Here is a 72,089-nt window from a genome sequence, read left to right as displayed (position 1 = left end):
CTGTGTATCCAAGAAAGAATCCAGGACTTTCCTACAGCAATCCACTGAGCTGGCCACAACCAACTACTGAGGGAGTCTATTCCACATTTTCAACGTGAGGAATATACTGCCGATAACTGGCAGCTGTCAGAGCAGATCTGCACTGACCAGTGCTCTGCAGTGCCACCAAGCAGCGCCCAGCAGTGCCTTCCACCAGTGCCCCCCAGCAGTGCCACCTCGGTTCCTGTGCGGGCTCCATTTTCCAAAGTAGTGCAGGGACTTCTTCCCTGCGTGTCCCAGGGCACGGGAGTCCATTTAAATGAATGGGCTCTTGTGCCCGCACATATCACAGCCTGCAAGACCACACTTGTGAACCAGGGCTTAGGCTGATTTCTTCACCACTTGAAAACCGCATCGTTTATATGTATTGAGGTCTTCAAGTGGGTAAAGTCAGTGAGAGTTGAATGTTAAAAATCTGTTCTGGCTAATAGGCAAGCGATTACTCAAAGAAATTGCATGAAGGGCTGGGCACTGCCCTGGGGGATCTGCACCAAATCACTACTACCTGTGAAACTTGTCCCTTAACTGGGTTTTGAAAGTTCCGCATGCCTCAGCAGTCACAAAGAGGTTTTCACAGTTCATGTCTCAGTCTTAAGACAGACCACCCTGCTCACTCAGCTGTGTCTTTTCCACTACACATCAGACAACCACTGATCACTTACTGTTCCCATTTTTTAGGACCACAATTCTAATATTCTGGGTTGGAGACTCTTTCCAACTTGAATTCCCTCTGAGTCTCTGTATTGCAGGTCCAAAATGATGACTTGCCAATCCTGAGAGAAACTGTTAATCAGTTCTTTCCTTTTCAACTGGACCACCCCAGAACCTCTCACCCTGCATGGGTGAAAAGCCCTGAGATGTCACCCTCAAAGGACCACAATCCAAGTAACAGGGACACATCTCCTGTCCGGGACCCATCCCTCGCATCCTGTACATATCCCCCTTTACTGCAATGTGGAGGTGTCAGACGCTCTGGGGAAACCCTACAGTGAGGGCATCTGCATTCTGGTGTTTTCTAGGTCTGTTCCACCATGAATTGGACCATCTGGTTAACGTGTGTGTTCGTGTGTGCCATGGTCTGACACCAGACAAAACATCCTATCAACGAGAAAAAAAAAGCATAGGGAGTCAAAATCCCACTTAATGGCCAGTCACTCATGATCCACTATAGTGTAAATTCCTTCAGCAGCTGTCTGAGGAAGACTATATAGTGTTCCTCCCCATTGACCTCTTGGGACAATAAATTCTTAAGAGAAGTCGGGAACAACCAGCGCTGGATTATTGGCTGTTAAGCTCCCAAAAAGTCTCTTCAGCTTTTTCATTCCACTTGACCATGACTTCTTACTCTTTGTCAAGTCAGATAGTGGTGCAGCAATAGTGGCAAAGTTGGGGACAAACTGACGGTAGGACCCAACTATGCCCAGGAACACTCGGACCTCTTTGTGATGGGGCAAGACGAAGCCTGAATGGCATCAAACTTTTTCATCTGAGGCATCACCAAATCCCTACCCACAATGTACCCCATATACTTGGTCTCCTCCATCGCAAAGGCACACTTTTCTGGATTAACAGTGAAACTCCTCCTGCTTTAAAGAGTCCAACACAGCCTGACCTTAGGGAGTTTGGTATTCCCAGTAAGTACTGAAGATACCCAAATACACCGAGATGTTTCCAATAAGGGTGTAATATTTTATCCATCACCCTCTGAATAGTAACCAAGGCAGAATGCAACCCTAAATGCTCTTCTTTTATATTGGACGGGACCATTTTGGAGTGGAGAATGGCATGTTATCTCTCGCTTCCTTGGTCAAAGGTATCTGCTAGTACTCCTTGGTAAAGTCTAAGATACTGGGATGGCCGCAACCTCTCTATCCGTTCATTTACTCAGGGTATCAGATATTCATCAAACTTCGATACCTCATTGAGTATTCTGAAATCATTACAAAACCAGAGTCCCATTGGGTTTTCTTACCAACACAATTGGGCTTCACCCTACGCTCTGCAATTCTTCATTGATATTGAGTTTAAGCATTTTCCAAACTTTCTTTCCTATGTGCTTTGGGAAAACGCTTTCCTATGTGCTTTGGGAATGCAATAGAGTTTTACTCGGACTTTCACATTAGACAATGTCATGTTCAATTACCCTGCTAAGATCTGTTTTTTCTGAAATGATTCCCCTATTGCTCTCTAAAAACGTTTACCTGCTGAGTTTGTGTCTTTGACAGGGTGGTCAAAGCCACCCCTATATTGATCTGTGAGCCAACCTCAACCAGGGAAGCTACCTGCTCATGGTCTTTTCAGGGTTTTAATATATTTAAGTGGAAGATTTGCTAAGGCCTTTGTGTGATGAACTAGGAGCGCAGAGAGAGAGCACACGGAGACAGATCACATGGAACCCGATATGCGGGCCTTTATTGGGGAGTTTTTCGGGGTGCAGACAATCGAACAGCTAGTCCACAGAACAACACAAGACACAGCGATACAGTAGGGTTCTCAGGATGGCAATATTGGACAACAGGGGGCCAATAGTCCACAGGTTTTAATAGGACAGTGCGGCGGGGCACCGCAGGGGTTGGAGTCCGCGGGCAAGGGTTTCGGGCAGAATCGGGCCAGCACAGGTCAGAGGTCTGGGCACAATGGGGTTAATCCAATACACAGGATGCGGAGCAGGGCAGAGAGGGTTGAGTCCAAGGCAGGGCAAAGGTCCGGGCACAACAGGTTTAATCCAATACACAGGATGCAGATCTGGGCAGTTGGGGTTAAGTCCAAGGCAGGGTGGAGGTCCGGGCACAATGGGTTTAATCCACTCACCAGCTAGCAGTGGAGAGCCTGGGGGCAGAGAGGGCTGGGAGGTCCATAGCAGGCTTGCAGTCCATCAGTGAAGAAGGATGTGGGGGGGTTCGTGGGGTCTGGCCGCAGCACAGACCTTGCTCAGCATCAGGCATGGGGGAGCAACTGAAAAACTGCAAAGACCAGGGCCCACTCTGGCATTATATGCAGAGCCGGGCACGTTCTCATTGCCATGGTACCTCGAAACTTGGCATCAGATTATCATGGCAACAGGCCCAGCTCCCTCGATGCCGGCCCCACACAGGGAGCGTAGCCTTTGTCTCTGGCAGACACGGGAAAGCAGGATTGTGCCGTTGCATGGAGACAGGGAGGGGGGTGACAGGAGTGGAGCCTGCATGTGGCGAATCCACATGCAGGCACAGTGGAGAGGCAGATTTGCTGGCGCTCGGCCAGAGGGGAAGGATGCCACCTCAGCAGGGGGCAGACTCCTGGCGGCAGCGGAGTGAGGGGACTAGCTCTATGACACTTTGCTTTGCAGGTTGGCGTACTTTATAACGTCAAAAGCACTTGCTACCTGGTCGGGAACTTACTCTTCCCTATGGGTTTGAACACAGCTACCTGGTTCCCAACCTGGAATGGTCTAAGCTTGGTAGTACCGTTGAATACCCAGCTTCTTGTGCCTTCTGTAAATGCTCCTTTACCAGAAGCATCATCTTGGCAATTCTTACCCTTATTTGGGTGATATGTTCTCCCACTCTGTAAGGAAAGGGAGTCCTAGAAGTCGCACATCTCAACAAAACCTGTAAGGAATTGAATTGTATGACAGCCTCAGCCTAGGCTCCAACCAGGCCACCCCCCCCCCTCCCCAACATGTACGTTGCATGACTCCCTTTCCCTACTGAACGTTTTGAGCTGGAACAAGCACTCTCCTTGTTGCCACTCCAAGAGATTTGTCATGCCAGAGGACCTGGTGGAGCTTTGAGCGGCACCTACCATTTTTGTTATGCTCTACCATGGTCTTATGTGAAGAGCGTTTGGTTTCCCACATCTTTTAAGCTGGTTAATCAGCCCTTGTGGTCTTCGCCCATACACAGATTCAGAGGAAACACGTCAAACATGTTAAACTTGTACATATTCTTTCTATATGTTAGATATATCTGTGATGGGAGTCACTTTGGGTGGGGGGCCCATGGAACACAGCTTACTTTGGAAAAGTGGGGAGACCCCTGTCTCAGCTCCGCATATCCTTCTTATGTGTAAGTCACCCTGTGCCTGTTAGGGGTACAAGGTGATTTGGCCCAATATTGGGGTGGGGGTTGTGGATTGTTTAATGTCATGTGGTTGCATCCCATTGTTCTATTGTGTGTCTTGCTTGGGAGCAAACTATTATGGGATGTATGTGTTTGTGTATTGGCTTGGTGGGGGGGGGGTGTCTCCAGCAGCCCTCCATTCTGATGGTGTATCTCTGTTACTAAATGTAGATTGCCCCACCCTGTGTCATTATGCAGGGAGGGGGGGTTGTTCCCTTGAATGTATATATCTTGTATCTGTGTTAAAATAAACTGGTCTACCTCCTGGTTTACTTCAATACTGGTGTCGTGTAGCCTTGTATGGTCAGTGGTGGTGTCTGTTGTCGGTGTTCAGATGGGGAAGCAGTAGTCTAACGGAAGTACCCAAGTGAAGTCTGGGCCCGGTTCTGTTACAATATCTAATAATGAACATTAGAAATAGAAATTAACTTTATTCAGCCCTCTACATAGAATTCTGACTTTCTTTTTTTTTTTTTTTTTTTTTTTTTTTTTTTTACAGGTGGATTAATGAACAATGTTTTTGGTCATGTTGGTCTTCATAAAGCCACATGGGAATTAAGACATACTGCTGTCCGAAGCGATTGAAACACTTTATTGCTGTTCACTGGAGGATTCACACAGAGCACAAGTCATGTCGGTGGTGTGAATGTTTTAGATACTCTTCAGCATTGATCCAGCCTCAGAGGACAACAGCAGAGAAGTCATTTCAATGTTCTGGAAGGGACTATGGCTTTCAATTCCCATTCCAATGCAAGAGAAGATATTTAATTTTTGGATTGCAGTGAAGGGAAAGTTTATCGCAGGCAGGATCGCAATGGAGGAGAAGCTATTTCACTGTTCTGAATGTGATAAAGCTTTTACAAAGAAGGTATATCTTATCACACACCAGAGGATTCACACTGGAGAGAAGTCATATCAGTGTTCTGAATGTGATAAAGCTTTTACAGTGAAGTCAAATCTTATCACACACCAGAGGAGTCACACTGGAGAGAAACCATATCAGTGTTCTGAATGTGATAAAGCTTTTACTCGGAAGTCACATCTTATCACACACCAGAGGATTCACACTGGAGAGAAGCCATATCAGTGTTCTGAATGTGATAAAGCTTTTACAGATAAGTCACATCTTATCACACACAGGATTGTTCACACTGGAGAGAAGCCATATCAGTGTTCTGAATGTGATAAAGCTTTTACAGTGAAGTCATATCTTATCAGACACCAGAGGAGTCACACTGGAGAGAAGTCATATCAGTGTTCTGAATGTGATAAAGCTTTTACAAAGAAGGCATATCTTATCACACACCAGAGGATTCACACTGGAGAGAAGCCATTTGAGTGTCCCGAATGTGACAAAACTTTTACCCAGAAGGGTAATCTTAACTCGCACATGAAGATTCACATCGGAGCGAAGCTGTATCGTTGTTCAGATTGTGGCAAAGATTTTAGAGTGAAGGCAAATCTTATCACACACCAGTTGCTTCACACCGGAGAGAAGCCCTATCAATGTTCTCAATGTGACAAAGCTTTTGTGACCAAGGTAAAGCTTGACACACACCAGTGGATTCACACTGGAGAGAAGCCATATCAATGTTCTGAATGTGATAAAGCTTTTACACAGAAGTCACATCTTAGCATACACCAGAGGATTCACACCGGAGAGAAGCCATATCATTGTTCTGAATGTGATAAAGCGTTTACAACCGAGAGCAAGCTTACTACACACCAGAGGATTCACACGGGAGAGAAGCTCTATCAGTGTTCTCAATGTGACAAATATTTTACAAGGAGATAACACCTTATCCTACACGAGAGGGTCCACACTGGAGAGAAGCCGTTTCGGTGTTTGGTGTGCAAAAAAGTTTTTTTTAGATAAGTCACACCTTATCAAACACCAGAGGATTCACACGGGAGAAAGGCCATATCTGTGTTCTGAATGTGATAAAGATTTTACTACGAGGGAACATCTTATCAGACACCAGAGGGTTCACACCGGAGAAAGGCCATATCAGTGTTCTGAATGTGATAAAGCCTTTAAACAAAAGTCAGATCTTAGCACACACCAGTGGGTTCACATTAAAAAGAGGCCATATCCATGTTCAGACTTTGATAAAGCTTTTACAACTCAGACAGAGCTCATTACACAACAAAATATCCACGGTGGAGACCATTTGACGACTTTTGTGGAGAATCCTCAATGACTGAAATGACGCCGGGCCCCACAGCACCTCCAGAGGCCAGCCTACAGCACCCACAGACCGCCGTGACTAGCCAGCAGCAGGCCCAGCTGCCCACCACCTTCCCTCCTTTCTCACTGATGAACTCCTCCGCCACTGGGCGATAGATTCTGCACATCTATATGCCCTGATGTGAAACCTTTCACCTCCCTCATTTGACCAGCAATCCGCTCACCCTCTTAATATGCCACCTGTACTCCTCCTCCTCCTTGTACCCCTCTCCTCCATTCACAAAATCTCCTCCCTCTACCCCCCAAAACAACTTTACATTGGACCCTCAATACTTTCCTCTCCCACTACGGTTCTTACCACCTCCTCCTGATACTCCACTCTCCCACCGACCCACAGGCCACCAATAACAGACCCACACGCTCTTGCACATCCTGCTGCCATGCCACCTTTCTCACCCGCCTTCTCCTCCTCAATGCCAGGGACATCTCCCCAAATCCTGGCCCCTCACCACCTCACTCACCCACTAGGCACCCTCCTACTCACACAAACCGCTGCAACCCCCTCAACCTTATACCTGTCCCCCTCCTCCCCGCACCCACACCTCCTCTTTCGGTTGCACTCCTGAACGCCCGATCGGTGTGCAACAAGCTCACAGCCATCCATGACCTCTTTATCTCCCACTCCGTCAACCTCCTAGCAGTCACCAAAACCTGGATCCAAGCCACTGACTCCGCCTCCCCTGTGGCACTCTCCTATGGAGGTCTCGTCTGGTCCCATTCACCCAGATCGAGCGGTCGTAGAGGTGGTGGGGTTGGCATGCTCTTGTCACCGCTGAGCAACTTCCAGGTCCTCCCAACCCCCCCCCCTATCATTCTCCTCCTTCGAGGCCCACTGCATCCGACTCTGCTCCCCCCCCCCTCTGAGGATTGCAGTAATCTATCGGCCCCCTGGACCCGTATCCCGCTTCTTTGACGACTTCTCCGCCTGACTGCCCTTCTTCCTCTCCTCTGAGCTTCCCACCATCATCCTTGGTGACTTCAATATCCCTCTCAATGTCAACAACCCGGCTACATCTAAACTCCTCCACTTAACCTCTTCATTTGCACTCACACAGTCCTCCACCCACACAGACGGGAACACCCTGGACCTCGTTTTCTCCCATCTCTGCACCCCCTACAACCTCACTAACACCCCTTTCCCTCTCTCTGACCACAACCTCATTACCTTCTCCATCTCCTCGTCCTGGAACACCTCCCCCCCAAATGTCAAACCTTCACCAGCCGTAACCTCCACAACCTGAATCCAGCCCCTCTCCACTCTGCAGCTGACCATCTGTACGACATTATCCTTCCACTGTCCTGTGCTGACCTGGCCACTACTGCGTACAACGACTCGCTGTCAGCTGCCTTAGACTCCTTAGCACCCATAACCACAATTAGTGTTAGACCCGACCGCTTCAACCCTGGCAGAATGACCACACAAAACATCTTAAATGATGCAGTCGCGCACTGGAATGATTATGGCACAAAACCAAATTCCCTCAAGCATTCTCCCTCTACAAATCTGCCTTCCTCACCTACACCTTCTTCTTCCACACCGCCAAACAAGCCTACTTCGTAACCCTCATCAACACCCTCTCCACCTGTCCTCGCCAGCTCTTCTCCACTTTCAACTATCTACTCTCTCCCCCACCCCCACCCAGTACCTCACTCACCGCCCATGAGATTGCCATTCACTTCCAAAATAAGATTGATGCAATCCGTAAGAACATAGCCAATGCTCCACCTATGCTCCCTCCCACTCTCCCCTCCTCTGACCTGGCAACCACCCTGCCCCCCACCACCCTTAAAATCCCGCACACTATAACCTCCCCAACACTCCGCTCCTTCAGCCTTGCCACCACTGAGGAGGTCACCAAGGTCTTCTCAGAAGCCCGCCTCACCGCTTGACCCTGTCCCCACACAACTCCTCCGGGCACCCTCCCCCTCCATCCTACGCTCCCTCACCCACATCTTCAATCTCTCCCTCTCTACTGGTGCATTCCCCTCCCCCCCTAAAGCACATGCGCATCACCCCCATACTCAAAAAACCCTCCTTGGACCCCACTGACCTGAACAACCTTAGACCCATCTCCCTGCTGCCATTCACTCCCAAGCTCCTCACTCAACCAGCTATCAAGCTCCGTCACTCAACCAGCTATCATCTATAGTACAAAAACAAGACCACAGAATAAGCCACATTGAAAATAACATGGGAGACATAATCACAGCGCACAACAACTTGATTGACGCACATACAGAACACTCAACCGATATTGAGCAAATCAACCAAAAATTAGCCGACTTGAAGGACAGATCACGCCGCAACAACATTAAGTTCAGAGGCATCCCTGAATCTATTACCAATGGCGACTTACTACCATACATACAGCACTACATCAAAATTCTCCTTCCGTCAATCTCTGATATAGAGATTGCAATTGATCGTGCGCACCGTCTACCAAAACCCTCCTTCCTACCAGCAACCATCCCTAGAGATGTATTAGCCCGCATCCATTTCTACCATGTAAAAGACAAAATTATGTCGGCGGCCCGAAATCCACCGCCACTCCCGCCATCTCATGCAAATCTCCGCCTATATGCTGACTTATCTAAAGCTACCCTCCTCAACAGAAAAAGAATGGTGTCCATCACCAAGGCCCTCAGGAATCATGGTATAGCCTACAAATGGGGGTTTCCCACCAAATTAACGGTGCGGCATCATGGTAGGATCTTTACTATTAAAACACTAGAGGCAGGCCTAAATTTGCTAAAAACCTGGAATATCCTCCCTGCAGAAATCGCAAGAACCCGCGCATAGTTCTATGGAAGCAACATAGTCTTTACAAGACGTATCTTATATTGAAACACGCTCACACTTTTCCCCAGGAGCCATTTCTTAATTCAATATCTCTGGCGTTCGGCCCAGACCCTTTGAAGTTCGTGCTACGTATTTACAATTGGCTTGACTCCCTCAGGCGGTCAAGCCCATCCGCATCCCCCAATTTTAAAGTAGCAATGTTGGCTACTCAACATACTTGCATTTTTTGCAAGTGTTTTTTTACTGTTCTCTCTATCCTTCCATTTCCCTCCCCTTGGCACCACTGGACTCCTACTCAAGACCCAAGTATTATTCACCTAGACTCCTCATGGAATACTCTCCTCAACGCTCCGATTGATTGTCCATCCTATCACCCCCACCTGAATACCTATTTTTTTGGAAAACACAATACCTTATGCTTCTCTCAAATAACACACCAGATTACGGAAAAGCTGGAAACCATGCTTCCCAATGATTAATATTACATCTTTAAATGTACGTGGCCTAAATTCACCATATAAACGATCACTACTATCCAAGGAAGCAAGGAAGTTGCGAGCGGACATACTCTTCATACAGGAAACACACTTCGCTACCCAAAAGACACCCAAACTGTACCTTCATCGTTTTTCTCAGCTGTTCATGGCAACTAACCCCAAAAAGAAAAATGGAGTGATTACGGCCATTAATGACTCTCTCTCATTCAGTATCCTATCACAGACGGCGGACCCACAAGGCCGCTACCATATATTGGTGTGTAAAATAAACGACAAGACTCATACTTTAGTGAACGTCTATGGCCCGAACTGCAAACAACTACATTTCTACCGTAAACTCTACAAAGTCATCTCCCCACTTAAACAAGGGAAACTCATCATCGGTGGAGACTTCAACATTGTAGGTAACTCGGACATAGACTTGTCTTCCACCTCGAAATCCACAAAACCGACCCTTAACCAATTTCTTCATGACAATGACTTATATGATATCTGGAGATGTCAACACGGATCTGAAAGAGACTATACCTACTACTCTCCCCCACATCTCTCGTACTCACGAATAGACATGTTTATAACGGACAAATGGACATTACAACATGTGACGTCATCCAAAATAGAGACTATAACCTGGTCCGACCATGCCCCAATCCAAATATCACTAGATGATGATCAAAATATGGCGATACCACCTATCTGGAGACTCAACTCCTCAATCCTGACGTCACCGGAGAATCAGAAGCATATTCATGACACTCACAAACTCTTTTTTGATACCAATGTCACCCCTGATATATCCATCACTACACTCTGGCCGGCTTACAAGGCCTACTTGAGAGGTATCCTTATACAATTAAATTCCCGCATTAAGAGACAACGATCTCAACAAATTGACCAACTCATGACCTCCATTCGTCTAAACGAACAACTCAAACAACACCCTACTCCCCCCACAACCGCGACACTAAGCTCCGATAGAAATAAATTACGCAACATTTTACTTCATACATATGACGCCAACCTGCAAAGATCGAAAGCCAAATTCTATGCACTCAGTAACAAAGCAAACTCGCTTCTTAGCAAGATCATTAAACAAAAACGACTTAAAACCAAAATACCTATCATTCGACACCCTATTTCGCACGTCACCTTGACAAACCCCCGAGATATAGCCAATGCCTTCGCGGCCTACTATCAGACACTATATAACTTAAAAGATGACATTAATACAACCCAGCCAACAACGCATTTAATAGAACAATTTTTACATAGCACTAATCTCCCACGCATAACTCCCTCTCAACTAGAATCTATATCCATACCGATTTCTCCTGATGAGGTTGGGAGAATCATTCGTACCCTCCCTTTAAACAAATCACCAGGGAATGATGGTTTCACAAATTAATACTACAAAACATTTGCCCCCAATCTTAACTCACACTTATCGGTCCTATATAACCATGTCGCCTCCTCCGGGGAATTCCCCCAAGAAATGTTACAGTTAATAATTACTACCATTCCGAAACCTGGCAAAGACCCCCAACTAGTACAAAATTACAGACCAATCTCGCTTTTTAACACGGATATAAAAATATACGCTAAGATAATCGCCCTTAGACTACTCCCCCACCTACCGACCCTAATTCATCCAGACCAAGTGGGATTTATTCCTGGTAGACAAGCGCCTGACGCCACTAGACGTATCATATCCCTAATACACCATCTTGAATCAGATACCCAACCTTCACTTCTACTATCGCTCGATGCAGAAAAAGCATTTGACCGAATCCATTGGCAGTTTATGTTGCATACACTCCAAAAATTTGGAATATCTGATTGGATGTTATCAGCTATTCTGTCCCTTTACTCAAAACCTTCAGCCAGAGTTCTAACCAATGGCACACTATCTCAACCCTTCTACATCTCCAACGGAACTAGGCAAGGATGCCCATTGTCCCCTATAATTTTCGCCCTACTCATTGAACCACTAGCAACCAACCTCAGAAACGACCCTAATTTCACGGGAATCAAATTCCTAAATTCCGAACACAAGATCAGCCTATTTGCAGATGACATTATCCTAATGGTCACTAATCCATACAATTCCCTCAAATCGATACGAATGCGTATCCAAGATTACTCATCCGTATCTTACTACAAGCTCAATGAATCTAAATAATCTATACTGAACTTACACACGCCTGAAATCACCCAAAGTCTACTCTCTAAACACTTCCCTTTTACTTGGGAAAAACTTAGCATCCCATATTTGGGAATTAAACTTACTGCAAGGACAAACCAACTCTATAATGCTAATTTTAAACCACTACTTGAATCTATCCCGCAAGAAATTAAAGGATTACGCACCACTACCCTCTCGACATTAGGTAGAATGGCGACAGTTAAAATGTCTATACTACCCAAGATACTCTACATATTTCGCACTCTCCCTACCCCAGCCCCTCACACTTTCTTCATGAGACTCCAGGCAATATTGAACAAATTCCTTTGGAATTCGAAAAAGCCCAGGTGTGCCACAAACCTTCTAATTCGCCCACCCTCCAGAGGCGGAGCGGGTCTCCCACATGTGAAATCATACTACCATGCCGCTCTACTTGATCAGCTCTTCTTTTGGAGGCAGCCCACAATAAGCAAAACCTGGACTATAATGGAAACTTCCCTATTCCTACCGCACACCTTGTCAGACTTATTATTTTTACCCCGTGGAGCACTCCCTACAAATCTACACGACCACCCTTGTATACAAGCTTCCTTAATAGCTTGGTATAACTTTATTGCCCATAATCAATTACGCAAAGATAACCTTCAAATTCCCACACCGCTTTCATCCCTACATTTTCTTTCCCCCCACTTAAACCTAACTTTTTGGATAGACCATGGAATACTGAATGTACAAGACTTATACACTAAAAATACATTAGATTCCTTTCAGACTATTCGAGGAAAATACCAAATCCCGGCCACTGAACATTTCACCTATATACGTATAGCTCATATCCTGTACAAGGTACATGTACCACTCCACATAAAAATCCCAGCAACAGCACAACAATTCTTCCAAAGGACAATTTACCCAAAAAAAGGTATATCAACTTTTTACACAGCTCTAGTTGAAGCACAATTTACTACATACACATCCTCCCTTGCGAACTGGGAAAAGGTAATCTCCCAACCCATATCTCCCAATACGTGGGAGAAAACTTTCACCATCACGTTCAAAGCCTCAAAATGCAGCTCCCATTGGGAAGCATATTTGAAAATAATTCACCAATGGTACTTAACTCCCGTTAAACTGTCCTTATTCTACCCTCAACATTCCCAATCTTGCTGGAGACATTGTGGTGAAACAGGCTCACTTCTCCACCTATTGTGGACGTGTAAATCTCTCACCTCCTACTGGAACCAAGTTTTCCAGATAATCTCCTCCATCACAAAGACATCAGTCTCTCCAAACCCTGCTCTAGCGCTCCTACATAATGGCATAGACAAATTACCACTATCTTCACGCACTATTATCATACACATCTTGTCAGCTGCAAAGCTCAACATCACCAGGTTATGGCGATCTATCACCACTCCCTCCTTACACCGATTACTAACTGACCTTAACTTTCTGTGTGAGATGGAGAGAAGAACAGCCCTCCACAATTCCTCCTATCATAAATTTGAGACTCATTGGACTCGCTGGCTACAGAACCCCAATTGTGTAATAAAGTGATATTATAACATCCAAATTGCACGATCCCGATTATTTAGGTGCCCTCACTTCCCCCCCTTTCCCTCCCTTTGCCCCTTCTAATTTCCCCATATAAATATCTACCAAGGTTTCAACAAGGTTCACAATATTGGAGCATACCTCTCATGTAACCAAGCTGAGACTTTAATATCTACCCCGGCCAGTTGGCGGGGTACCCCCACTCCATCCTTTCCTATCAATATAATCTTTATATTAATAGTGAACCTTGTTAACTGTTGTTTTCTGCTCTCTGTTATGTTGTATATTTCAAAACTTTTCAATAAAAATATTTAAATATAAACCTTTTAAACACCTATTGTTAAAACTGCTTTAGAAGTATCAGCTGAAGTTGGGATTTAATGCTTTTTCTCTTCTACTTAACCACTTGAAGATCAGGCATGTTATCCATTTGCTGAACTCCATATATATTTATATGGCCTGTCAACATGTGGTTATACCAAGATCGTGGATGTGGCTCTGTGATGAATGAAGCCGGAAGCAATGAGGTTTACGTCACTTCTGGTTTCAGAGCTTTCAATTCCTGGATCTTACAGCCAGGGAAGCAGCTAATCAAGCACAATGTGTGCCTGTGTTGATGCTTTGGAGAGCAGGGGAGACATTGGGGGTCTAATAGAAAAAAACAGACAACCTTTCACCTCCCCACAGCAATAACATTAGGGGCTTTGTTAACCCTCTTGTGATAGCAATAAAGTTAAATTAAAATGTGTAAAAATATAATTTTTAATAAAGTAGTTAAAAATATATAAAAGCATCCCAGTGCTTTCTATATCTTTAGACAGTTTTCTTTTTTTGATATTTAACCACTTGCCAACCGCAGATAGTCGAATGACGGCTTCACTACGGCTGGCCAGTTCTGGGAGAGCGTCATGACGTCCTCCCAGAACACACCCTGCCGATCTCCGTGATTGCTGTGTCCTACAGACACAGCTGATCACATGATGTGGTAAAAGGCCAATCACAGCAGCTTTTTAGCACGTGATCAGCCTTGTCCAATGACACAGCAGATCATTGGTAAATGCAGTTACCGGTTATCGGCTGCACTTTCCTCGCGCTGTCATAGCGTGAGGAAAGTACTGCCGATAACCGGCAATTGTCAGTGGAGGGATAGGTACTGATCATCAAGGCACTGATCAGTGCCCAGCAGTGCCGCCAGTCAGTGCTCAGCAGTGCTGCCAGTCTGTGCTGTCAGTCAGTGCCACCTATCAGTGCCCATCATTGGATATCAGTGCCAGCCCATCATTGTTGCATAGCAGTGCAGCCTCATCAACATACATCAGTGAAGGAGAAAAATTACCTGTTTGCAAAATTTTATAATAGAAAATTTTTTTTATTTTTTTTAAATTTTGCTCAAGATTTTTTGTTTATAGCGCAAAAAATAAAAGTTCCAGCGGCGAGTACATACCACCAAAAGAAAGCTCTATTTGTGTGAAAAAAATGATAAAAATGTCATATGGGTGCAGTGTTGCATGACTGCGCAATTGTCCCCAATTACCCAAGCCCCATGCTACCTTGGAAGAGATACCCAGCTCCAATGAAGGTGAAGTCATACCTGAACCAGATGATGATTCAAGTTCTGACTTTGAAGATGATACAAGACCAAAATTATTTTCTCAGGAGGAGATGAATGATTTGGTAAGAGACTTGAATCTTCCCAAAGATGCCGCTGAGTTACTCGGATCAAGGCTGAAAAGCAGGAATTTATTGTTGCCAGGAGTGTCATCTTCATGGTTCAGACATTGTGAAAAGGAGTTCGTTCCTTACTTTGCCCAGGAAGACAAGTTGGTTTATTGCATCGATGTCGAAGGTCTGATGGGTCAATTTAAAATCCAATATTATTATTATTATTATACAGTATTTATAAAGCGCCGATAGTTCGCTCAGCGCTGTACATTACAAAGGGGGACAGAACATGTGACAGAACAATACCAATACAATGCAAAACATGAGGGGATTGAGGGCCCTGCTCTTTCGAGCTTACAATCTAGGAGGGAGGGGATGGTGGCACAGGAGGAGATAGCTGTGGGGGATGGAGTGGTAGGAAGAGTGGAGGAGGTCGGCAAGTTAGCAGGGGGTGGGGTAGGCTTCCCTGAAGAGGTGGGTTTTCAGGGTGCGCCTAAAGGAGAGGAGAGTAGGTGATAATCTGATGGGTTGGGGAAGGGAGTTCCAAAGGATGGGTGACACCCTGGAGAAGTCCTGGAGGCGGGCATGGGAGGAGGAGACCAGGGAACTAGAGAGAAGGAGGTCTTGTGAGGAGCGGAGTGTGTGTGTTGGGTGGTACTTGGATATTAGGTCAGTGATGTAGTTCAGGGCAGTATGGTGGACAGCTTTGTACGTCAGCGTTAGGATTTTGAATTTGATCCGTTGGGCAATCGGAAGCCAGTGGAGGGATTGGCAGAGGGGGGTGGCGGACACTGAGTGGAAGCCAGTGGAGGGATTGGCAGAGGGGGGTGGCGGAGACGGAGCGATTGGAAAGGTGAATGAGTCTGGCAGCCGTATTCAGGATGGACTGAAGTGGGGATAGCCAGCGGCGAGGCAGGCCAGTGAGGAGGGAGTTGCAGTAGTCGAGTCGTGATATGATGAGGGAGTGGATGAGCGGTTTAGTGGTTTCTGGAGTTAGGAACGTGAATATGATTCAGAGCAATGGCGGCTTTTTATAGATTCTTCAAAAAGAAGTCTCAAAGCAGTTTTACTCCACAATGGTGGTTTTTACGCTTCCATACCTGTAGGTCATTCCGTACACTTGAAGGGAACCTACGAGAACTTGGAATTGGTTCTTCATAAGCTTAAATATGAAGACCATGGTTGGCAAGTGTGTGGAGACTTGAAGGTCTTGTGCACTCTGCTCGGGCAACAAGCTGGGTATACCAAATACCCTTGTTTTCTGTGTCTATGGGACAGTCGAGACCAACAAAATCACTGGACCAAGAAGAGTTGGCAGCCGAGGGTGCTAACTAGAGATGAGCGAAGAAATGAAAAATTTGATTCGACTGATTCGGCGAATTCGTGGACAATATTCGATTCGAGTCGAATAAATTCGCTGTGAATTTAACTTAAAAAAGGGTGTTTCTAGGCTTCAGAGAGACTTAATATTAGTGCAGAACACTGTACCTTTAATTTAAATGCCCTTGGAGTCTGCTGGGGAAGAGAAATAATACTGTCAGTCAGTATGACATGCAGATGAGTGCCGTCGATCTTAGAATCACCGCACACTTCACTCATTTGGCCAGTCACGGGGCCAAAACCAGTGTTTGGAGCCACAGTGTGGCGGTGGAGGCAGCAGCAATGGGAGGCCATACAGCAACCTATGACAAAATGGAAACCAGCAGGAGTGTGAGGAGACCTCAAAGTGGCACATGGCAGAGTGGGAGCAATGGGAGGCGGTACAGGGACCCAGGTCACACTGTGGGCCCAGCAGCAGCGTGACCAGGCGGTACGGGGGCCCATGGCAGATTTGGGGCCTGGTAGCACCTATGGGAGGCCTGTAACCTGCCAGCAACCTATGACAAAATGGAAAACCGCAGGAGTGTGAGGAGACCTCAAAGTGGCACATGGCAGAGTGGGAGCAATGGGAGGCGGTACAGGGACCCAGGTCACACTGTGGGACCAGCATCAGCGTGAACAGGCGGTACGGGGGCCCATGGCCGATTTGACCTCGTTCATCCCATAGTCCTGCCGACTCACGAATAGCGTGGCCTCCTCAAAGGGCCTGAGCAAGCGCAGGTGTCACGCATGAGCTGACAATGGCTGACATCTAAGTTACACAGGGAGTACCTTTATCCGCTTTTAACATCAGGAAATCTGTGATGGCCTTTCGCTGTTCGTAAAGGCGGTCTAACATATGTAGTGTTGAATTCCACCTTGTTGCAACGTCACAGCATGAGGAGTCGGTACGGGGGCCCATGGCAGATTACGTGCCTGGCAGCAGCAATGGGAGGCCCGTAATCTGCCAGCTCCCTATGTCAAAAAATTGAACACACCAGCAGTGTGAGGAGACCTCAAAGTGGCACGTGGCAGAGTGGGAGCAATGGGAGGCGGTACAGGGACCCAAGTCACACTGTGGGCTCAGCAGCAGCGTGACCAGGTGGTACGGGGGCCCATGGCCGATTTGGGGCCTGGTGGCACCTATGGAAGGCCTGTAATCTGCCAGCAACCTATGACAAAATGGACAACCGCAGGAGTGTGAGGAGATTTCAAAGTGGCACATGGCAGAGTGGAAGCAATGGGAGGCCGTACAGGGACCCAGGTCACACTGTGGGCTCAGCAGCAGCGTGACCAGGCGGTACGGGGGTCCATGGCCGATATGGGGCCTGGCGGCACCAATGGAAGGCCTGTAATCTGCCAGCAACCTATGACAAAATGGACAACCGCAGGAGTGTGAGGAGATTTCAAAGTGGCACATGGCAGAGTGGAAGCAATGGGAGGCCGTACAGGGACCCAGGTCACACTGTGGGACCAGCAGCAGCATGACCAGGCGGTACGGGGGCCCATGGCCGATATGGGGCCTGGCGGCACCTATGGAAGGCCGCTAATCTGCCAGCAACCTATGACAAAATGGAAAACCGCAGGAGTGTGAGGAGACCTCAAAGTGGCACATGGCAGAGTGGGAGCAATGGGAGGCGGTACAGGGACCCAGGTCACACTGTGGGCTCAGCAGCAGCGTGACCAGGTGGTACGGGGGCCCATGGCCGATATGGGGCCTGGCGGCACCTATGGAAGGCCGCTAATCTGCCAGCAACCTATGACAAAATGGACAACCGCAGGAGTGTGAGGAGATTTCAAAGTGGCACATGGCAGAGTGGAAGCAATGGGAGGCCGTACAGGGACCCAGGTCACACTGTGGGCTCAGCAGCAGCGTGGCCAGGCGGTACGGGGGCCCATGGCCGATATGGGGCCTGGCGACACCAATGGAAGGCCTGTAATCTGCCAGCAACCTATGACAAAATGGACAACCGCAGGAGTGTGAGGAGATTTCAAAGTGGCACATGGCAGAGTGGAAGCAATGGGAGGCCGTACAGGGACCCAGGTCACACTGTGGGACCAGCAGCAGCGTGACCAGGCGGTACGGGGGCCCATGGCCGATTTTGGGCCTGGCGGCACCTATGGAAGGCCTGTAATCTGCCAGCAACCTATGTCAAAATGGAAAAGCACAGGAGTGTGAGGAGACCTCAAAGTGGCACATGGCAGAGTGGAAGCAATGGGAGGCCGTACAGGGACCCAGGTCACACTGTGGGCCCAGCAGCAGCGTGACCAGGCGGTACGGGGGCCCATGGCCGATTTGGGGCCTGGCGGCACCTATGGGAGGCCCGTAATCTGCCAGCACCCTATGACAAAATGGAACCCTGGGCTGGGGCAGGCAGAACCGCCGTATCTTTATCACGTTTTTCCCAGGCCACCGAATGGCGACGCTGCATATGCTGACGCAACGCTGTAGTCCCAACATGGGCCCCCTGGCCACGCTTGACTTTCTGGCCACATAGTCAACATTAGGCTACGTTTACTTCCTCGGGCGGCTTGACGAAAACTTGCCACACCGCCGAGTAGGAAACTTTGCACCCGCTACTCCTCACTGGCTGACTGCTACTTCCTCCGTGCACACCGGCACCACTACTGGCTGTGGTGGTAGGCTGCAGTGGAGCTGCTGCTCTACTCCGTGGCCGTTTGCCTCCACTGACACAGCTGCGACCCTGCTGCCTCCTGGCAGCAGCAATGGGAGGCCGTACAGGGACCCAGGTCACACTGTGGGCCCAGCAGCAGCGTGACCAGGCGGTACGGGGGCCCATGGCCGATTTGGGGCCTGGCGGCACCTATGGAAGGCCTGTAATCTGCCAGCAACCTATGACAAAATGGACAACCGCAGGAGTGTGAGGAGATTTCAAAGTGGCACATGGCAGAGTGGAAGCAATGGGAGGCCGTACAGGGACCCAGGTCACACTGTGGGACCAGCAGCAGCGTGACCAGGCGGTACGGGGGCCCATGGCCGATTTGGGGCCTGGCGGCACCTATGGAAGGCCTGTAATCTGCCAGCAACCTATGACAAAATGGACAACCGCAGGAGTGTGAGGAGATTTCAAAGTGGCACATGGCAGAGTGGAAGCAATGGGAGGTCGTACAGGGACCCAGGTCCCACTGTGGGCTCAGCAGCAGCGTGACCAGGCGGTACGGGGGCCCATGGCCGATTTGGGGCCTGGCGGCACCTATGGAAGGCCGCTAATCTGCCAGCAACCTATGACAAAATGGAAAACCGCAGGAGTGTGAGGAGACCTCAAAGTGGCACATGGCAGAGTGGGAGCAATGGGAGGCGGTACAGGGACACAGGTCACACTGTGGGACCAGCAGCAGCGTGACCAGGCGGTACGGGGGCCCATGGCCGATTTGGGGCCTGGCGGCACCTATGGAAGGCCTGTAATCTGCCAGCAACCTATGACAAAATGGAAAACCGCAGGAGTGTGAGGAGACCTCAAAGTGGCACATGGTAGAGTGGGAGCAATGGGAGGCCGTACAGGGACCCAGGTCACACTGTGGGCCTAGCAGCAGCGTGACCAGGCGGTACGGGGGCCCATTGGCGATTTGGGGCCTGGCGGCACCTATGGGAGGCCTTTAATCTGCCAGCAACCTATGACAAAATGGAAAAAAGCAGGACTGTGAGGAGATTTCAAAGTGGCACATGGCAGAGTGGAAGCAATGGGAGGCGGTACAGGGACCCAGGTCACACTGTGGGCTCAGCAGCAGCGTGACCAGGCGGTACGGGGGCCCATGGCCGATATGGGGCCTGGCGGCACCTATGGAGGGCCTGTAATCTGCCAGCAACCTATGACAAAATGGACAACCGCAGGAGTGTGAGGAGATTTCAAAGTGGCACATGGCAGAGTGGAAGCAATGGGAGGCCGTACAGGGACCCAGGTCACACTGTGGGACCAGCAGCAGCGTGACCAGGCGGTACGGGGGCCCATGGCCGATTTTGGGCCTGGCGGCACCTATGGAAGGCCTGTAATCTGCCAGCAACCTATGTCAAAATGGAAAAGCACAGGAGTGTGAGGAGACCTCAAAGTGGCACATGGCAGAGTGGAAGCAATGGGAGGCCGTACAGGGACCCAGGTCACACTGTGGGCCCAGCAGCAGCGTGACCAGGCGGTACGGGGGCCCATGGCCGATTTGGGGCCTGGCGGCACCTATGGGAGGCCCGTAATCTGCCAGCACCCTATGACAAAATGGAACCCTGGGCTGGGGCAGGCAGAACCGCCGTATCTTTATCACGTTTTTCCCAGGCCACCGAATGGCGACGCTGCATATGCTGACGCAACGCTGTAGTCCCAACATGGGCCCCCTGGCCACGCTTGACTTTCTGGCCACATAGTCAACATTAGGCTACGTTTACTTCCTCGGGCGGCTTGACGAAAACTTGCCACACCGCCGAGTAGGAAACTTTGCACCCGCTACTCCTCACTGGCTGACTGCTACTTCCTACGTGCACACCGGCACCACTACTGGCTGTGGTGGTAGGCTGCAGTGGAGCTGATGCTCTACTCCGTGGCCGTTTGCCTCCACTGACACAGCTGCGACCCTGCTGCCTCCTGGCAGCAGCAATGGGAGGCCGTGCAGGGACCCAGGTCACACTGTGGGCCCAGCAGCAGTGTGACCAGGCGGTACGGGGGCCCATGGCCGATTTGGGGCCTGGCGGCACCTATGGAAGGCCTGTAATCTGCCAGCAACCTATGACAAAATGGACAACCGCAGGAGTGTGAGGAGATTTCAAAGTGGCACATGGCAGAGTGGAAGCAATGGGAGGCCGTACAGGGACCCAGGTCACACTGTGGGACCAGCAGCAGCGTGACCAGGCGGTACGGGGGCCCATGGCCGATTTGGGGCCTGGCGGCACCTATGGGAGGCCTGTAATCTGCCAGCACCCTATGACAAAATGGAACCCTGGGCTGGGGCAGGCAGAACCGCCGTATCTTTATCACGGTTTTCCCAGGCCACCGAATGGCGACGCTGCATATGCTGACGCAACGCTGTAGTCCCAACATGGGCCCCCTGGACACGCTTGACTTTCTGGCCACATAGTCGACATACGGCTACGTTTACTTCCTCGGGCGGCTTGACGAAAAATTGCCACACCGCAGAGTAGGAAACTTTGCCTCCGCTACTCCTCACTGGCTGACTGCTACTTCCTCCATGCACACCGGCACCACTACTGGCCGTGGTGGTAGGCTGCAGTGGAGCTGGTGCTCTACTCCGTGGCCGTTTGCCTCCACTGACACTGCTGCGACCCTGCTGCCTCCTGGCAGCAGCAATGGGAGGCCGTACAGGGACCCATGAGAGACTCTGGACCTGGCAGCAGCATGAAGAGGCGGTACAGGGGCCCATGGCAGATTACGGGCCTGGCAGCAGCAATGGGAGGCCCGTAATCTGCCAGCACCCTATGTCAAAAAATTCAACACACCAGCAGTGTGAAGAGACCTGAAAGTGGCACATGGCAGAGTGTGGCGATGGAGACAGCAGCAATGGGAGGCCGTACAGGGACCCATGAGAGACTCTGGACTTGGCAGCAGCATGAGGAGGCGGTATATAGGGGCCCATGGCAGATTAGGGGCCTGGCAGCAGCTATGGGAGGCCCGTAATCTGCCAGCACCCTATGTCAAAAAATTGAACACACCAGCAGTGTGTGAGGAGACCTGAAAGTGGCACATGGCAGAGTGTGGCGATGGAGACAGCAGCAATGGGAGGCCGTACAGGGACCCATGAGAGACTCCGGACTTGGCAGCAGCATGAGGAGGCGGTGTATAGGGGCCCATGGCAGATTAGGGGCCTGGCAGCAGCTATGGGAGGCCCGTAATCTGCCAGCACCCTATGTCAAAAAATTCAACACAACAGCAGTGTGTGAGGAGACCTGAAAGTGGCACATGGCAGAGTGTGGCGATGGAGACAGCAGCAATGGGAGGCCGTACAGGGACCCATGAGAGACTCTGGACTTGGCAGCAGCATGAGGAGGCGGTATATAGGGGCCCATGGCAGATTAGGGGCCTGGCAGCAGCTATGGGAGGCCCGTAAGCTGCCAGCACCCTATGTCAAAAAATTCAACACACCAGCAGTGTGAAGAGACCTGAAAGTGGCACATGGCAGAGTGTGGCGATGGAAACAGCAGCAATGGGAGGCCGTACAGGGACCCATGAGAGACTCTGGACCTGGCAGCAGCATGAGGAGGCGGTATATAGGGGCCCATGGCAGATTAGGGGCCTGGCAGCAGCTATGGGAGGCCCGTAATCTGCCAGCACCCTATGTCAAAAAATTGAACACACCAGCAGTGTGTGAGGAGACCTGAAAGTGGCACATGGCAGAGTGTAGCGATGGAGACAGCAGCAATGGGAGGCCGTACAGGGACCCATGAGAGACTCTGGACTTGGCAGCAGCATGAGGAGGCGGTAGATAGGGGCCCATGGCAGATTAGGGGCCTGGCAGCAGCTATGGGAGGCCCGTAATCTGCCAGCACCCTATGTCAAAAAATTCAACACACCAGCAGTGTGTGAGGAGACCTGAAAGTGGCACATGGCAGAGTGTGGCGATGGAGACAGCAGCAATGGGAGGCCGTACAGGGACCCATGAGAGACTCTGGACTTGGCAGCAGCATGAGGAGGCGGTATATAGGGGCCCATGGCAGATTAGGGGCCTGGCAGCAGCTATGGGAGGCCCGTAATCTGCCAGCACCCTATGTCAAAAAATTGAACACACCAGCAGTGTGTGAGGAGACCTGAAAGTGGCACATGGCAGAGTGTGGCGATGGAGACAGCAGCAATGGGAGGCCGTACAGGGACCCATGAGAGACTCTGGACTTGGCAGCAGCATGAGGAGACGGTATATAGGGGCCCATGGCAGATTAGGGGCCTGGCAGCAGCTATGGGAGGCCCGTAATCTGCCAGCACCCTATGTCAAAAAATTCAACGCAACAGCAGTGTGTGAGGAGACCTGAAAGTGGCACATGGCAGAGTGTGGCGATGGAGACAGCAGCAATGGGAGGCCGTACAGGGACCCATGAGAGACTCTGGACTTGGCAGCAGCATGAGGAGGCGGTATATAGGGGCCCATGGCAGATTAGGGGCCTGGCAGCAGCTATGGGAGGCCCGTAATCTGCCAGCACCCTATGTCAAAAAATTCAACACAACAGCAGTGTGTGAGGAGACCTGAAAGTGGCACATGGCAGAGTGTGGCGATGGAGACAGCAGCAATGGGAGGCCCGTAATCTGCCAGCACCCTATGACAAAAAATGGAACACACCAGCAGTGTGTGAGGAGACCTGAAAGTGGCACATGGCAGGGGCATGATTCATGGCGGATTTAGTCAGTTGTGTCAGGAACTGGTGGTTTGAAATCCAGACTAATCCACGCCTGATTCATTTTCACAAACGTGAGTCTCTCCACACTTTGGGTGGACAGTTGTGTCCTCCGCGGAGTTACAATACCTCCTGCCGCACTAAACACGCGCTCCGATGCCACGCTACTGGCCGGGCATGACAGCCTTTCAAGGGCAAATTCAGCTAGTTGGGGCCAAAGGTCAAGTTTCGTTGCCCAGTAGTCAAGGGGATTGTCTACCTCGGTTGGCAGGGTGCTGTCCAAGTAGGCCCAAGCCTGTTGTTTGAGCTCCTGCTCCAGGTCCACCTGATGCTGCTGCTGCGGCTGGTTAGTAGTTTCCTCACTGCGCTGGTGAAGAAAGCTACTCATCATCGACTGCAGACTGAGGCAGCCGCTGCTGGTGGAGCTGCCACTGCTCCTACCACCCCACCCCTCCCCTGCTGCCATGGCAGCGGAACGCGAGCGCACAGGGCCCACAGTTTCTGAGGATGGACGTTGGCGCACAAAGGCAGAGACCAACTGACTACATAGGTGGTTTTTATAGTACGTAATTTTGGCCTCCCTCTCAGCAGGTGTGAAAAAGGCCACCATTTTGGAACGATAGCGAGGGTCCAACAAGGTGGACAGCCAAAAGTCATCCCTCTGTCTGATGGTTATTATTCGGCTGTCGCTACGCAAGCAACCGAGCATGCTATGGGCCATTTGTGACAAGGAATGCGAGGGACTCCCTGCCTCCATCTCCACAGCATACTGCCACGGTGCGTCTGGGTCCTCTGTCTCCTCCTCCTCCTCCTCTCCCAGATGCTCCTGCTCCTCCACTCCTGTCCGCTGAGTGGAAAAAACACCCATTTCACTCAATAATTCCTGAGCACAAATGTCCTCCTCTACCTCCTCCTCTTCTTCCTGTCCTGGCCCCACAGGGGTCATGTGGCGTTGAGATCTGTGCGCCACGTCTACCGCACCCTGACCAGCCATTGTTAACAGCATTTGTTCCAGGACGTGCAACAGAGGAATGACGTCGTTCATCCCATAGTCCTGCCGACTCACGAATAGCGTGGCCTCCTCAAAGGGCCTGAGCAAGCGGCAGGTGCCACGCATGAGCTGCCAATGGCTGACATCGAAGTTACACAGGGGAGTACCTTTATCCGCTTGTAACATCAGGAAATCGGTGATGGCCTTTCGCTGCTCGTAAAGGCGGTCTAACATGTGTAGGGTTGAATTCCACCTTGTTGCAACGTCGCAGATCAGGCGATGCTGTGGAATTCCGTTCTGCCGCTGCAGCTCAATGAGGGTGTTCTTTGCGGTGTAGGAATGGCTGAAATGCATGCAAAGTTTACGTGACATTTTAAGGATGTCTTGCAGTGGGATGGTGGATTTTAGGAACCGCTTGACAACCAGATTGAACACGTGAGCCATGCATGGCGCATGGCACAACCTTCCTTGACGCAGAGCAGACACCATGTTCTTTCCGTTGTCGGTCAACATGGTTCCGATTTTCAGTTTGCGCGGAGACAGCCATCTGTCGATTTCTCTGTTCATTACACTCAGAAGTTCCTCCCCTGTGTGACTACGTTCGCCAAGGCATACCAGGTGCAGCACAGCGTGACACCGTTGCGCCCTGCACATGTGATATGCCGGTCGGGTAATGGGACTTGGCACGGGGGTGGCAGCTGAGGACACGGCGGAAAAAGAGGTGGTAGAGGCGGACATCTTTGCTGGACCAAGGACGTGCAAACGTGGAGGCAAAAGCGTCGTGACCTGTCCAAGTTGCTGGTGCGGCTGTGTCGGCACCACGTTCACCCAGTGGGCCGTAAATGACATGTACTGTCCCTGACCGTAGTTACAGCTCCACACGTCGGCGCTGCCGTGCACTTTGGCAGAGACCGACATGCTCAAAGACTGGCCCACCATCTCTTCTACATGTGAATGCAGGGCTGGCACTGCCTTTTTGGCGAAGAAATGACGGCTTGGCACTCTCCACCACGGCGCGGCACAAGCCATCATTTCTCGGAAAGGTGCTGAGTCCACCACTTGGAAAGGGAGGGACTGCAGCACCAGCAACTTGGACAGGAGGACGTTCAGCTTTTGCACCGTCGGGTGCGTGCTCGCAAACTGTTGTCTCTTGGAAACGGATTCCAAAAAAGACTGCTGACGGAATTCGAGAAGAGGAGTAGCAGGAGAAGGAGCATCTGAACGAGCGGAAGATGCCAACGAGCGACAACTCCCCTCAGCAGAGGTGTTGGAGCCTTGACTGGCTGATAGAGGGCGATTGACGACGTCGGGTGACGGAGCAAGTAACGGAGCGGGTGATGGAGCGGGGGCTGGGGCAGGCAGAACCGCCGTATCTTTATCACGGTTTTCCCAGGCCACCAAATGGCGACGCTGCATATGCTGACGCAATGCTGTAGTCCCAACATGGGCCCCCTGGCCACGCTTGACTTTCTGGCCACATAGTCGACATACGGCTACGTTTACTTCCTCGGGCGGCTTGACGAAAAATTGCCACACATCCGAGTAGGAAACTTTTCCCCCGCTACTCCTCACTGGCTGACTGCTACTTCCTCCGTGCGCACCGGCACCACTACTGGCCGTGGTGGTAGGCTGCAGTGGAGCTGGTGCTCTACTCCGTGGACGTTTGGCTCCACTGACACTGATGCGACCCTGCTGCCTCCTGGGCAACCCACCGACTGTTTCGCTCACTGCCAAGCTGGCACCCTCTTCTCCTGATGATGCGGAAGAAATTACCTGATGACGACGAGGCTGCCAAGTGCGATCAACCTCCTCATCATCAAGTAGGGTCTCCGCCTCACTACTAGCCCCCTCGGCTGCGTCTGGGTCAGGAGACAGACCTGTCTCTAGACCGGCTACCAAGCCACTCTCCTCGCCAGTACTTGTTCGCCTGGCTGCTGAAAAGGCGGATGTCTCCCCCCGTTCCTGACCGCCCTCTGTTAGCTCTTCCTCACTGTACAGTGGGGCTGAGCCCACAGCATGCGATACTTCGCTTGGTGAGGGAACAGCAAAGGACAGGGGCAGGTAGAGGACACGTGATTTCAGTGGGCTTGCTCCCGGGCCATGCCAACTAACGGTTGTGTCTGACGTACCCACCGACCGTTGGCTGTAGGTGTCAGAGGTGACCTGGGAAGAGGAAGACGACCGAGCCAACCAATCGATGACGGCAGGGTTGTCGGTGGAGACATGACCGCTGGATGACACCGGGAGCACTGGCCTCTGGCTGCGAATAGTGCTGCCTCGACCCCTTCCTCTGCTGCCACGTCTGCTCGCTCCTAAAACATTGCCTCCTCTGCCACTCCTCTGCATGTTGTCTGACATACTCTTTAATTCAACGATTCTGTGTCCCTGAGTAACAATTCTGTGTCCCTGAGTAACAATTCTGTGTCTGTCCCTGAGTAACAATTCTGTGGCCCTAAGTAACGGTTCTGTGGCCCTCAGTAACAATTCTGTGTCCCTGATTAACGTTTATGTGGCCCTAAGTAACGGTTCTGTGGCCCTCAGTAACAATTCTGTGTCCCTGATTAACGTTTCTGTGGCCCTAAGTAACGGTTCTGTGGCCCTCAGTAACAATTCTGTGTCCCTCAGTAACAATTCTGTGTCTGTCCCTGAGTAACAATTCTGTGGCCCTAAGTAACGGTTCTGTGGCCCTCAGTAACAATTCTGTGTCCCTGATTAACGTTTATGTGGCCCTAAGTAACGGTTCTGTGGCCCTCAGTAACAATTCTGTGTCCCTGATTAACGTTTCTGTGGCCCTAAGTAACGGTTCTGTGGCCCTCAGTAACAATTCTGTGTCCCTCAGTAACAATTCTGTGTCTGTCCCTGAGTAACAATTCTGTGGCCCTAAGTAACGGTTCTGTGGCCCTCAGTAACAATTCTGTGTCCCTGATTAACGTTTATGTGGATCAGTGACTTATGTTGGCGATCAGTGACTTATAAAAAATAAAATAAAAAGAAAATAAGTAGTCAATGTGCTTAATAGGTACTCCAAAGTCAATATAAAGTCCCAAAAACGGAATGATGTGTATACTGTGGTAAAGATGCAGTTGAAGTTGGGTAGATGTGATCCCCGGATCAATGAAGATCCCCAGGTCTAAGAAGCATACGTTCCCGAGATAAATAAGGAAGCAGTCACAGCTACACCCGAGAGAACCACCACTCCTTCACTTTGCATCCTCGGTATCTAAGAGGAGAAACTCCTCACAAAGAGAAATGCCCATAGTAAGGTATATTATAAAACATTTATTTAGAGTAAAAGACAGGATGCATCCAGATTGGATAAAACGTATCAGTAACACCGCCAACAAATATTAGTATCAGCAGCCAAAGCAAACAGGACTAACCGTCCTGTCAGATGTAGTGGCCGCCGGAGCTCCCCAGTGCTCCGACGGCGTGGCGTCAAGGCGTGCGTAGGTTCCTCCTTACGCGTTGCGTGCCAAGCACATCTTCAGAGGAAAGAACCGGTATACGCCGTGACGTGCAAGTCAGCGCTAAATAGACCAAAAAGCGCATGCGCCGTAGTTAGGCGCCATTTTATCGTAGCTCACATACCAATCTGTGTGTCAGTCCGAGATAACAGGAGAGTCAACAGGTACAAAAAAAAAAAAAAAAAAAAAAAAAAAAAAAACATAAATACAGAAACATGAGTAATGTAAATTGATATAGAGAATCACATCTTATCAATGGCAAAGGTTGAAAAAACGGAAAAAAGGGGAGGGGGAATGCATAACTAAATGCAACCAAAACGGCATATATTACAGCAATAAAACGGAAATCAATATATAAAGTAATATCTTGTCACTAATAAATGACAGAATCAGTGTGAGGTTGGCGATGCAACCAAGGGCAATGTCATGAAAAAACGTGCCAGATCAAAGGACACATTGATATCATAATCATGAGTCAGAACAATCAAAGTTCTGTAGTGACAGGGATCTGATTGGTAAGAAAAGATCCATAAAATAAAAAAATAAAAATTAAAAGTAAAGAAAGGGATCCCTCTAAAAGGTAAAAAACGGAGGGGGGGGGGGGGGAGTCATCCATGAAGGATTTGAATTACAGAAAAAGAAAAAGAGAAAATAATCATGACATAGGCCCGTGACTGTATATAACATAACCATGATATCCATAGTATAAAGATATTCATATAAAACAAAAAAATATAAAAATATAAAAAGGTACATTATATATCATAAAAAGAAAAACATAACAAAAAGAAAAATCAGCTATTGTCAATAAAACAATTTACGTCAAGTTCGACGTTAAGGCCACGTGGGTATAAAGTATCTAGCTGGCAGATGTACTTAGTCTCTAACTGGGAGACAGCTCGGGTTTTGTGAGTACCCCTCCAGTGTGGAACAACAGTATCAATTCCGATAAATTTTAAAGAAGAGGGATCTCTACCATGGTGACGTCTAAAGTGTAATGAGAGAGAATGATCTTTAAACCCCTTTCTAATATTGTTGATGTGCTCTCTAAGCCTATCACGTAGCCTTCTTGTGGTGCGGCCTATGTACTGCTTTGAGCAGGGGCATTCAAGCAAGTAAACCACATATTTACTATTGCAGCATATGAATTTGTCAATTTCATATGTATTGTTGTTGGAACTGGACCGAAAAGTGGTGATTTTCATTTTCCTAATGCCATCTACTTTACAAGCTATGCATTTATTGCACGGATAAAAACCTTTATAATTGAACAGAGCCAAAGGTTTAGTAGGAGGATTAATCACATTAGGAGATATAATATCTCTCAAAGTAGATGGCTTACGGAAAATAACCTCTGGTGAGTAAGGTAAGATTTTACTGAGGATGGGGTCTGCTCTCAAAATTTGCCAATTCTTCTTAATAATATGACGGATAGATCTATGCTGGGTGGAGAAGGTAGTAATGAAGGGACATATTAAATTCTTGGACGATTTGGGATTAGATGTAAGCAGTTGTTCCCTTCCCATATCTGCAACCAGGTTAATGGTGCCATCAAGCATGGATATGTTATAACCTTTTTCAATAAATCTATCCTTCAAAATCAGAGCTTGTGCATGGTAATCCTTAAGATCGGTACAGTTCCTCCTGATCCTCTGAAACTGGCTTTTAGGAATGTTAGAGAGCCAGTTTGGGTGGTGGCAGCTATCCAGAGGAATGTAACTGTTCCGGTCTGAAGGTTTGAAGTAGGATTTAGTGATAATCCTACCTCCAACATTCATGAGAACTAAATCCAGAAAATTAATCTCCATCATACTGTAGTTGAACGTCAGATTGATATTACTGGTGTTATAATTAAGTGTTCCGAAGAAATTGATGAGCGATTGCTCACTACCATTCCATAATAACAGGATGTCATCAATGTACCTCTTGTAGAAGGATAGTTCAGGCCCCTCCCTAGCGTAAATGACCTCTTCCTCCCAGTATGACATAAAGAGGTTGGCGAGGCTGGGGGCAAACTTAGCCCCCATCGCCACGCCTTTAATCTGCAGATAGAAATTGCCATCGAACCACATGTAGTTCTTTTTCATAGCAAAGTCCAACAGTTCAAGGATAAAACCCGTGTGTGGTATAGTTAGAGAGCTATGATTTCTCAAATAGTACTCAACTGCCTGTAGCCCTTCATGGTGGCTAATACTGCTATACAGAGCTTCCACATCTGCAGTAACCAAGTAAGTTGTGGTGTTGGTAGCCACGTCCTGTATAGCATAAAGTACTTGCTTGGTATCCTTTAAATAGGATGGTGTAAGAGCAACTATTGGTTGGAGAAAATGATCTATATAAGCTCCAATCTTAGAACACAGGGAATTGATCCCACTTACAATAGGCCTTCCTGGTGGGTGCACAGCATCCTTATGCACCTTAGGCAAGATGTATAAAATTGGTAGTTTGGGTACTTTAGGACACAAAAACACCTTTTCTTTCTGGTTGATTAACTTGTTGTCAAACCCTGAACTAATAATACTCTTAAGAGATTTCTTGTAATTGGAGATAGGGTTAGCATTCAGAGGTAGATAGGTAGTGGTGTCATTCAAAATTTTTATTTTTTTCTAGCGCTGCACTTTTTACTTAGTTCTATGTGAGGATTTTTTGGTTGTCCTGTGTGTTCTAGCTGCTCGTTTTTAGAAAGCGCTCACTTTCATTCATTGTTTCATAGATCAGTGACTTATGGCTGTGATCAGTGACTTATGGAGGCGATCAGGGACTTATGGAGGCGATCAGCGACTTATGGCGGCGATCAGCGACTTATGGCGGGGATCAGCGACTTATGGCAAGGATCAGCGACTTATGGCGGGGATCAGCGACTTATGGCGAGGATCAGTGACTTATGGCGGGGATCAGTGACTTATGGCTGTGATCAGTGACTTATGGAGGCGATCAGGGACATATGGAGGCGATCAGGGACTTATGGAGGCGATCAGCGACTTATAGCGGCAATCAGTGACTTATGGCGGCGATCAGTGACTTATGGCAGGGATCAGCAACTTATGCGAGGATCAGTGACTTATGGTGGTGATCAGTGACTTATGGTGGCGATCAGTGACTTATGGAGGCGATCAGTGACTTATGGCGGCGATCAGCGACTTATGGCGGCGATCAGTGACTTATGGCGGGGATCAGTGACTTATGGCGGCGATCAGTGACTTATGGCGGCGATCAGTGACTTATGGCGGCGATCAGTGACTTATGGCGGATATCAGTGACTTATGGTGATCAGTGACTTATGGCGGCGATCAGTGACTTATGGCGGAGATCAGTGACTTTTGGTGATCAGTGACTTATGGCGAGGATCAGTGACTTATGGCGGCGATCAGTGACTTATGGCGGGGATAAGTGACTTATGGAGGCGATCAGCGACTTATGGCGGCGATCAGCGACTTATGGCGGCGATCAGCGACTTATGGAGGCGATCAGTGACTTATGGCGGCGATCAGCGACTTATGGCGGCGATCAGTGACTTATGGTGGGGATCACTGACTTATGGCGGGGATCAGTGACTTATGGCTGCGATCAGTGACTTATGGCGGCGATCAGTGACTTATGGCGGGGATCAGCGACTTATGGCGGGGATCAGTGACTTATGGAGGGGATCAGCGACTTATGGCGGCGATCAGTGACTTATGGAGGTGATCAGCAACTTATGGCAGCGATCAGTGACTTATGGCGGGGATCAGTGACTTATGCCGGCGATCAGTGACTTATGGCGGCGATCAGCGACTTATGGCGGCGATCAGTGACTTATGGTGGCGATCAGTGACTTATGGCGGCGATCAGTGACTTATGGCGGCGATCAGTGACTTATGGAGGGGATCAGCGACTTATGGCAGGACTGCAGGACTGCGGCGGACATTCTGACATTGGGGGGTACTGACTTGGGGTCACTGACATCCTCAGTGACACCAATACAGTGATCAGTGCAAAAAAACCCCACTGAAACTGTACTAATGGCACCGGGGAGGAAGGGGTTAACTTTTTTATTCACTGAAAGGGTTAACTGTGTGAGGGGGAGTGTTTTACTAGGGGGCAGGGCGGGGGGGTGTACTGCACCGGGGGGGGTGATTTGTGTGTGGGGAGGTAGGTGATCTATGTGTGGGGGGAGGTAGGTGATCTGTGTGTGGGGAGGTAAGTGATCTGTGTGTGGGGGGAAGGTAGGTGATCTGTGTGGGGGGGAGGTAGGTGATCTGTGTTTGTGGGGGGGAGGTAGGTGATCTGTGTGTGGGGAGGCAGGTGATCTGTGTGTGGGGGGGTAGGTGATCTGTGTGGGAGGGAGGTAGGTGATCTGTGTGTGTGGGGGGAGTAGGTGATATATGGCAGGTAGGTGATCTGTGTGTGTGGGGGGAGGTAGGTGATCTGTGTGGGGGGGAGAGGTAGGTGATCTATGTGCGTGTGGGGGGAGGTAGGTGATCTGTGAGTGGGGGGGGAGAAGGTGATATATGGAAGGTAGGTGATCTGTGTGTGTGGGGGGGAGGTAGGTGATATGTGTGTGTGGGGGGGAGGTAGGTGATATGTGTGTGAGGGGGGAGGTAGGTGATCTGTGTGGGGGGGAGGTAGGTGATCTGTGTGTGAGGGGAGGAGGTAGGTGATCTGTGTGTGAGGGGAGGAGGTAGGTGATCTGTGTGTGAGGGGAGGAGGTAGGTGATCTGTGTGTGGGGAGGGGTAATACAATGTATGGGGGGTAACATGATGGATTATAATGTTTTTATCTCCTGTATGAAAAGTTCTCCATCAGCTGATTGTTTTCAGTCTTCCCTGTACTGCTCCTCCCCATAGTGACCCCACATTGCCCCCCCATGGTTCCTTTCCTCCCCCCCCCAGTGTCCCCCCTGTACCCCCCTCCATGGCCCCCCATCTTCCCTGATCTCTCCAGAAGTATGTCCTTGTCTGTGTCAGACTACAGAGGAGGAGGGGGAGAGATGTCCTCCATTTTCTTGTAGCTCAGAGAGGGGGAGGGGTGTCCTCCATTTTCTTGTAGCTAAGAGAGGGGGAGGAGTGTCCTTAATTTTCTTGTAGCTAAGAGAGGGGGAGGGGTGTTCTCCATTTTCTTGTAGCTCAAGAGGGGGAGAGAAGTCCTTCTGACCTCTCATTGTGTAGATGAAATGTATCCATTGATATCTTCCTCCTTTATATACAATGTATCCATTGGGGAGGGCGGTCTTATGTCATCAGCCCCGCCCAATGTATCTGCCCACTTCATCTCCTAACAGCTTTAACCCTCTCACTGCTGGAACTCTCCTATTCCTGATTTCTTCCCAGGACCGTGTACTCCCCCCACACATGACCTATTATAGGACAATGAAGCCATGGCAGTGAGATTCCTGGGGTCTCTCGGGATTTGTAGAACTGGCTCTCTCCCCGATATCTCCAGTAAGACATGAAATGGATTGTAGTGCACACGGACACAACACGATTCCCATTCCTCCGACACAATGTAACCAACCAGACGGAGTCCAGTAACTAGACACTAAATATGTCCAGAATTGTGAGCGACCACCAAACCACGTCAGACTGCCATCTTCATAACTGTCCATAGGAGGCGCTATATACCTTTACAGCCCTTTAATTTATAGGTTACCAAGAATAAGGACCACGCCTGGGAACTTGTCCAACTGTCCACCCGGAGCCTATGCTTTATAGACCGGATAATAGAAGACACACTATATTGCTGAAAATATTGGGCCCCGCCCTTTCCACACACATGACTTTTAATGGACTCCCAGTCTTAGTCCTTAGGGTTCAATATTGAGTTGGTCCCGCCCTTTCCACGCACATGACTTTTAATGGCCTCCCAGTCTTAGTCCGTAGGGTTCAATATTGAGTTGGCCCCGCCCTTTCCACACACATGACCTTTAATGGCCTCCCAGTCTTAGTCCATAGGGTTCAATATTGAGTTGGCCCCGCCCTTTCCACGCACATGACTTTTAATGGCCTCCCAGTCTTAGTCCGTAGGGTTCAATATTGAGTTGGCCCCGCCTTTTCCACACACATGACCTTTAATGGCCTCCCAGTCTTAGTCCGTGGGGTTCAATATTAAGTTGGCCCCGCCCTTTACACACACATGACCTTTAATGGCCCCCCAGTCTTAGTCCGTAGGGTTCAATATTGACTTGGCACTGCCCTTTCCACATACATGACCTGTAATGGCCCCCCAGTCTTAGTCCGTAGGGTTCAATATTGAGTTGGCCCCACCCTTCCCACACACATGACCTTTAATGGCCCCCCAGTCTTAGCCCGTAGGGATCAATATTAAGTTGGCCCCGCCCTTTACACACACATGACCTTTAATGGCCCCCCAGTCTTAGTCCATAGGGTTCCATATTGACTTGGCCCCGCCCTTTCCCCAGCACATGACCTTTAATGGCCCCCCAGTCTTAGTCCGTAAGGTTCAATATTGAGTTGGCCCCGCCCTTTCCACACACATGACCTTTAATGGCCTCCCAGTCTTAGTCCGTAGGGTTCAATATTGAGTTGGCCCCGCCCTTTGCAGCTATAACAGCTTCAACTCTTCTGGGAAGGCTGTCCACAAGGTTTAGGAGGGTGTCTATGGGAAGGTTGGACCATTCTTCCAGAAGCTCATTTGTCAGGTCAGGCACTGATGTCGGGGGAGGAGGCCTGGCTCACAGTCTCCGCTCTAATTCATCCCAAAGGTGTTCTATGGGGTTGAGGTCAGGACTCTGTGCAGGACAGTCAAGTTCCTCCACCCCAAACTGGCTCCTCCATGTCTTTATGAACCTTGCTTTGTGCACTGGGGGGCAGTCATGTTGGAACAGGAAGGGGCCATCCCCAAACTCTTCCCACAAAGTTGGAAGCATGAAATTGTCCAAAATGTCGCCTTAAGAGTTCCCTTCACTGGAACTAGGGGGCCAAGTCCAACCCCTGAAACACAACCCCACACCATAATCCCCCCTCCACCAAACTTTACACTTGGCACAATGCAGTCAGGCAAGTACCGTTCTCCTGACAACCGCCAAACCCGGACACGTCCATCGGATTGCCAGACAGAGAAGCGTGATTGGTCACTCCAGAGAACACGTCTCCCCTGCTCTAGAGTCCAGTGGCGGCGTGCTTTACACCACGGCATCCCGTGCTTTGCATTGCACTTGGTGATGGAAAGCTTGGATGCAGCTGCTCGGCCATGGAAACCCATTCCATGAAGCTCTCTACGCACTGTTGTTGGGCTCATCTGAAGGCCACACCAAGTTTGGAGGTCTTTAGCTATTGACTCTGCAGACAGTTGGTGACTTCTGCGCACTGTGCGCTTCAGCATGCGCTGACCCCGCCCTGTCATGTGACGTGGCCTACCACTTGGTGGCTGAGTGGCTGTTGTTCCCAGTTGCTTCCACTTTGTTATAATCCCACTAACAGTTGAGCGTGGAATATTTAGTAGCCAGGAAATGTCACGGATGGACTTATTGCCCAGGTGGCCACCTATCACGGGACCACGCTTGGAGTCACTGAGCTCCTGAGAGCGACCCATTCTTTCACCAATGTTTGTAGAAGCCGTCTGCATGCCTAGGGGCTTGATTGTATACACCGGTGTCCATGGAGGGGATTGGAACACCTGAATCACATGATATGGAGGGGATTGGAACACCTAAATCACATGATATGGAGGGGGTTGGAACACCTGAATAACATGATATGGAGGGTGTTGGAACACCTGAATCACATCATATGGAGGGGGTTGGAACACCTGAATCACATGATATGGAGGGCGGGGACAATACTTGGGGCAATATAGTGTATATCTATATCCTGTATGAGCTACAAGAAAATGGTGTCACTGAGCACACCCCTCCCCCTCCTCCTCTCACATGGAGCTGAAGGCGGAGATGGAGAAGAAGCTGAAGTAGGAACTTCCGTAGAGATCAGGTGAGATGGGGGACTAGAGGGGTGACCCCAGGATGGGGGAGGGGAAGGTAGTCATGAGGGGGGGTAATATGGGGGGCATTATGGGGGAGGGGCAGTACAGGGAGCTGTCTGCAGATCACACCCACACTAAAATATAAATGTCCTGGGAACTCTGTACAGAACCTCCGGAACCATCATCACATAACCCCTCCCCCAGTACATTGCATTACCCTCCCCCCAGTACATTGTATTACCCTCCCCCCAGTACATTGTATTACCCTCCCCCAGTACATTGTATTACCCTCCCCCCAGTACAGTGTATTACCCTCCCCCCAGTACATTGTATTACCCTCCCCCCAGTACAGTGTATTACCCTCCCCCCAGCACACTGTATTACCCCCTCTCCCTGTACATTGTATTACTCCCCCCAGTTCCTTGTATTACTCCCTTCCCTTCCCCCCATTGCATTGTTTTACCCCCCTTCCAGTACACTGTTTTACCACCTCCCCCATTGCATTGTTTTACCCCCCCAGTACACTGTATTACCCCCCGTCCAGTACACTGTTTTACCCCCTCCCCCAGTGCATTGTTTTACCCCCCCCAGTTCACTGTATTACCCCCCTCTCCCCGTACACTGTATTGCCCCATTTTATTCTTTGGTGAAAACCTAACATATCTATTTCTGGGGAAAAATTGCTGATTTATTCATGGAGAATGTAAAACTTACCTGAGTAAGTGAGCCGTTCAAATCTCTCTGGGTCTGTATGGATTCCTGGGGGACCTCAAGCAGTTGTTGTGTTTTGCAGGATGTACCCGTTAAAATCCGTACCGGACTCAAAGGGTCTGCTCTGAACTTGGGAAATGATTCTGTACAGTTTTTTCATCATTCGTAGTGAAGCATGTAATACAGTACATGTTCCCCAGGGCACTGCCCACCCCTCCCCCCATACTGCCCACCCCTCCCCCCCCCCCTACTATTTTTTTATGCCCCCTTGCCTATTATCCCAGAAAATGGGATTTCAATTTTGGTAGATTTGGCTCCCATAGATTTTGTTTTTGTTTCATTGGGGTTCAAATTTGGCATCCAAACTTCTTTAAAGCTCTACAAATCCCGCTCAACCTGAACCCAGGGCAGCTCACCTCATCACTAATAGCAACAACCCGCTTCTTTTGTCTCATTTATTTTTTGTTTGTTATTTTCATTTCATTGTTTTGCTGTTTTGGTTCCCCAACAGTAAAGCTGGGACAGCATGGAGTCCCCGTTGGAAATGCACTTTGTCCTTCTCCTGGGGTCTTTTCAAACATCTTGACCTTTTTTGCTTTCTTTTTTTCCCCTTGTTGTATTACGCTTTTCAGCTATTTAGAGCAGCAACATCTAGTGTCTGCTCTCCGTACTGCACCCTCTGTTTTAATCTATTACGCCTCACTTCCTGGCTGTGTCACTTCCTGGATGCATCACTTCCTGTCCATGGAACACATTTCCTGTTTTCAGCCATTTCAGATACGGATTCTACAGGCTGACCTCCATCTTGAACACATGGCCACCATAGTGACAGTATGGGATTTTCTCCATGTCAGACCCCACAGGTAAGTCAGGTGAACATTCTATTCATGATTTACTAACTGCTAAAACCAATGGGCACCACTCTGTACTCATCCCAACCAAAGGCCACCGCTCTGTGCTCATCCCAACCAATGGCCACTACTTAGGAGCCTCCGCTCCGCACCCGTCCCAACCTATGGCCTCCGCTCCACACCCGTCCCAACCTATGGCCACCGCTCCGCACCCGTCCCAACCTATGGCCTCCGCTCCGCACCCGTCCCAACCTATGGCCTCCGCTCCGCACCCGTCCCAACCTATGGCCTCCGCTCCGCACCCGTCCCAACCTATGGCCTCCGCTCCGCACCCGTCCCAACCTATGGCCTCCGCTCCGCACCCGTCCCAACCTATGGCCTCCGCTCCGCACCCGTCCCAACCTATGGCCTCCGCTCCGCACCCGTCCCAACCTATGGCCTCCGCTCCGCACCCGTCCCAACCTATGGCCTCCGCTCCGCACCCGTCCCAACCTATGGCCTCCGCTCCGCACCCGTCCCAACCTATGGCCACCGCTCCGCACCCGTCCCAACCTATGGCCACCGCTCCGCACCCGTCCCAACCTATGGCCACCGCTCCGCACCCGTCCCAACCTATGGCCACCGCTCCGCACCCGTCCCAACCTATGGCCACCGCTCCGCACCTGTCCCAACTAGAGATGAGCGAAGTATTCAAAAATTCGATTCGACTGATTCGGCGAATTCGTGGAAAAAATTTGATTCGAGTCGAATATATTCGCTGTGAATTTAACTTAAAAAAGGGTGTTTCTAGGCTTCAGAGAGACTTAATATTAGTGCAGAACACTGTACCTTTAATTTAAATGCCCTTGGAGTCTGCTGGAGAAGAGAAATAATACTGTCAGTCAGTATGACATGCAGATGAGTGCCGTCGATCTTAGAATCACCGCACACTTCACTCATTTGGCCAGTCACGGGGCCAAAACCAGTGTTTGGAGCCACAGTGTGGCGGTGGAGGCAGCAGCAATGGGAGGCCATACAGCACCCTATGACAAAATGGAAACCAGCAGGAGTGTGAGGAGACCTGAAAGTGGCACATGGCAGAGTGGGAGCAATGGGAGGCGGTACAGGGACCCATGTCACACTGTGGACCCAGCAGAAGCGTGACCAGGCGGTACGGGGGCCCATGGCAGATTTGGGGCCTGGCAGCACCTATGGGAGGCCTGTAATCTGCCAGCAACCTATGACAAAATGGAAACCAGCAGGAGTGTGAGGAGACCTGAAAGTGGCAAATGGCAGAGTGTGGCGATGGAAACAGCAGCAATGGGAGGCCGTACAGGGACCCATGACACACTGTGGACCCAGCAGCACCGTGACGAGGCGGTACGGGGGCCCATGGCAGATTTGGGGCCTGGCAGCACCTATGGGAGGCCTGTAATCTGCCAGCAACCTATGACAAAATGGAAACCAGCAGGAGTGTGAGGAGACCTGAAAGTGGCAAATGGCAGAGTGGGAGCAATGGGAGGCGGTACAGGAACTCATGTCACACTGTGGACCCAGCAGCAGCATGACCAGGCGGTCCGGGGGCCCATGGCAGATTTGGGGCCTGGTAGCACCTATGGGAGGCCTGTAATCTGCCAGCAACCTATGACAAAATGGAAACCAGCAGGAGTGTGAGGAGACCTGAAAGTGGCACATGGCAGAGTGGGAGCAATGGGAGGCGGTACAGGGACCCATGTCACACTGTGGACCCAGCAGCAGCGTGACCAGGCGGTCCGGGGGCCCATAGCAGATTTGGGGCCTGGCAGCACCTATGGGAGGCCTGTAATCTGCCAGCAACCTATGACAAAATGGAAACCAGCAGGAGTGTGAGGAGACCTAAAAGTGGCACATGGCAGAGTGTGGCGTTGGAGACAGCAGCAATGGGAGGTGGTACAGGGACCCATGACACACTGTGGACCTGGCAGCAGCGTGAGGAGGCGGTACAGGGGCCCATGGCAGATTAGGGGCCTGGCCGCAGCAATGTGAGGCCCGTAATCTGCCAGCATCCTATGACAAAATGGAACCCAGCAGCAGTGTGAGGAGACCTGAAAGTGGCACATGGCATGACACACTGTGGACCTTGCAGCAGCGTGAGGAGGCGGTACAGGGGCCCATGGCAGATTAGGGGCCTGGCAGCAGCTATGGGAGGCTCGTAATCTGCCAGCACCCTATGACAAAATGAAACACACCAGCAGTGTGAGGAGACCTGAAAGAGGCACATGGCATGACACACTGTGGACCTTGCAGCAGCGTGAGGAGGCGGTACAGGGGCCCATGGCAGATTAGGGGCCTGGCAGCAGCTATGGGAGGCCCGTAATCTGCCAGCACCCTATGACAAAATGAAACACACCAGCAGTGTGAGGAGACCTGAAAGTGGCACATGGCATGACACACTGTGGACCTTGCAGCAGCGTGAGGAGGCGATACAGGGGCCCATGGCAGATTAGGGGCCTGGCCGCAGCAATGTGAGGCCCGTAATCTGCCAGCATCCTATGACAAAATGGAACCCAGCAGCAGTGTGACGAGACCTGAAAGTGGCACATGGCATGACACACTGTGGACCTGGCAGCAGCATGAGGAGGCGGTACGGGGGCCCATGGCAGATTAGGGGCCTGGCAGCAGCAATGGGAGGCGGTACAGGGCCCCATGAGACACTGTGGACCTTGCAGCAGCGTGAGGAGGCGGTACAGGGGCCCATGGCAGATTAGGGGCCTGGCAGCAGCTATGGGAGGCCCGTAATCTGCCAGCACCCTATGACAAAATGGAACACACCAGCAGTGTGTGAGGAGACCTGAAAGTGGCACATGTTTGGGGCATGATTCATGGCGGATTTAGTCAGTTGTGTCAGGAACTGGTGGTTTGAAATCCAGACTAATCCACGCCTGATTCATTTTCACAAACGTGAGTCTCTCCACACTTTGGGTGGACAGTCGTGTCCTCCGCGGAGTTGCAATACCTCCTGCCGCACTAAACACGCGCTCCGATGCCACGCTACTGGCCGGGCATGACAGCCTTTCAAGGACAAATTCAGCTAGTTGGGGCCAAAGGTCAAGTTTCGTTGCCCAGTAGTCAAGGGGATTGTCTACCTCGGTTGGCAGGGTGCTGTCCAAGTAGGCCCAAGCCTGTTGTTTGAGCTCCTGCTCCAGGTCCACCTGATGCTGCTGCTGCTGCGGCTGGTTAGTAGTTTCCTCACTGCGCTGGTGAAGAAAGCTACTCATCATCGACTGCAGACTGAGGCAGCCGCTGCTGGTGGAGCTGCCACTGCTCCTACCACCCCACCCCTCCCCTGCTGCCATGGCAGCGGAACGCGAGCACACAGGGCCCACAGTGTCTGAGGATGGACGTTGGCGCAGAAAGGCAGAGACCAACTGACTACATAGGTGGTTTTTATAGTACGTAATTTTGGCCTCCCTCTCAGCAGGTGTGAAAAAGGCCACCATTTTGGAACGGTAGCGAGGGTCCAACAAGGTGGACAGCCAAAAGCCATCCCTCTGTCTGATGGTTATTCGGCTGTCGCTACGCAAGCAACCGAGCATGCTAAGGGCCATTTGTGCCAAGGAATGCGAGGGACTCCCTGCCTCCATCTCCACAGCATACTGCCACGGTGCGTCTAGGTCCTCTGTCTCCTCCTCCTCCTCTACCAGATGCTCCTGCTCCTCCACTCCTGTCCTCTGAGTGGAAAAACCACCCATTTCACTCAATAATTCCTGAGCACAAATGTCCTCCTCTACCTCCTCCTCTTCCTGTCCTGGCCCCACAGGGGTCATGTGGCGTTGAGATCTGTGCGTTACGTCTACCGCACCCTGACCAGCCATTGTTAACAGCATTTGTTCAAGGACGTGCAACAGAGGAATGACGTCGTTCATCCCATAGTCCTGCCGACTCACGAATAGCGTGGCCTCCTCAAAGGGCCTGAGCAAGCGGCAGGTGTCACGCATGAGCTGCCAATGGCTGACATCGAAGTTACACAGGGAGTACCTTTATCCGCTTGTAACATCAGGAAATCGGTGATGGCCTTTCGCTGCTCGTAAAGGCGGTCTAACATGTGTAGGGTTGAATTCCACCTTGTTGCAACGTCACAGATCAGGCGATGCTGTGGAATTCCGTTCTGCTGCTGCAGCTCAAGGAGGGTGTGCTTTGCGGTGTAGGAATGGCTGAAATGCATGCAAAGTTTACGTGACATTTTAAGGATGTCTTGCAGTGGGATGGTGGATTTTAGGAACCGCTTGACAACCAGATTGAACACGTGAGCCATGCATGGCGCATGGCACAACCTTCCTTGACGCAGAGCAGACACCATGTTCTTTCCGTTGTCGGTCAACATGGTTCCGATTTTCAGTTTGCGCGGAGACAGCCATCTGTCGATTTCTCTGTTCATTACACTCAGAAGTTCCTCCCCTGTGTGACTACGTTCGCCAAGGCATACCAGGTGCAGCACAGCGTGACACCGTTGCGCCCTGCACATGTGATATGCCGGTCGGGTAATGGGACTTGGCACGGGGGTGGCGGCTGAGGACATGGCGGAAGAAGAGGTGGTAGAGGCGGACATGTTTGCTGGACCAAGGACGTGCAAACGTGGAGGCAAAAGCGTCGTGACCTGTCCAAGTTGCTGGTGCGGCTGTGCCGGCACCACGTTCACCCAGTGGGCCGTAAATGACATGTACTGTCCCTGACCCTAGTTACAGCTCCACACGTCGGCGCTGCCGTGCACTTTGGCAGAGACCGACATGCTCAAAGACTGGCCCACCATCTCTTCTACATGTGAATGCAGGGCTGGCACTGCCTTTTTGGCGAAGAAATGCCGGCTTGGCACTCTTCACCGCGGCGCGGCACAAGCCATCATTTCTCGGAAAGGTGCTGAGTCCACCAGTTGGAAAGGGAGGGACTGCAGCACCAGCAACTTGGACAGGAGGACGTTCAGCTTTTGCACCGTCGGGTGCGTGCTCGCAAACTGTTGTCTCTTGGAAACGGATTCCAAAAAAGACTGCTGACGGAATCCGTGAAGAGGAGTAGCAGGAGAAGGAGCATCTGAACGAGCGGAAGATGCCAACGAGCGACAACTCCCCTCAGCAGAGGTGTTGGAGCCTTGACTGGCTGATAGAGGGCGATTGACGTCGGGTGACGGAGCAAGTAACGGAGCGGGTGATGGAGCGGGGGCTGGGGCAGGCAGAACCGCCGTATCTTTATCACGGTTTTCCCAGGCCACCAAATGGCGACGCTGCATATGCTGACGCAACGCTGTAGTCCCAACATGGGCCCCCTGGCCACGCTTGACTTTCTGGCCACATAGTCGACATACGGCTACGTTTACTTCCTCGGGCGGCTTGACGAAAAATTGCCACACCGCCGAGTAGGAAACTTTGCCCCTGCTACTCCTCACTGGCTGACTGCTACTTCCTCCGTGCGCACCGGCACCACTACTGGCCGTGGTGGTAGGCTGCAGTGGAGCTGGTGCTCTACTCCGTGGCCGTTTGGCTCCACTGACACTGCTGCGACCCTGCTGCCTCCTGGGAAACCCACCGACTGTTTCGCTCGCTGCCAAGCTGGCACCCTCTTCTCCTGATGATGCGGAAGAAATTACCTGATGACGACGAGGCTGCCAAGTGCGATCAGCCTCCTCATCATCAAGTAGTGTCTCCGCCTCACTACTAGCCCCCTCGGCTGCGTGTGGGTCAGGAGACAGACCTGTCTCTAGACCGGCTACCGAGCCACTCTCCTCGCCAGTACTTCTTCGCCTGGCTGCTGAAAAGGCGGATGTCTCCCCCCGTTCCTGACCGCCCTCTGTTAGCTCTTCCTCACTGTACAGTGGGGCTGAGCCCACAGCATGCGATACTTCGCTTGGTGAGGGAACAGCAAAGGACAGGGGCAGGTAGAGGACACGTGATTTCAGTGGGCTTGGTCCCGGGCCATGCCAACTAACGGTTGTGTCTGATGTACCCACCGACCGTTGGCTGTAGGTGTGAGAGGTGACCTGGGAAGAGGAAGACGACCGAGCCAACCAATCGATGACGGCAGGGTTCTCGGTGGAGACACGACCGCTGGATGACACCGGGAGCACTGGCCTCTGGCTGCGAATAGTGCTGCCTCGACCCCTTCCTCTGCTGCCACGTCTGCTCGCTCCTAAAACATTGCCTCCTCTGCCACTCCTCTGCATGTTGTCTGACATACTCTTTAATTCAACGATTCTGTGTCCCTGAGTAACAATTCTGTGGCCCTGAGTAACGGTTCTGTGGCCCTGAGTAACGGTTCTGTGGCCCTGAGTAACGGTTCTGTGGCCCTGAGTAACGGTTCTGTGGCCCTGAGTAACGGTTCTGTGGCCCTGAGTAACGGTTCTGTGGCCCTGAGTAACGGTTCTGTGGCCCTGAGTAACGGTTCTGTGGCCCTGAGTAACGGTTCTGTGGCCCTGAGTAACGGTTTTGTGTCCCTGAGTAACGATTCTCTGTCCCTAAGTAACCTTTCTGTGGCCCTAACTCTGTCCCTAATACAGAGCGGTCTGCCTCTCTTGAATGACTGGAGGCAAATGCAGAATTCTAAAATGGCCGCCATTTATAGCTCGACCATTACACAGTGCTGGCTGGCTGGCTGCTGATTGGCTAATGCGATCACATGTCATTAATGAATGCATTATGGGTCAGCGCGCCTTGTCTGTGCGCCTTCCCAGACATCCCCGCTCCGTCGCCGCACATGTCGCCGCCATTTTAGGAAAAATTTCGATTCGCGCATCCGAAGTATGCTAATTTTCGGATTCGGATTTTTCCAATATTCGAAACGAATTCCACTTCGCCTACTTCGATTCGCTCATCTCTAGTCCCAACCTATGGCCTCCGCTCCGCACCCGTCCCAACCTATGGCCTCCTCTCTGCACCCGTCCCGACCTATGGCCTCCGCTCCGCACCCGTCCCAACCTATGGCCTCCGCTCCGCACCCGTCCCAACCTATGGCCTCCGCTCCGCACCCGTCCCAACCTATGGCCTCCGCTCCGCACCCGTCCCAACCTATGGCCTCCGCTCCGCACCCGTCCCAACCTATGGCCTCCGCTCCGCACCCGTCCCAACCTATGGCCTCCGCTCCGCACCCGTCCCAACCTATGGCCTCCGCTCCGCACCCGTCCCAACCTATGGCCTCCGCTCCGCACCCGTCCCAACCTATGGCCTCCGCTCCGCACTTGTCCCAGTCCCTCCCCTCATGCCAGGGTACTAGGTGTAATCCTAGACTCTCATCTGTCCTTCAGCCCCAAATCCAATCACTGTCCAAATCTTGTAGACTTCACCTCCACAACATCTCCAAGATATGCCCATTCCTAACCTCGGAAACTACTAAGCAACTTATGGCCTCGTACTCGTCCCAACCTATGGCCTCGTACTCGTCCCAACCTATGGCCTCGTACTCGTCCCAACCTATGGCCTCGTACTCGTCCCAACCTATGGCCTCGTACTCGTCCCAACCTATGGCCACCGCTCCGCACTCGTCCCAACCTATGGCCTCCGCTCCGCACTCGTCCCAACCTATGGCCACCGCTCCGTACTCATCCCAGTCCCTCCCCTCATGCCAGGGTACTAGGTGTAATCCTAGACTCTCATCTGTCCTTCAGCCCCAAATCCAATCACTGTCCAAATCTTGTAGACTTCACCTCCGCAACATCTCCAAGATATGCCCGTTCCTAACCTCAGAAACTACTAAGCAACTTATTCACTCCCTGGTTGTCTCTCACCTTGACTATTGTAACTCCCTCCTCATTGGCCGACCTCATCGCAGGCTATCCCCTCTTCAGTCTATCATGAATGCTGCCAGACTCATCCACCTTACCAACCGTTCCATATCTGCCATCCCTCTCTGCCAATCCCTTCACTGGCCTCCACTCAGTGTCCTCCATCCCTCTCTGCCAATCCCTCCACTGGCCTCCACTCAGTGTCCTCCATCCCTCTCTGCCAATCCCTCCACTGGCCTCCATTCAGTGTCCTCCACCCCTCTCTGCCAATCCCTCCACTGGCTTCCCATTGCCCAACTAATAAAATTCAAAACATTATCAATAACATATAAAGCCATTTATAACTCCGCCCCAAATTACATCACTGATCTTGTCTCCAAATATCACCCAAACTGTCCTCTCCGCTCCTCGCACAACCTCCTGCTCTCTAGAGCCCTTGTCTCCTCCTTCCCCCATGCTTGTCTCCTTGACTTCTCCAGAGCTTCCCCCATCCTCTGGAACTCTCTACCACAATCTATCTGAATATTGCCTACTCTGTCCACTTTTAGTCGATCTCTGAAAACCGATCTCTTCAGGGTAGCCTGTCCTGCCTTTAGCTAATAACGTAATCTTTTATTTCTCCTACCAGTCCATCCCCCACAGTTATTACCTTTTGTACCACCAGCCCCTCTCTCTTAGATTGTAAGCTCCAAGGAGCTGTACCGTAACACTAAGCAAACTGTTGGCTCTATAAAAATCTTGCATAATAATGGTACCGGTAGGGTTGCCACCTCATCCCTTTAAAACCGAATACATATGAATTACACAGGTTCTGAGGCTGTTAACTAGTTGCCGACCGCAGATAGCCGAATGACGGCTGCACTGCGGCCGGCCAGTTCTGGGTGGACGTCATATGACGACCCCCAGAACGCGCTCTCCTGCGCGCCCCAGGGGGCGCGCACCTACGGACACAGCTGATCACGTGATGTGGTAAAAGGCCAATCACAGCGGCCTTTTACCACCTGATCAGCGGTGTCCAATGACACGCTGATCAGAGGGAAATGCAAGTGCCGGTTCTCGGCTGCACTTTCCTCACGCTGTCAGATCGTGAGGAAAGTACTGCCGAGAACCGGCAGTTGTCAGAGCGAGGATCGGCACCGATCATCAGGGCACTGATGATCAGTGCCCTGATGATCGGTGCCCAGCAGTGCACCCACTAGCTCCGCCCACCTGTGCCCAGCAGTGCACCCACCTGTGCCCAGCAGTGCACCCACTAGCTCTTCCCACCTGTGCCCAGCAGTGCACCCACCTGTGCCACTCTGCAGTGTCACACACCTGTGCCCACCTGTGCCCACCCACCTGTGCCCACCCACCTGTGCCGCCCAGCAGTGCCGCCCAGCAGTGCTGCCAGTCAGTGCCACCAGTCAGTGCCCAGCGGTTGTGCCAGTCAGTGCCCAGCAGTGATGCCAGTCAGTGCCATCTATCAGTACCCATCATCAGTGTCACCTATCAGTGCCGCCTATAAGTGCTGCATATTAGTGCCGCCTATCCGTGACACCTCATTAGTGCTGCCTATCAGTGCCGCCTATCAGTGCCCTTTAGTGCCGCCTATCAGTGCCCATCAGTGCCGCCTATCAGTGCCCATCAGTGCTGCCTCATCAACGCACATCAGTGAAGGAGAAAAATTACCTGTTTGAAAAATTTTATAATAGAAACAAAGAAATTTTTTTTTTTTTTCAAATTTTTTGCATTTTTTAATTTATAGCGCAAAAATTAAAGTGCCCAGTGGCGATTAAATACCACCAAAAGAAAGCTCTATTTGTGAGAAAAAAATGATCAAAATTTCATATGGGTACAATGTTGCATGACCGCGCAATTGTCAATCAAAGTGTGGCAGCGCTGAAAGCTGAAAATTGGCCTGGTAAATAAGGGGGTATAAGTGCCTGGTAGGCAAGTGGTTAATGCATACAAGGCGCTAAGTGAGTTTAATTACCATCCTAATCACCCACAGATGAATTCATGTGTTTGGTTTTAAATACATGAGGTGGCAACCCTCGGTACTGGGCTCCTGTCCCTGCTATAGACAGATCAATCATCTGTGACCGCCTCTTCCTCCTTGTGATGAATGTTCTACTGATAGATTTATTTCAGAATCTACTTATCAGTGTTGGTTTCCTCCTCATTGCCGGCCATTAAATGGGCCTCAGAATGGCTCCGGTATTCCCTCCTAGGAAGGACATTCAGGCCGATCTCCCACCATGTTCCTCTGATGTGTCCGAGACAGAATAACAGGAGAACCCGCTGGGACCTGACACTCCGAGAACCAGAGTTATGGTGGAGCGTAGACCCCGAAATGTCATCAGAATGTTGATACTCCTTCCTGGAGCTATTGTGTTGACTCCACTTGTACGTCTACTTCATCTGGGTCGAAGGGATAGAGGAGCAAGAGGTTATGATGTTCATCTCCTGTTCATACTGCCCAACATATTACTTTCCACACTCCTCTCCTGTACAGTTCTGGGCTGAACTACGAACTCAATGCAAGTCTTTGGGACCAAACTTGTAAATTCAAAAGTGTCCATTTTTGAAGGCTTATATGCAAGTTATTGGACATAAAAGGGGTATGGAGGCTCAAGGACTGCCCTGAGGGACATGAATCAGTGAAAAGAAAATTCAAAAAGTACTGTTTTTATAGGGGCAGTCATGTTTCATTGCTATAAGGAACGAACCATTTCTTTAAATATCATGTCTGGGAGGTCCCCTTAAACTGCCTGCAGAGTTGCACATCTGTACAATGTATAGAACCTGCTGCAGCAGATATTATAGTGAAAATTCAATCTATACAGCCTCTCCCAGCAGTGAGTCCACCCCTCACATTTTTGTAAATATTTGATTCTCTTTTCATGTGACAACACTGAAGAAATGACACTTTGCTACAATGTGACGTAGTCAGTGTACAGCTTGTATAACATGGAAATTTGCTGTCCCCTCAAAATAACTCCATACAGCCATTAATGTCTAAACTGCTTGCAACAAAAGTGACTCCACCCCTAAGTGACAAGGTCCAAACTGTGCCCAAAGTATCAATATTCTGTGTGGCCGCCATTATTTTCCAGCACTGCCTTAACCCTCTTGGGCATGGAGGTCACCAGAGCTTCACAGGTTACCACTGAAGTCCTCTTCCACTCCTCCATGACGTCATCACGGAGCTAGTAGATGTTAGAGACCTTGCGGTCCTCCACCTTCCATTTGAGGATGCCCCACAGATGCTCAATAGGGTTTAGGTCTGGAGACATGCTTGGCCAGTCCATCACCTTTACCCTCAGCTTCTTTAGCAAGGCAGTGGTGGTCTTGGAGGTGTGCTTGGGGTCGTTATCATGTTGGAATACTGCCCTGCGGCCCAGTCTCCAAAGGGAGGGGGATCATGCTCTGCTTCAGTATGTCACAGTACATGTTGGCCTTGATGGTTCCCTCAATGAACTTTAGCTCCCCAGTGCTGGCAGCACTCATGCAGTGCCATGACACTCCCACCACCATGCGTGACTGTAGGCAAGACACACTTGTCTTTGTACTCCTCACCTGGTTGCCTCCACACATGCTTGACACCATCTGAACCACATCAGTTGATCTTGGTGTCATCAGACCACAGGACATGGTTCCAGTAATCCATGTCCTTAGTCTGCATGTCTTCAGCAAACTGTTTGCGGCTTTCTTGGTCATCATCTTTAGAAGAGGCTTCCTTCTGGGACGACAGCCATGCAGACCAATTTGATGCAGTGTGTGGCGTATGGTCTGAGCACTGACAAGCTGACACCCCACCCCTTCCACCTCTGCAGCAATGCTGGCAGCACTCATACCTCTATTTCCCAAAGACAACCTCTGGATATGACTCTGAGCACGTGCACTCAACCTCTTTGGTGGACCATAGCGAGGCCTGTTCTGAGTGGAACCTGTCTTGTTAAACCACTGTATGGTCTTGGCCACCGTGTTGCAGCTCAGTTTCATGGTCTTGGCAATCTTCTTATAGCCTAGGCCATCTTTATGTAGAGCAACAATTCTTTTTTTCAGATCATCAGAGAGTTCTTTGTCATGAGGTGCCATGCTGAACTTCCAGTGACCAGTATGAGAGAGTGAGAGCGATAACACCAAATGTAACTCACCTTCTCCCCATTCACACCTGAGACCTTGTAATACTAACACGTCACATGACACCGGGGAGGGAAAATGGCTAATTGGGCCCAATTTGGACCTTGTCACTTAGGGGTGGACTCACTTTTGTTGCCAGCGGTTTAGACATTAATGGCGGTGTGTTGAGTTATTTTGAGGGGATAAAATTTCCATGTTATAAAAGCTGTACACTGACTACGTCACATTGTAGTCAGTGTACAGCTTTTCTTCAGTGTCATTTCTTCAGTGTTGTCACATGAAAAGAGAGAATTAAATATTGACAAAAATGTGATACTGTGTGTGTGTGTGTGTGTGTGTGTGTGTGTGTGTGTGTGTGTGTGTGTGTATATATATATGTGTATGTGTATGTATGTGTGTATGTATGTATATATATATATATATATATATATATATATATATATATATATATATATATATATATATATTACTTTTTTTGTTTATGGCATAAAAAACGCACAGGGGATCAAATGCCACCAATAGCTCAATTTGTGGGATAGAAAGAACGTAAATTTCATGCAGCATTGCGAGACCGCAATTGTCAGTTAAAATAACGCAGCGCCGTAACGCAAAAAATGGCCTGGTCAGGATGGGCAAGAAATCCTCTAGTGGGCAAGTGGTTGAAAAAAAAAAAAAACCCGTTTGCCAGTCTGTCCGCATGGGTGAGCAACCGAGCAATTACTCCAATCTGACATTTGCTGGTCAGATGTAAACAATTGGTCGGAGCTAGTAGTAGCATCACCGCTAGCACTGGCCAATTGTGCTGTGATTGGGCAAAGCATTGCACCTGACCTATGGTCAGATGCATTGCTTTGGCCAATCATGGCTCTCACAATGCACTGTGAGAACGCAGTGCATTGTGGGGCACTAGGCAGGTGAAGAGGCCACCGAATGCCTTTACCATTTATGTGTTTGGCGAACACACGAATGACTGATGTTCTACGTGAACATCAAGCCCATCCCTACTCCTGTACATACAGATCACTGTCATACGTCCACACTCCTCTCCTGTACATACCGATCACTGTCATATCTCCACACTCCTCTCCTGTACATACCCATCACTGTCATACCTCCACACTCCTCTCCTGTACATACCCATCACTGTCATACCTCCACACTCCTCTCCTGTACATACCCATCACTGTCATACCTCCACACTCCTCTCCTGTACATACCCATCACTGTCATACCTCCACACTCCTCTCCTGTACATACCCATCACTGTCATACCTCCACACTCCTCTCCTGTACATACCCATCACTGTCATACCTCCACACTCCTCTCCTGTACATACCCATCACTGTCATACCTCCACACTCCTCTCCTGTACATACCCATCACTGTCATACCTCCACACTCCTCTCCTGTACATACCCATCACTGTCATACCTCCACACTCCTCTCCTGTACATACCCATCACTGTCATACCTCCACACTCCTCTCCTGTACATACCCATCACTGTCATACCTCCACACTCCTCTCCTGTACATACCCATCACTGTCATACCTCCACACTCCTCTCCTGTACATACCCATCACTGTCATATCTCCGTACTCCTCTCCTGTACATACCCATCACTGTCATATCTCCGTACTCCTCTCCTGTACATACCCATCACTGTCATATCTCCGTACTCCTCTCCTGTACATACCGATCACTGTCATATCTCCGTACTCCTCTCCTGTACATACCGATCACTGTCATACCTCCGTACTCCTCTCCTGTACATACCGATCCCTGTCATACCTCCACACTCCTCTCCTGTACATACCCATCACTGTCATACCTCCACACTCTTCTCCTGTACATACCCATCACTGTCATACCTCCGTACTCCTCTCCTGTACATACCCATCACTGTCATACCTCCACACTCCTTTCCTGTATATACAGATCTCTGTCATACTGTACCTCCACACTCCTCTCCTGTACATACCCATCACTGTCATACCTCCACACTCTTCTCCTGTACATACCCATCACTGTCATACCTCCGTACTCCTCTCCTGTACATACCCATCACTGTCATACCTCCACACTCCTCTCCTGTATATACAGATCTCTGTCATACTGTACCTCCACACTCCTCTCCTGTACATACCCATCACTGTCATACCTCCGTACTCTTCTCTTGCATTTAATAACTGCAGTTATACTATTCCTCTTAAATTGTGACCTAACCAAATGGCTTACATACTGCCGAGACACTTGAATATATCCTTGGCTATTCTTTCAATGATAATACTCTATTTCATGCAGCCACTGATCTATTTCTGGCTTTTATCTCTCGGACGTTCTAATGTTCATTTCAAGATCAATCCGTCATCACCTGCCCCCTCTTTATTCTTAGATGATCCCCGCTGATGTCCTTCTGTCCGGCCACTAATTAATATTTGTGACTATTGTCTTTCAGCTAATACACTCTGATTTGTATTTCCGGATAAAACCTCTCTTACCTCTCCCTCTTTGATTTTGGCCTAACCAAGCAGCTTACATTCTGGTCAGCCACTCCTATCCCTGACGGTTGTCTCACAGAAAGTACCTTCTAATTTGTATTGATGAAATAACAACCCTATCGCAACCTCTTAAACGGCAGACTAATCAAACGGTTTATCCAGCCTAAGAACATTTTTTCTGGCTGTCGCCTCTCATCTCTCACTTTTTATATTTGTGGCTTAAACATACAGCTTGCATACCGTCCAGACACCATAAAATATTTGTGGTTATTTTCTCTCAGATAATACGTTCGTTTGTGTTTCAAGATTGTAATGGAACCGACCCCAGACTGCGCTTGGTTACTTCCGTTAGACTACCGCTTCCCCGTCCGAACACCAACAACAGACACCACAGCCGACCATACAAGACTAGACACCAGTCTGGAAGTAATCATGGAGGTAGACTAATTTATTTGAACACAGATACAAGATATATACACTCGGGACAGTTCCCCCTCCCTGCATAATGACCCTGGGCGGGGCAATCTACATTTAGTAACAAGAGACACACAGGTAGTCAAACTTCACACCAGCAGACAGTCCCATCAGGAGGGAGGGCTGCTGGAGACCCCCCCATTAAGCTAATACACATAAACACATCCCATAATAGTTTGCTCCCAAGCCAGACAGACAATGGGATGCAGCCATACAACACCAAACAATCTACAACCCCCACCCCACCTATCTCCTGGGCATGTCTACACAATATTAGAACATTTCATCCTGCACCCCTAACAGGGTGACTTACACATAAGAGGGATATGGGGTGCTGAGACGGGTCTCCCCACCTGTCAGGGTCCGCCGCGGCGTCTGTCCCAGCGCATGCGCAGTCGTGGCAGCTCACGCCGGGATATGGGCACTAGGTCCCGGCCGGCCACGGCTGAAGGAGACTCGCGCATGCGCAGTAGGCGCCGCGAGTACACGCTGGGCAACCAATGACAGTGCAGGGCGCGGTATTTAAAGATGCCCTGCGCTGTCACAGATTGCTGCAAGGTCTTTCCTGCTACCTGTGTTCCTGTACCCTGAGTTCTATTCCTGTTTTGACCCAGGTTGCCCTGACTACGCTGCCTTCTCCTGTTTTTGACCCGGATTGCCCTGACTATGCTGCCTTCTCCTATCCTGACCCCTGGCTTATCTGACCTCTCTGCAGACTGACCACCCCGGTATTGACTCTGCGTGTTACCCGACTATCCTTTGCCTGCCGATTCTGTACCTCGCTGCTCCCACGGTAACGACTGGGCTGACTGACTGCGATCCATCCATCCATCCCGCCTGGGCCTGCCAGTCTTTTCACATCAGGCTCTCCTCCTGTATCCATCCCCTGTGGTCCCCTCTGCCACGGGTGGGAGTGCTCAGAGGTCGTGACCTGGTCCTGGTCTGCTTCAAGTCCATCCCCACGATCAGGGGCCCTGGTGAATACGCAGACCGGGACTTCACGCTCTGGGTAATCCTGTCCGGTGGGCTGCCAGAGGTACCACCTGGCGGATCATAACACCACTTCTCCAAAGTGAGCTGTGTTCCATGGGCCCCCCACCCAAAGTGAATCCCATCACAAAGATAAAACCCACCTTGTCTCTCCCTCCCTAATAAAGCTGCTTTCATACCGTTCAGCTACGCTAAGAAATTCCTAACTATTGTCTCTTATCCACTTGCTAACCGTGGTATAGCTTAATGTCCACTACAGTGTGGTTATCCAGTTCTGGGAGGGCCTCAAATGACGTCCTCCCGCGTGACCCCAGTGGTGCGCACCTGGCGATTTCCGTGATCGCTGTTTCCTACGGACACAGCTGATCACGTGATGAGGTAAAAGGCCAATCACAGCGTCCTTTTACCACGTGATCGGCTGTGTCCAATGACATAGCAGATCACGGAGTAAATACAGTTGCCAGTTATCGGCAGCACTTTCTGCACGCTGTCACAGCTACATAGTTAGTCTGGCTGAAAAAAAACAAAAGTCCATCCAGTTCAACCATTTAAAAAAAAAAAAAAATTATAATCCTACACCCACAGTTGATCCAGAGGAAGGCAAAAAAACCCAGCAAAGCACGATCCAATTTGCTCCTGCAAGGGAAAAAAAATTCCCTCCTGATCCCCCAAGAGGCAATCGGATATTCCTTGGATCAACTTTCCCTATAAATGTTATATCCAGTTATATTCTGTGTATCCAAGAAAGAATCCAGGACTTTCCTACAGCAATCCACTGAGCTGGCCACAACCAACTACTGAGGGAGTCTATTCCACATTTTCAACATGAGGAATATACTGCCGATAACTGGCAGCTGTCACAGAGCAGATCTGCACTGATGATCAGTGACCTGATGACCAGTGTTCTGCAGTGCCACCAAGCAGCGCCCAGCGGTGCCTTCCACCAGTGCCCCCCAGCAGTGCCACCTCGTTTCCTGTGCGGGCTCCGTTTTCCAAAGTAGTGCAGGGACTTCTTCCCTGCATGTCCCAGGGCACGAGAGTCCATTTAAATGAATGGGCTCTTGTGCCCGCACATATCACAGCCTGCAAGACCACACAGATGTGAACCAGGGCTTAGGCTGATTTCTTCACCACTTGAACACGCATCGTTTATATGTATTGAGGTCTTCAAGTGGGTAAAGTCAGTGAGAGCTGAATGTTAAAAATCTGTTCTGGCTAATAGGCAAGCGATTAGTCAAAGAAATTGCATGAAGGGCTGGGCACTGCCCTGGGGGACCTGCACCAAAGCACTACTACCTGTGAAACTTGTCCCTTAACTGGGTTTTGAAAGTTCCCGCCTGCCTCAGCAGTCCCAAAGAGGTTTTCACAGTTCATGTCTCAGTCTTAAGACAGACCACCCTGCTCACTCAGCTGTGTCTTTTCCACTACACATCAGACAACCACTGATCACTTACTGTTCCCATTTTTTAGGACCACAATTCTAATATTCTGGGTTGGAATATTCTTTCCAACTTAAATTCCCTCTGAGTCTCTGTATTGCAGGTCCAAAATGATGACTTGCCAATCCTGAGAGAAACTGTTAATCAGTTCTTTCCTTTTCAACTGGACCACCCCAGAACCTCTCACCCTGCATGGGTGAAAACCCCTGAGATGTCACCTTCAAAGGACCACAATCCAAGTAACAGGGACACATCTCCTGTCCGGGACCCATCCCTCGCATCCTGTACATATCCCCCTTTACTGCAATGTGGAGGTGTCAGACGCTCTGGGGGAAACCCTACAGTGAGGGCATCTGCATTCTGGTGTTTTCTAGGTCTGTTCCACCATGAATTGGACCATCTGGTTAACGTGTGTGTTCGTGTGTGCCATGGTCTGACACCAGACAAAACATCCTATCAACGAGAAAAAAAAAGCATAGGGAGTCAAAATCCCTCTTAATGGCCAGTCACTCATGATCCACTACAGTGTAAATTCCTTCAGCAGCTGTCTGAGGAAGACTATATAGTGTTCCTCCCCATTGACCTCTTGGGACAATAAATTCTTAAGAGAAGTCAAGAACAACCAGCGCTGGATTATTGGCATAAGGCTGTTTTTTAAGCTCCCAAAAAGTCTCTTCAGCTTTTTCATTCCACTTGACCATGACTTCTTACTCTTTGTCAACTCAGTGGTGCAGCAATAGTGGCAAAGTTGGGGACAAACTGACGGTAGGACCCAACTATGCCCAGGAACACTCGGACCTCTTTGTGATGGGGCAAGATGAAGCCTGAATGGCATCTAAATTTTTCATCTGAGGCATCACCAAATCCCTACCCACAATGTACCCTATATACTTGGTCTCCTCCATCGCAAAGGCACACTTTTCTGGATTAACAGTGAAACTGCTCCTGCTTTAAAGAGTCCAACACAGCCTGACCTTAGGGAGTTTGGTATTCCCAGTAAGTACTGAAGATACCCAAATACACCGAGATGTTTCCAATAAGGGTGTAGTATTTTATCCATCACCCTCTGAATAGTAACCAAGGCAGAATGCAACCCTAAATGCTCTTCTTTTATATTGGACGTGACCATTTTGGAGTGGAGAATGACATCTTGTCTCTCGCTTCCTTGGTCAAAGGTATCTGCTAGTACTCCTTGGTAAAGTCTAAGATACTGGGTTGGCCGCAACCTCTCTATCGGTTCATTTACTCAGGGTATCCGATATTCATCAAACTTCGATACCTCATTGAGCGTTCTGAAATCATTACAAAACCAGAGTTCCATTGGGTTTTGTTACCAACACAATTGGGCTTCACCCTACGCTCTGCAATTCTTCATTGATATTGAGTTTAAGTATTTTCCAAACTCTTCTGATACTGCTTTCCTATGTGCCTCGGGAATGCAATAGAGTTTTACTCGGACTTTCACATTAGACAATGTCATGTTCAATTACCCTGCTAAGATCTGGTTTTTCTGAAATGATTCCCCTATTGCTCTCTAAAAACGTTTACCTGCTGAGTTTGTGTCTTTGACAGGGTGGTCAAAGCCACCCCTATATTGATCTGTGAGCCAACCTCAACCAGGGAAGCTACCTGCTCATGGTCTTTTCAGGGTTTTAATATATTTAAGTGGAAGATTTGCTAAGGCCTTTGTGTGATGAACTAGGAGCGCAGAGAGAGAGAGCACACGGAGACAGATCACATGGAACCCGATATGCGGGCCTTTATTGGGGAGTTTTTCGGGGTGCAGACAATCGAACAGCTACTCCGTAGAACAACACAAGACACAGCGATACAGTAGGGTTCTCAGGATGGCAATATTGGACAACAGGGGGCCAATAGTCCACAGGTTTTAATAGGACAGAGCGGCGGGGCACCGCAGGGGTTGGAGTCCGCGGGCAAGGGTTTCGGGCAGAATCGGGCCAGCACAGGTCAGAGGTCTGGGCACAATGGGGTTAATCCAATACACAGGATGCGGAGCAGTGCAGAGAGGGTTGAGTCCAAGGCAGGGCAAAGGTCCGGGCACAACAGGTTTAATCCAATACACAGGATGCAGATCTGGGCAGACGGGGTTAAGTCCAAGGCAGGGTGGAGGTCCGGGCACAATGGGTTTAATCCACTCACCAGCTAGCAGTGGAGAGCCTGGGGGCAGAGAGGGCTGGGAGGTCCATAGCAGGCTTGCAGTCAATCAGTGAAGAAGGATGTGGGGGGGTTCGTGGGGTCTGGCCGCAGCACAGACCTTGCTCAGCATCAGGCATGGGGGAGCAACTGAAAAACTGCAAAGACCAGGGCCCACTCTGGCATTATATGTAGAGCTGGGCACATTCTCATTGCCATGGTACCTCGAAACTTGGCATCAGATTATCATGGCAACAGGCCCAGCTCCCTCGATGCCGGCCCCACACAGGGAGCGTAGCCTTTGTCTCTGGCAGACACGGGAAAGCAGGATTGTGCCGTTGCATGGAGACAGGGAGGGGGGTGACAGGAGTGGAGCCTGCATGTGGCGAATCCACATGCAGGCACAGTGGAGAGGCAGATTTGCTGGCGCTCGGCCAGAGGGGAAGGATGCCACCTCAGCAGGGGGCAGACTCCTGGCGGCAGCGGAGTGAGGGGACTAGCTCTATGACACTTTGCTTTGCAGGTTGGTGTACTTTATAACGTCAAAAGCACTTGCTACCTGGTCGGGAACTTACTCTTCCCTATGGGTTTGAACACAGCTACCTGGTTCCCAACCTGGAATGGTCTAAGCTTGGTAGTACCGTTGAATACCCAGCTTCTTGTGCCTTCTGTAAATGCTCCTTTACCAGAAGCATCATCTTGGCAATTCTTACCCTTATTTGGGTGATATGTTCTCCCACTCTGTAAGGAAAGGGAGTCCTAGAAGTCGCACATCTCAACAAAACCTGTAAGGAATTGAATTGTATGACAGCCTCAGCCTAGGCTCCAACCAGGCCACCCCCCCCTCCCCAACATGTACGTTGCATGACTCCCTTTCCCTACTGAACGTTTTGAGCTGGAACAAGCACTCTTCTTGTTGCCACTCCAAGAGGTTTGTCATGCCAGAGGACCTGGTGGAGCTTTGAGCGGCACCTACCATTTTTGTTATGCTCTACCATGGTCTTATGTGAAGAGCGTTTGGTTTCCCACATTTTTTAAGCTGGTTAATCAGCCCTTGCGGTCTTCGCCCATACACAGATTCAGAGGAAACACGTCAAACATGTTAAACTTGTACATATTCTTTCTATATGTTAGATATATCTGTGACGGGAGTCACTTTGGGTGGGGGGCCCATGAAACACAGTTTACTTTGGAAAAGGGGAGAGAGCCCTGCCTCAGCTCCGCATATCCCTCTTATGTGTAAGTCACCCTGTGCCTGTTAGGGGTACAAGGTGATGTGGCCCAATATTGGGGTGGGGGTTGTGGATTGTTTAATGTCATGTGGTTGCATCCCATTGTTCTATTGTGTGTCTTGCTTGGGAGCAAACTATTATGGGATGTATGTGTTTGTGTATTGGCTTGGTGGGGGGGGGTGTCTCCAGCAGCCCTCCATTCTGATGGTGTATCTCTGTTACTAAATGTAGATTGCCCCACCCTGTGTCATTATGCAGGGAGGGGGGGTTGTTCCCTTGAATGTATATATCTTGTATCTGTGTTAAAATAAACTAGTCTACCTCCTGGTTTACTTCAATACTGGTGTCGTGTAGCCTTGTATGGTCAGTGGTGGTGTCTGTTGTCGGTGTTCAGATGGGGAAGCAGTAGTCTAACAGAAGTACCCAAGTGAAGTCTGGGCCCGGTTCTGTTACAATATCTAATAATGAACATTAGAAATAGAAATTAACTTTATTCAGCCCTCTACATAGAATTCTGACTTTTTTTTTTTTTTTTTTTTACAGGTGGATTAATGAACCATGTTTTTGGTCATGTTGGTCTTCATAAAGCCACATGGGAATTAAGACATACTGCTGTCCGAAGCGATTGAAACACTTTATTGCTGTTCACTGGAGGATTCACACAGAGCACAAGTCATGTCGGTGGTGTGAATGTTTTAGATACTCTTCAGCATTGATCCAGCCTCAGAGGACGACAGCAGAGAAGTCATTTCAATGTTCTGGAAGGGACTATGGCTTTCAATTCCCATTCCAATGCAAGAGAAGATATTTAATTTTTGGATTGCAGTGAAGGGAAAGTTTATCGCAGGCAGGATCGCAATGGAGGAGAAGCTATTTCACTGTTCTGAATGTGATAAAGCTTTTACAAAGAAGGTATATCTTATCACACACCAGAGGATTCACACTGGAGAGAAGTCATATCAGTGTTCTGAATGTGATAAAGCTTTTACAGTGAAGTCAAATCTTATCACACACCAGAGGAGTCACACTGGAGAGAAACGATATCAGTGTTCTGAATGTGATAAAGCTTTTACTCGGAAGTCACATCTTATCACACACCAGAGGATTCACACTGGAGAGAAGCCATATCAGTGTTCTGAATGTGATAAAGCTTTTACAGATAAGTCACATCTTATCACACACAGGATTGTTCACACTGGAGAGAAGCCATATCAGTGTTCTGAATGTGATAAAGCTTTTACAGTGAAGTCATATCTTATCAGACACCAGAGGATTCACACTGGAGAGAAGCCATATCAGTGTTCTGAATGTGATAAAGCTTTTACAGAGAAGTCACATCTTATCACACACAGGATTGTTCACACTGGAGAGAAGCCATATCCGTGTTCTGAATGTGATAAAGCTTTTACAGTGAAGTCATATCTTATCAGACACCAGAGGAGTCACACTGAAGAGAAGTCATATCAGTGTTCTGAATGTGATAAAGCTTTTACAAAGAAGGCATATCTTATCAAACACCAGAGGATTCACACTGGAGAGAAGCCATTTGAGTGTCCCGAATGTGACAAAACTTTTACCCAGAAGAGTAATCTTAACTCGCACATGAAGATTCACACCGGAGCGAAGCTGTATCGTTGTTCAGATTGTGGCAAAGATTTTAGAGTGAAGGCAAATCTTATCACACACCAGTTGCTTCACACCGGAGAGAAGCCCTATCAATGTTCTCAATGTGACAAAGCTTTTGTGACCAAGGTAAAGCTTGACACACACCAGTGGATCCACACCGGAGAGAAGCCATATCAATGTTCTGAATGTGATAAAGCTTTTACACAGAAGTCACATCTTAGCATACACCAGAGGATTCACACCGGAGAGAAGCCATATCATTGTTCTGAATGTGATAAAGCGTTTACAACCAAGAGCAAGCTTACTACACACCAGAGGATTCACATGGGAAAGAAGCTCTATCAGTGTTCTCAATGTGACAAATATTTTACAAGGAGATAACACCTTATCCTACACGAGAGGGTCCACACTGGAGAGAAGCCGTTTCGGTGTTTGGTGTGCAAAAAAGTTTTTTTAGATAAGTCACACCTTATCAAACACCAGAGGATTCACACGGGAGAAAGGCCATATCTGTGTTCTGAATGTGATAAAGATTTTACTACGAGGGAACATCTTATCAGACACCAGAGGGTTCACACCGGAGAAAGGCCATATCAGTGTTCTGAATGTGATAAAGCCTTTAAACAAAAGTCAGATCTTAGCACACACCAGTGGGTTCACATTAAAAAGAGGCCATATCCGTGTTCAGACTTTGATAAAGCTTTTAAAACTCAGACAGAGCTCATTACACACCAAAATATCCACGGTGGAGACCATTTGACGACTTTTGTGGAGAATCCTCAATGACTGAAATGACGCCGGGCCCCACAGCACCTCCAGAGGCCAGCCTACAGCACCCACAGACTGCCGTGACTAGCCAGCAGCAGGCCCAGCTGCCCACCACCTTCCCCACTGATGAACTCCTCCGCCACTGGGCGATAGATTCTGCACATCTATATGCCCTGATGTGAAACCTTTCACTTCCCTCATTTGACCAGCAATCCGCTCACCCTCTTAATATGCCACCTGTACTCCTCCTCCTCCTTGTACCCCTCTCCTCCATTCACAAAATCTCCTCCCTCTACCCCCCCAAAACAACTTTACATTGGACCCTCAATACTTTCCTCTCCCACTACGGTTCTTACCACCTCCTCCTGATACTCCACTCTCCCACCGACCCACAGGCCACCAATAACAGACCCACACGCTCTTGCACATCCTGCTCTCCTGCCACCTTTCTCACCCGCCTTCTCAATGCCAGGGACATCTCCCCGAATCCTGGCCCCTCACCACCTCACTCACCCACTAGGCACCCTCCTACTCACACAAACCGCTGCAACCCCCTCAACCTTATACCTGTCCCCCTCCTCCCCGCATCCACCCCTCCACTCTCGGTTGCACTCCTGAACGCCCGATCGGTGTGCAACAAGCTCACAGCCATCCATGACCTCTTTATCTCCCACTCCCTCAACCTCCTAGCAGTCACCAAAACCTGGATCCAAGCCACTGACTCCGCCTCCCCTGCGGCACTCTCCTATGGAGGTCTCGTCTGGTCCCATTCACCCAGATCGAGCAGTCGTAGAGGTGGTGGGGTTGGCATGCTCTTGTCACCGCTGAGCAACTTCCAGATCCTCCCAACCCCCCCCCTCTATCCTTCTCCTCCTTCGAGGCCCACTGCATCCGACTCTGCTCCCCCACCCCTCTGAGGATTGCAGTAATCTATCAGCCCCCTGGACCCGTATCCCGCTTCTTTGACGACTTCTCCGCCTGACTGCCCTTCTTCCTCTCCTTTGAGCTCCCCACCATCATCCTTGGTGACTTCAATATCCCTCTCAATGTCAACCCAGCTACATCCAAACTCCTCCACTTAACCTCTTCATTTGCACTCACACAGTCCTCCACCCACACAGACGGGAACACCCTGGACCTCGTTTTCTCCCATCTCTGCACCCCCTACAACCTCACTAACACCCCTTTCCCTCTCTCTGACCACAACCTCATTACCTTCTCCATCTCCTCGTCCTGGAACACCTCCCCCCAAATGTCAAACCTTCAGCAGCCGTAACCTCCACAACCTGAATCCAGCCCCTCTCCACTCTGCAGCTGACCGTCTGTACGACATTATCCTTCCACTGTCCTGTGCTGACCTGGCCACTACTGCGTACAACGACTCGCTGTCAGCTGCCTTAGACTCCTTAGCACCCATAACCACAATTAGTGTTAGACCCCAACCGCTTCAACCCTGGCAGAATGACCACACAAAACATCTTAAAGACGCAGTCGCGCACTGGAATGATTATGGCACAAAACCAAATCCCTTCAAGCATTCTCCCTCTACAAATCCGCCTTCCTCACCTACACCTCCTCCTTCCACGCCGCCAAACAAGCCTACTTCGTAACCCTCATCAACACCCTCTCCACCTGTCCTCGCCAGCTCTTCTCCACTTTCAACTATCTACTCTCTCCCCCACCCCCCTCACCCCCACCCAGTACCTCACTCACCGCCCATGAGATTGCCATTCACTTCCAAAATAAGATCGACGCAATCCGTAAGAACATAGCCAATGCTCCACCTAGGCTCCCTCCCACTCTCCCCTCCTCTGACCTGGCAACCACCCTGCCACCCACCACCCTTAACATCCCGCACACTATAACCTCCCCAACACTCTGCTCCTTCAGCCTTGCCAGCACTGAGGAGGTCACCAAGGTCTTCTCAGAAGCCCGCCTCACCGCTTGACCCTGTCCCCACACAACTCCTCCGGGCACCCTCCCCCTCCATCCTACGCTCCCTCACCCACATCTTCAATCTCTCCCTCTCTACTGGTGCATTCCCCTTCCCCCTAAAGCACACGCGCATCACCCCCATACTCAAAAAACCCTCCTTGGACCCCACTGACCTGAACAACCTTAGACCCATCTCCCTGCTGCCATTCACTTCCAAGCTCCTTGAGCACTTAGTTTACAATCGCCTAAGCTCCCACCTCACTGACAATAACCTCCTCGATCCCCTACAGTCTGGCTTCCGTCCCCTACACTCCACCGAAACCGCCTTACTCAAAATCACTAATGACCTGCTAACCGCCAAAGCTAATGGCTACTACTCATTCCTCTTACTCCTTGACCTCTCCGCGGCCTTTGACACAGTTGACCACCCCCTCCTCCTTAGTAAACTGCACTCCCTTGGCATCAGAGACTCCGCTCTCTCCTGGTTATCCTATCTCTCCCAATGCTCCTTCAGCATTACCTATAATGCTACCACCTCCCCCTCTCTCCCCCTCTCTGTTGGGGTCCCCCAAGGCTCTGTCCTCGGGCCCCTTCTCTTCTCCATCTTCACTTCCTCCCTTGGCCAACTCATACACTCCCACGGCTTCAACTATCACCTCTATGCCGATGACACACAAATTTACCTCTCCACCCCTCAACTCACCCCTTCAGTCTCCGCCCGTATCACCCACCTGCTGACTGACATATCAGACTGGATGTCACTCCACTTCCTCAAACTGAACCTTTTCAAAACCGAGCTCCTAAGTTTCCCCCCGGCCCGTGCCCCCCCCTCTCCATCAGGACCAACAACACCACCATCAGTCCCACTCCACAAGCCAAAGTCCTAGGTGTCACTCTTGATTCAAACCTGTCCTTCTAACCCCATGTCCAATCGCTAGCAAGCTCATGCTGGCTCCACCTCCGCAACATCTCCAAAATATGTTCGTTCCTAACCCCAGACACTACTAAACAACTCGTTCACTCCCTCATCATCTCACGTCTGGACTACTACAACTCCCTCATCACAGACTATCCCCGCTTCAGTCTATCCTGAAATCAGCAGCCAGACTCATCCACCTTACCAACCGCTCCTCTTTTGCCCCCACCCCCCCCCGTCATTCCCTCCACTGGCTCCACCCCCCTCTGTCATTCCCTCCACTGGCTCCCGATTGCCCAACGCATCAAATTCAAACTACTAACACTGACATACAAAGCCATTCATACTGCTGCCCCAAACTACCTCATTGACTTGATACCCAAATACCACCCAACCCATAATCTTCGCTCCTCATAAGACCTCCTACTTTCTAGCTCCCTGGTCTCCACCTCCCACGCCCGACTGCAGGACTTCTCCAGGACTTCCCCCATCCTCTGGAACTCACTATCCCAATCCATCAGACTGTCACCTACCCTCCTCACCTTTAGGCATACCCTGAAAACCCATCTCTTCAGGGAAGCCTACCCCACCCTCACCTAACTGCCAATCTCCTCCACTCCTCCTACCACTCCATCCCCCACAGCCACTTCCTCCTCTACTACTATCCACTCCCTCCTAGATTGTAAGCTCAAAAGAGCAGGACCCTCGAACCCCTCATGTATTGTTTTGTTACTGTATTGTCTCATGGTCTGTCCCCCCTTGCCATTGTACAGCGCTGAGCAAACCTTTTGCCGCAATATAAATACTGTATAATAATAATTTGTTATGATTTTTATCTTTATATGTTTTATGGAGGGTTTACTGAACTTATAATGAATTTGCATCATTCACTAACTAAGCTGTGTTCTTTAGTGTCTCCTTCATTGCCTCATCTTGAGCTGATACCTTAACAACATTGCTTCAGTACCAAGACTGGATAGCGGTCAAGAGGCATCTTACCAAGCCTCTAAAGCCTTAGTGGGAGAGACCTTACCAGGTTCTGCTGACTATTGCTATATCGGTCAATCTGGTGGGTTCCAGCTAAGCCCGCCACTCCCATTAGGTTTTCCACCTCCCCTCCCATGATCCATGCCTCCTTTCCACATTCCTCCTCCCATTGATAACCGCTTTGAAGGCAGGTCTGCAGCTGGGACACCAGGTAGGGAGAAGAACTTCTTAAGCTGGTGTAGGATCTCCAACAGCTAGTTGCCGCTGGTTTTAGGGGATTCATTAGTACCAGTTAAGCCCAGCTGGCCACTTGTGTTTCATCCAGTTCTGCCACAATTCTAAAGGATTCCATCAGGTGAAGATTGGATATCCCTGTCTTATTTTTGTCCAGCTTTTGCTCATCTCCATTAACTAATCACACAGTAAAACTGCAAGAGATCTGAACTTACAAACTGCTGAGTGTGTGGTCACGTTCCTACCACTTCTTCTGCTGGACTGAAATTCCTCTGATTGGGGTTCTCTTTACTGAGTAGACAGATTTCATTTTTGGGGGTAAACTATGTTTGTTAAGAACACTTTTTGACCTTGGAACCAATACCATTGTAGTTTATCTTTTTATGATTCTCCCTTGAAAACTGTTTAAAACATGTTGACCCTTCCAGTAGATCTTTTTTCTTCTACTTCCTGTTGGAAGCCATGTTGTCCATCAACAATTCAAGTTGAAGGAGTTGAGACAAACCACACAAGACTGCTGGGGGTGCTTACAATTGTCAGCTTTTATTCCTATGGTTTAAACCTTTTAAACACCTATTGCTAAAACTGCTTTAGAAGTATCAGCTAAAGTTGGGATTTAATGCTTTTTGTCTTCTACTTAACCACTTGAAGATCAGGCATGTTATCCATTTGCTGACCTCCATATGTATTTATATGGCCTGTCAACATGTGGTTATACCAAGATCGTGGATGTGGCTCTGTGATGAATGAAGCCGGAAGCAATGAGGTTTACACCACTTCTGGTTTCAGAACTGTCAATTCCTGGATCTTACAGCCAGGGAAGCAGCTAATCAAGCACAATATGTGCCTGTGTTGATGCTTTGGAGAGCAGGGGAGACTTTGGGGGGTCTAATAGAAAAAAACAGACAACCTTTCACCTCCCCACAGCAATAACATTAGGGGCTTTGTTAACCCTCTTGTGATAGCAATAAAGTTAAATTAAAATGTGTAAAAATATAATTTTTAATAAAGTAGTTAAAAATATATAAAAGCATCCCAGTGCTTTCTATATCTTTAGACAGTTTTCTTTTTTTGATATTTAACCACTTGCCAACCGCAGATAGTCGAATGACGGCTTCACTACGGCTGGCCAGTTCTGGGAGAGCGTCATGACGTCCTCCCAGAACGCACCCTGCCGATCTCCGTGATTGCTGTGTCCTACAGACACAGCTGATCACGTGATGTGGTAAAAGGCCAATCACAGCAGCTTTTTAGCACGTGATCAGCCTTGTCCAATGACACAGCAGATCATTGGTAAATGCAGTTACCGGTTATCAGCTGCACTTTCCTCGCGCTGTCATAGCGTGAGGAAAGTACTGCCGATAACCGGCAATTGTCAGTGGAGGGATAGGTACCGATCATCAAGGCACTGATCAGTGCCCAGCAGTGCCACCCATCAGTGCTGCCAGTCTGTGCTGTCAGTCAGTGCCACCTATCAGTGCCCATCATTGTTGCATAGCAGTGCAGCCTCATCAACATACATCAGTGAAGGAGAAAAATTACCTGTTTGCAAAATTTTATAATAGAAAATTTTTTTTATTTTTTTTAAATTTTGCTCTAGATTTTTTATTTATAGCGCAAAAAATAAAAGTTCCAGCGGCGAGTACATACCACCAAAAGAAAGCTCTATTTGTGTGAAATAAATGATAAAAATGTCATATGGGTGCAGTGTTGCATGACTGCACAATTGTCCTCAATTACCCAAGCCCCATGCTACCTTGGAAGAGATACCCAGCTCCAATGAAGGTGAAGTCATACCTGAACCAGATGACGAATCAAGTTCTGACTTTGAAGATGATACAAGACCAAAATTGTTTTCTCAGGAGGAGATGAATGATTTGGTAAGAGACTTGAATCTTCCCAAAGATGCCGCTGAGTTACTCGGATCAAGGCTGAAAAGAAGGAATTTATTGTTGCCAGGAGTGTCATCTTCATGGTTCAGACATCGTGAAAAGGAGTTCGTTCCTTACTTTGCCCAGGAAGACAAGTTGGTTTATTGCATCGATGTCGAAGGTCTGATGGGTCAACTTAAAATCCAATATTATTATTATTATACAGTATTTATAAAGCGCCGATAGTTCGCTCAGCGCTGTACATTACAAAGGGGGACAGAACATGTGACAGAACAATACCAATACAATGCAAAACATGAGGGGATTGAGGGCCCTGCTCTTTCGAGCTTACCATCTAGGAGGGAGGGGATGGTGGCACAGGAGGAGATAGCTGTGGGGGATGGAGTGGTAGGAAGAGTGGAGGGGGTCGGCAAGTTAGCAGGGGGTGGGGTAGGCTTCCCTGAAGAGATGGGTTTTCAGGGTGTGGCTAAAGGAGAGGAGAGTAGGTGATAATCTGATGGGTTGGGGCAGGGAGTTCCAGAGGATGGGTGACACCCTGGAGAAGTCCTGGAGGCGGGCATGGGAGGAGGAGACCAGGGAACTAGAGAGAAGGAGTTCTTGTGAGGAGCGGAGTGCGCGTGCTGGGCGGTACTTGGATATTAGGTCAGTGATGTAGTTCGGGGCAGTATGGTGGACGGCTTTGTACGTCAGTGTTAGGATTTTGAATTTGATCCGTTGCACAATCGGAAGCCAGTGGAGGGATTGGCAGAGGGGGGTGGCGGAGACAGAGTGGAGGCCAGTGGAGGGATTGGCAGAGGGGGTGGCGGAGATGGAGAGGTTGGAAAGGTGAATGAGTCTGGCAGCCGTATTCAGGATGGACTGAAGTGGGGATAGCCAGCGGCAAGGCAGGCCAGTGAGGAGGGAGTTGCAGTAGTCGAGTCGTGATATGATGAGGGAGTGGATGAGCGGTTTAGTGGTTTCTGGAGTTAGGAACGTGAATATGATTCAGAGCAATGGCGTCTTTTTATAGATTCTTCAAAAAGAAGTCTCAAAGCAGTTTTACTCCACAACGGTGGTTTTTACGCTTCCATACCTGTAGGCCATTCCGTACACTTGAAGGTAACCTACGAGAACTTGGAATTGGTTCTTTGTAAACTTAAATATGAAGACCATGGTTGGCAAGTGTGTGGAGACTTGAAGGTCTTGTGCACTCTGCTCGGGCAACAAGCTGGGTATACCAAATACCCTTGTTTTCTGTGTCTATGGGACAGTCGAGACCAACAAAATCACTGGACCAAGAAGAGTTGGCAGCCGAGGGTGCTAACAGTCGGTAAAAAAAATGTCCTGCGAGAAACTTTGGTACCTTCCCATAAAGTTCTTCTACCACCTCTCCACATAAAATTGGGATTGATGAAGCAATTCGTAAAATCACTTCCAAGAGATGGAGAATGCTTCAAATACTTGGTCACCAAGTTTCCAGGCCTGTCGGAGGCAAAATTGAAGGAAGGTGTGTTCGTCGGACCAGACATTAGAAGGCTTAGAGTTGATCAAGAGTTTGTCAATACCATGACGGATCCTCACAAAGAAGGGTGGATTGCACGTAAAGAAGTTGTACAGAAATTTTTAGGCAATAACAAAGATCCTCACTACAAAAAAGATCGTCAGACAAATGCTGAAAGCATTTCAAGCTTTAGGTTGCCTGATGATTTTTAAAGTGCATTTCCTCCAGTCCCACCTTGACTACTTTACTGAAAATTTGGGAGCTGTGAGTGAGGAACAAGGTGAACGATTCCACCAAGACATTAACCTCCCTGGCAGTATGATTATTTCAGATTTTTGGTGCTGAAAGAGGTACCATTTTTTTTCATGGAAATATGTATTTTTTTTTATTGTAGGCCTGTAATTTAGGAATAACTCACTGAAATCTGTCCGAACAAGAGTCTAGTAACCATCCCGGGGAGGATAAAACTTGAAACACAAAATCAAAAATTATAATTTAATAAATAATCATAAAAAAATAATAAATTTAATTAATATAATTAAACCAAAAACACTGAAATGTGAAATATAGCGCCAAGTTCGCACATCGCTGAGCTCAGTCGCAGAATCGTTTTCAGTGTCTGATGAGGAATTTTCCCCACGAATCATTATCACTCAATTCTGCAAGTGGTTCTGATTTACTATCGCTGTTCTCTAGCCGGTCTAAAACCACTTTTGACATAAAGGGATGTTTTTTGGACGCCATGGACGTTTCTCAGCATTCCTGACCACTGTCACAAAAATGCCAATGTCACCAGATCAGTACAAGCCAGGAACATTGTTCCTGATCACTGTCACACCAGTCCCAGTGTCACCAGGCCAGTGTAATCCAGCTACAGATTTCCTGATCACCGCCACACCAGTCCAACAGACCACCCTTTTGTTTAGCTTTCTGCACATCCTTTTCAGGGAACGTATAATAGAATATAATAGAACAGAAAATAAAGAAAATAAATAGAAAAGAATAAAACAGAAGAGAAAATTAAAGAATAGAGGAAAAAAGAACAGAATAGAAAAAAAGTCTGAAATATGAGGTATCCCCATTACATGGAGTTTATATAGCGCCAAAGGGTTTGCTCAGCGCTGTACAATAGTGGGGGGGACAATACATGAAACAGTACAGCAACTACAAACAGCACACGAGGGGTTAGAGGGCCCTACTCTTTGGAGCTTACAATCTAAGAGGGAGGGGGTAGTGGTACAGGAGGAAGTGGCTGTGGGGGATGGAGTGGTAGGGGGAATGAAGGAGAATGGCTGTTAGGTGAGGGTGGGGTAGGCTTCCCTGAAGAGGAGGGTTTTCAGGGTGCGCCTAAAGGTGAGAAGGGAAGTTGACAGTCTGATGGATTGGGGTAGTGAGTTCCAGAGGATGGGGGAGGACCTGGAGAAGTCTTGCAGACGTGCGTGGGAGGAGGAGACCAGGGAGCAAAATAGAAGGAGGTCCTGTGAAGAGCGAAGGGTACGGGTAGGGTGGTACCTGGGAATCAGGTTGGTGAGGTAGTTAGGGGCAGTGTTGTGAATGGCTTTGTAGGTCAGAGTGAGTAGTTTGAATTTGATGCGTTGGGCAATGGGGAGCCAGTGGAGGGATAAGCAGAGGGGGGGTGGAGCCAGTGGAGGGAGAGGCAGAGGGGGGTGGCAGAGGTGGAGCGGTTGGTGAGGTGGATGAGTCTAGCCACGGAGTTCAGGAGGATCCCCATACTCAGGAGGAGTAGCAGAGACTGTTTCGGGTGTAAATCTCAGTAGGTTTGTGCAGTGTGTGAGAAACATCTTATTTAACCACTTCCCGGCCACCCTATAGCAGTCTTACTGCTACGGGGTGGCCGCTCTGTGCAAAATCATGTCACTATAGGTGATTTAGCATGTCTGGGTAGGGGGCGCACGAGCCGCCCTATCCACGCTGTCATTGGCTACTGGAGATGTCAATCACTGGGTCCTGGAAAGTGATTCATGGCTGGGACTCGGTGATTGGCAGAGACAGGGGAGAGATCCAAGTGTATACAACACAGATTCCTCTCCTGTCAGCAGGGACATGCTGCCATCTCTCTGCAAAGCAGCATGCCTCCTAGTACAACACAAGACAATACACAGTTAACCCTTTGATCGACCCAGATGTTAAGCCCTTCCTGCCCAGTGCCAGAGCTTTTTATTAGCAATGATCACTGTGCTAGTGTGACTGGAGATGTCAGTGGCAGTTAGTTCCCACCCAGTGTGTCAGTTAGTGCCAAATATCACCAAAAGAAGGCTCTATGTGTTTGAAAAAAAAAAAACTATAAAAATTTCACTCGTGTGAAGTGTTGCATAACCGCTCAATTGTCAGTTAAAGTAGCACAGCGCCTTATATAAAAAAATGGCCTGGTCAGGAGGGGGAAAATATTCCGTAGGTTAAGTGGTTAACAGCTATGTGTTTAGAAAAATATATTTTCTTTCTTCATTTTTGAAAAACTTGTGGCAAAAAAATGTGATCCTTAAAAGAAATCTCTAATTAAATGTCTACTTTGTAAATTGATGTCATTTTTCAAGTGTTTATTTATGATGGGCTGCATGTTCCAGAGAAACATAAGTTCAACTCAGACATGGGACATTTGTGTGTTCGGTGAACACAAACGGTACGGGCGTTCAGAGGGCTATTTGCCCATCGTGCCCCACAATGCACTGCGCCCCGACAGTGCAATGTGTTTGGCCAAGGCAGGGCCCCTGACCACAGGTCAGATGCAATGCTTTGGCCAGTCACAGGGCATGACATCACAAGGGGGTGATCCAGACCCCTTGTGACATCATCACCCTGTTTAAGAACTGTCATAGGGGGTGCAGCAGTCAGACGGCGGGAGCCAGCGTTGAGGGTGAAGCAGATTTTTTTTTTTTTTTTTTGGGTATCGGCGGGCAGTCATTGACGTTGGACCTACTTTGGGGGACATTTTTTAAAATGTTTTAATAAAGGACTTGTCAAAGACTGTCTCCTGTCTTTTTTCACACTACACTTTTTTTTTTGTGAATGGGTAGCTATACCATGTACCCCATACTCATTCACATGGGGGAGCAGGATCTGGGGTCCCCCTTGTTTCCAATAAGCCCCCTGCCCGCAGACCCCCACAACCACCAACCACAGTTGTGGGGAAGAGGCCCCTGCCCCCATCAATATGGGGACAAGGTGCTTTGGGGAGGGAGCTCCCCTGCCCCAAAGCACCCCTCCAATGTTGAGGGCATGTGGTCTGCTTTGGTTCAGGAGGGGGGGTGCTCGCTAATCCTGCCCCTTTCCTGACCTGCCGGGCTGCATGCTTGTATAAGGGTCTGGTATGGATTTTGGGGGTGACCTCCATGCCATTTTTAAGAAAAATTTGGCATGGGTCATTCCCCTCAAAATCCATAACAGACCCAAAGGGCATTCTCCTCAAAATGAATACCAGACCCAAAGGGCTTGGTATGGATAGGGCGGGGGATCCCACGTGGTTTTTAAAAATTTTTAATTGCCGGGCAATGCTGGCAATTCTCTCTGTATTCAGCTGACAGCGGGGAACCCCACTGACAGCTGAGACATAAATGTTTCACTAATAAAATACCACGTGACTTCATTATAGAACTCATGCCAGATTGTAGTCACTGAGCGGGATCTCACCACATTCTCAGATGACAGAAGATACCACTCAGTACATTGCCCCTGTTCGAAATTTGTGGCCGAACTTGCAGTAGTTTTGAATGTTCAACCGCGAACCGAACAGGGGGCTGTTCAGCCCATCACTAGTGTTCATCCTACGCTGGGCCTCAAAACATGCAATAGGAAAATATCAGATGCATAGTGGATGCTGTAACGGAACCGGCCCCCAACTGCACTTGGGTACTTCTGTTAGAATACTGC

General features: G+C 49.5%; 1 protein-coding gene and 1 pseudogene across 2 annotated transcripts in view; both read left to right on the top strand.

The window, feature by feature from the left end:
- The window catches only part of LOC149451026 (uncharacterized), a 93,060-nt pseudogene extending 79,309 nt beyond the window's left edge, over nt 1–13,751 (top strand). Inside the window, exon 5 of the transcript XR_016315167.1 lies at nt 4,795–13,751. The product of XR_016315167.1 is annotated as an uncharacterized LOC149451026 (transcript). The remainder of the gene's footprint in view (nt 1–4,794) is intronic.
- Nucleotides 13,752–37,640: 23,889 nt separating this feature from the next.
- On the top strand, nt 37,641–64,502 carry LOC149451025 (uncharacterized). Its single transcript, XM_089691136.1, has 2 exons — nt 37,641–37,733; nt 58,907–64,502. Exon 2 carries the CDS (start codon nt 59,117–59,119, stop codon nt 60,368–60,370), a length of 1,254 nt encoding a protein of 417 aa, XP_089547262.1. The 5' UTR covers nt 37,641–37,733; nt 58,907–59,116; the 3' UTR covers nt 60,371–64,502.
- Nucleotides 64,503–72,089: the final 7,587 nt, after the last annotated feature.

The sequence above is a fragment of the Staurois parvus genome, unplaced genomic scaffold (genome assembly GCF_062004578.1).
Source record: "Staurois parvus isolate SC_StPar_1 unplaced genomic scaffold, SC_StPar_1.0 ptg000551l, whole genome shotgun sequence".
In the NCBI taxonomy this organism is placed as follows: Eukaryota; Metazoa; Chordata; class Amphibia; order Anura; family Ranidae; genus Staurois; species Staurois parvus.
The sequence above is the reverse complement of the archived record's forward strand: the minus strand, read 5'-3'. Positions and strand labels throughout refer to the sequence as shown.

Excerpts from the sequence above, each read along its gene's own strand:
- LOC149451025 (XM_089691136.1), top strand. The coding sequence starts at position 59,117 with ATGTTCTGGAAGGGACTATGGCTTTCAATTCCCATTCCAATGCAAGAG.